Source organism: Agelaius tricolor, unplaced genomic scaffold (assembly GCF_023055355.1).
Source record: "Agelaius tricolor isolate 1412-34295 unplaced genomic scaffold, bAgeTri1.0.p SCAF_2, whole genome shotgun sequence".
NCBI lineage: Eukaryota > Metazoa > Chordata > Aves > Passeriformes > Icteridae > Agelaius > Agelaius tricolor.
The window spans coordinates 66,228,559-66,300,647 of record NW_027269262.1 but is presented as its reverse complement, the minus strand read 5'-3'; the positions used below and the strand labels follow the sequence as shown (position 1 = coordinate 66,300,647).

At 38.7% G+C, this 72,089-nt stretch overlaps 2 protein-coding genes across 2 annotated transcripts; one reads left to right on the top strand and one right to left on the bottom strand.

Annotated features, from left to right (window-relative positions):
* The first annotated feature begins 16,595 nt into the window (after positions 1-16,595).
* Positions 16,596-28,325, top strand: IL7 (interleukin 7). The gene is made up of 5 exons (XM_071421319.1): positions 16,596-17,080; positions 20,743-20,885; positions 24,852-24,938; positions 25,706-25,858; positions 27,177-28,325. Exons 1-5 carry the CDS (start codon positions 17,071-17,073, stop codon positions 27,321-27,323), a joined length of 540 nt encoding a protein of 179 aa, XP_071277420.1. The 5' UTR covers positions 16,596-17,070; the 3' UTR covers positions 27,324-28,325.
* Positions 28,326-30,745: 2,420 nt separating this feature from the next.
* On the bottom strand, positions 30,746-65,558 carry ZC2HC1A (zinc finger C2HC-type containing 1A). Its single transcript, XM_071421318.1, has 9 exons — positions 65,393-65,558; positions 53,774-53,847; positions 52,942-53,058; positions 52,577-52,712; positions 49,538-49,686; positions 48,649-48,748; positions 47,863-47,971; positions 36,685-36,792; positions 30,746-36,029 (listed from the first exon to the last, which is right to left on the bottom strand). The coding sequence occupies exons 1-9, from the start codon at positions 65,406-65,408 to the stop codon at positions 35,843-35,845; spliced, it is 996 nt and encodes a 331-aa protein (XP_071277419.1). The 5' UTR covers positions 65,409-65,558; the 3' UTR covers positions 30,746-35,842.
* Between the last annotated feature and the right edge of the window lie 6,531 nt (positions 65,559-72,089).

The following is a 72,089-nucleotide window of genomic DNA, read 5'->3' as shown; positions in this document are numbered from 1 at the left end:
TCTTCCTCTCCCCTACTCCATCCATTTTCTCAGCACTTTTCCTGTCTTTCAAGTCTTCAGAGAGTGCAAGCAGCTCTAATTTTCAAACAATTTCAAACAATTTTAATTTGGGCTTGAATAAAATGTTGGCTGATGCAACATCCTGCCTTTTAATTGCTGCTCAAAATTCTCTTATTTGAGAAGAACTACTATTGAATAGCTCTCAACAGTATAAATTGTAGACATGTCTCCCAAAATAGATTATTTATAAAAGTTTGCACTTCACGTGAAGTAAAAAAATGAACAGGAATATGTTCAAGTAACCAGTAAAAATTCTGTCAAACTTTTACATAAGGATGTATCAGATAACCTATTTAATGAAAGGGAAAAAAATCAGAGACTGGAAACAAAGAGTGAAAAAGATCAATATATTACAGTATTACATTTACACTAATAAGCATCATAATTTATTTCATGGCATATTTTTGTTTTCTCTCCTCATTTCTGAATCAAAGTGTTTGAATAGTCAAATAATACTAATCACTACACTTGCAAAAGTAGAACACAGAGTAGCCTGAGAAAGGAGAGAATTGATGGAAATAGAAGACAAGAAAACAATTCATATCTCATAACAGATGTCTGGTCTTTGACATTTTAGATATTCTTCCTTCATGTTTGCTGATTCATTTCTTGACTCTCTCTTTCCTGGAAGTCTCAACTACTTAGTCACACCCTTCAATTACGTATCTTTAAAAAAACCCCATAATTTTTACCTAGTGCTGACAGCTTGTCATCTTCCTCCCAAGAATTCATACTGAGGGATGCTGATCTTGAGGTGTATCCAAGCCTGAAAGAATCTGCTTTTGGTTTTCACTTAATTAGCTAAAATCTACAAAGAACTGTGGTACATGAGGTTGCACTGAAGCACTGAAATCCATTTTCATCTACAACTCTTCTCAGTGCAATTCTTTAATTTTTAACCCTTTATTTTGAGGAAGCTTGTCAGAGAGAGCCTTCCTTGTTTGAGAAGAACTTGAAGGATTACAGCTCAGGGTCAGAAGGACATAGACTCGTTTTCCCCCAGAGCATCCCTACCTGGAACCCTGTTTTGGTGCAAAACACTTCCAGTTCCTTGTAACAGCAGGGTTTGACCTCCTCTCAGGACTAGGCCTCCTGGAGTAATTTTCCTGTTCCCAGTTCCTTGCTCTTTCTGCAGTGAAGGGTTCAGAAATGAAGGGCTAGCCTACAGAAATTCTGGGGTTATATTGTCACTAATTTTCAAGCCTGAAAAGTTGTTTAGAAAGTCCACATCATTCACATGTGGATAAACCCAAAATCTTGACATTAAAGACAAATGGAGTTTTTATTATATAATAAAATCCTCAATCATTAGGCTAGGGAAAATCTATTTATAATATATCTCACGTATTAGACCACCACAATGCCATCTCATACTACTGAAGAAGATGAAGTCTAACAAACACACAAAACCCCCTGAAAATCCTGAGAGTAGGGTGGATATGCAAAGGAGCAAATAAAACCATATAAATGTAATGGTTTGTTTAGTCTTTTTTTTTGTTTTTAATCGAGAGAGAAGGCCTGGGTGGCTATAATTTCATTCCAGGGAGCATTACCCATGTTTAATAATAGAATGGAAGCTCTCAAGTGCTTTTATGATGTGGTTATATCACAGCGAATATACAAAACCCCCTACTTCCATTTGCAGTCACACAGGATCCCTGCCTACCCTGCAGAACTGGATGAGATACCATCCTGGAAGCACGGAGAGCCTGGAGCAGTGCCGGCTCAACATGATCAGCCAGCTGTCTGAAGGCCACCAACAAGTGTTCTGCACATCAGAAATTCCAAAACCCTTCAAGGAACAAATATTTAGAGCATCCATGTCTACGAAAATGTTTTCTTGCTACATTTTTCAAACCCACAGAAAAATGTTCAGAGACATAAAGGCAGGGAAAGGTTGCCAGAAAACACCATTCCAACATCTGTGCTTCTTTAAAGCTCTGCAAAACTCGGACATGACGACTCATACAAACTCACACATGATCATAAATGGAATACATCATAATTTATCAGGGCAATACAAATATGAGGATAAAAATATAAGCACACTAGAGTGTAATTTACTTTTGACCTTTGCTATTTAGAAAAGGGCAAGCAATTTTTGGTTCTGGTCTGTTAGGAAAAGCCATCATGAAGAATGAAGAGCTGTGTTAGGACATTTCAGACATAACCTTAAGCCCTGCTCCTGCACAGAGTGGTGGTAGTACAGCACTATGCACTGAAAAAAAACCCAAATCAGGGAGTGAACCTAGCTTTAGCAAGCTTTGCCTATCAGGTTGGCTGCAAACTGCAAGGTTTCATAATCCCCTCTCTCATGTTGATTACCTGATTTACAACAATGCACAAGTTTAAATTAAAGCCACTCCTCCGGTAAAGGCATTGAATCTTTCACCCAACTAGGAGGAACTGTGTATCTTCATGTTAGACAGCTTGCTGCTCATATCAACCAATGAAACCAGCATTTTGAGATAAGAAGATACAAATCCTTTGGCAGAAATGCTTAGATAGCATTAGGCTAAGAGGAGGGAGGCTGCAGAGATGATCTAGTGTGTAGGAAAGGACTCCTTACACAATATATTTGCTTATAAGCCAAGTATTATCTGGCTGTAAATAAATTCTCTTCAGTAAAGTACTGACAACAATTAAATATTTCCAAAACTGACTAAGGTTGATTCTAGATCTAAGGTTTTGAAGCCTCGGTTTTAACAAACTTATTTATTCTCTTGAGCCTTTGAAATGTTTTCCTCCTGACCACAAAAATCTTTTATTTTTTGCACAAAAAATGGTTGAAATGAGAGTTGTTCAATTCCTATATAATCCTTTCACTAAAAAGGAAGAAGATCTAATGGAAAAAAAATAGAGATTATAAATATTTTAAAATCTGCAACTACATACCAAGTGCTACCAGTACTATGTCAGGGTGTTTGGCATACTGGTAATTGGCAGTTGGTTAAAAATCAACTATACAATAACTTGGAATACATTACAAATAAAAGCATTCTATCAAATGAGAAAGCAAAACCTCTGCTTTTTCCAAGACACTGCTTTTGCAATATTCAAACAGTAAGTATTGGTTATGGTTTAACTATGAAAGAAGCTTTACAGGTCTATGTCCAACAACCACTGCATTACAGTGTGACTTGGTGCTACAAGGAAGTAAGTTATTAAATATGTGAATCACTGAAGTTTATAAAAGAAGAATTTATGTCTTTCACTGTCAGCAATTTACACTCTCACATATTAAATCATTATGCCACCATTTCTCAGAGTAGTAGCCTGTATAGATTTATAGCCCAGAACTTTTAGATTAATTAGGAAGACAATAGGTATCCCAGAAACCAATCCACTTCTGCACAGGTTTGGTTTGGTTTTTTTTTTTTATTTTATTTTTTCCAACTCTATCTTTCCAAGAATGAAGAGTATTTATCCAGAAAGAGACATCTGTACAAATATGGCACATTAGGAAAGTTTGGTACATTTGGAAGGAATTAGTAGAAGTTAAACTACTATGACAAGTCACTTAATCCATGTTTGAAGCGCATACAATTTCAGAAAAATACATAAAACAGGAGGTCAGAGTGCTATAATCTCAAATTAACCAGCATCTCTAGGAATACTTACTAAAACTTCTAGAAGTACACACCATATCTGACCTTATTAAACTGGCACCTATTGACAGTTTAATTCACTGTCTATTGACAGTTTTATTGACATGGCCTAAGCCAGAGATGAGTAACAGGGAAAGCTTCATACCCACTGCAGTTTTATACTGAAGTACAAATCTGATGTGTAAACCATCAGCCATTTAAGTTCCCAAATTGGCAAGGCTACATCTCCACTTATCAGAGCACAGTATTTGGTTTAATCCTTAAAATGTGGTTTTTTGTAGCTAATAAAAAGGTAAACATGTCTATGCAGAATTTAATTTTGCAGGGTACCTGGACTGCCAAGTTTCAGCTGCATGTGTTGGCCCAAATCTGTCAGACTAAACAAGGATTGCAGAGCACGTCTCTCCCAACCTCTGAGCAGTGCTCCAGTCACCCAAACAATAAGGCAGAAAACAGAGACCCAGAATGACTGCTGGGCCTTTGTGGTTTTGGAGGTGAGACTGAATATATATTCTCATTTTTTGCAAGTTGCTGAATTTAATCAATTTTCTTTGTTAAAGACCTACTCAGAATTCTCCAATATGATTTTAGATAAGACAAAAAAAAGGGCACTTTTATTCAATAAATTTTCTTTATTCTGGGCTCAATCAGTATTTTTTCTACAAATGCATCTGAAATAACAAGGCATCTTGAGGTGTACAATTATTCATTCTAATCAAAAAATATCAGGTGCTTTATGACCATCAGTTTTAGTGAATGCCTAAGTGAAAGAATTCATAAGTTTTTGGTTTTCTGAACTGTTTGACTTGAACTTCCACCAGAGATAATAAACACGTAACAGAAATAATTCTTCTGGTTTCTAACTAGCCTTCCATATCCCATATGGAAGTATGGTAGTATCCCATAATTATCTCCTAGTTTGTGAAAATGTAGAGCACTACTGCTACCTGATGGGTCATTTTCTTCAGAGCAAGAGGCAAATGACCCATTAGATAAAAGACAATTTCATTTGCATACTTCTTTTTCCATGCCAGAGAAACAGTCAGGAGGACACTTAGCAGTGGTAGTTCTGATTAATTAGTTAAGTTTTAATGATGGTACTCACTGACAGCTGCACTTGGATGAAGCAGTTAACTGCATAATAATCACTGTGGTGAGTGCCACTGCATTCAGTTAGCAATACACTTACCAGTTTATCAGTTTATAAATCAAAGAAATCATCTTTCAGCCTTGGCCCTTCTACTGATATTACATTTTTGCATATCTTATTCAGAAACGTGTACCTCTGAAATCAATCTGCATCCATGGGCAAATCTGTATTCAAGGGCAAAAAAACTGTCTCACAGGTGACACAGAAAGGGGAAAGCAAACAAAGTCTTCATTGGTTATTGAAAAGGAGGATAGGGAATCAAATCACTTGTTGATAAAGGACAAAACAAATAATAAATTACATAAGAAACAGCATGCAAATGTTTCCACTGTATGCAACACCTTTTATTTTGGCCCTAACTCTGTTGAACAATGAAACACTTTCCATAAAGCTTTTGCCACTTATTTCCATGCTGCTCCAAAGCAGGTCCTTCTCTCCCACCCTACTGTAAGCACCCTGAAACAGCAAGGGAGGGAAGGCCACCCTTTAACATTGGCACACCCAGGCAGACCCAGCCAGCACTGACAGATACCTGCAAAAGCCAGAACAAATATTTACTACAGATGACAGATCATTTCAAGTTTTAACTGGAACGTTAGAAATGTTTTGTGTGAGCTGTGCCAATTTTCACCTACCTGTGGGCAGCTAAAGTGAACAAGTTCCATCCTAGCAAGTATTTTTCTTCAGTGCTTCTCCTTTCAGAAGTCAACCAGTCTGTTTTTACTTAAATTTTCCTGAAATAATCTATCAATAGTATTTTCAGCCTGGGAACAGACCTCTTTATTCAGCTGAAAGGTAAAGGGACATAAGAAGAAAGAAGGAGCCAAGAAGATCTTGTATCAATAATTTTATGTATAACTAATGCTAAAGATAATCGGTGGGGGGGGGGGGGGTACAGTGGGTGCTCCAGCTTAAAAACTCTGTTCTAGTCTAATTCCTCCCCTCAAGGTAGCCTTGGAAAAAAAAGATGTTCGACCTTTTTTGGTGAAGATACTAGTAAAGGATGACACTTGAGATATCCTGATAATAGTAGAAGATAAAGACATCTGACTTAGAGAAACATACTTTATTCACTTTTAGTGCAATTTCTTTAATCTCCTAATTCTTCAGCATTCATTACAGAGATAGTGAAAACCAAAACCTGTATGTCAGTCTCAGTCGTCCCTTCCAAAAGTGTTTTCAAATAGCAAGAAATGGACAATTTAATTTTTAAAAGCACAAGCAGTGCGGAGAGCACCAACGGGCAGCTCTCTCCTCCTAAGCAAGGCAACATATTAGCAACTTCATTCTCTTGGGGCTAAAGTATCCTGCATTCCTGATTGCACCTTCAGCTTTTTCAGAGTGCTCGGCTTACAGCCTTGCTCCAGAAATCACTGCGAGGCACGGAAACCTGTGCAGCAGCCCCTGCACCTTCATGCACACTGCCCTTCCAGCCTGCCCTGCTTCGGGCACCTTTCTCCCCAGACTCACGGGTTTGTTTAGCTGCTGACTCTGATTGCCACGTGGCACGTGGCAGGGTTTCACATGTGGCACAACCACAGCCTGTCCCACACCCAGAGCATCATGCAGAGAGCTGCCTGCCTGAAAGGTGAAAGCTATTTCCAGACTACCCACTCCTTCCCCTTCTCCTCCTCCCATTTATTTGGTGCCCCTGTTCAGACAGAAACAGCCAAGTGTGGAGGTGTAATTTAACAAGGAGAAACCTATGTGGGAGCTGGCTGTGGCTGACACTGCACACTTATTGCCACACTTTGTCGTTTTATTCTCAAACAACTTCTTTCTTTGTTTCCTTTGAGTGCAGTGATGCCAACACACTGTAGGCTGTGAAGGTGCTGAGCAGTGCCTCAGTCCCTGACAGGCACACATGGCCCAGGCCACAGAGCTTTATCCCTTACCCCTGGGGCAGTCAGCACAGGAAAGTCCTGAACCAACCCCACCTCCATGCCACCCAGCCATCAGCCTATCTCCTGCCACGATAACCAGACTCACATCTGTGTTTCAGGCTATCTCTGAAGAAGGAGTTATCACCAGACTGATTTCATTCTGGCAGGCTCCCTATGGAGTGAGGAGAACTGATAAGGGAAAAAAAACAGGCTAGCCATTAAGCTTTTCCAAAGGAGATCTCCAACACTTTAATATTAATGTTGCACCAGAAAAATCATGTACACTTTACCTTCTTGCTATTCTTTTAAATATTATTTTAAAAGAAATATGAATCTGCCTTATTTATAATCTTCAATTTGTGTCTGTGGTGAGGCAAAATAACAAAAGTATTCCCACAAAGTGTTTTTGGAGCAAAAAGCAAAATGCTGTAGCCTTCTACTCACCCGTGCCCACAAATTGTGCAGAAAATCCAGGAAGGGGAGGTTGTCACATCCCACTCCCTATGAACATGGGACACTTTATCATTCCCATGGAGCCAGTCCCCTTTCAGCCCTCTCAGGCTGGCACACCAAGCCATCCATCCCTGGTGCACACCCTGGGCACAGGAATGAAAAGGGAGGGAAGGAATCCCTGAATATTTGATAACTTTCTTAGCAGCTGATCTGGCACTGCCTTGCCTCTGGATAATCCTCCTGGTTCTACCTAAGCCACTCACCCAAGCTGTGCTCCAGGGTTTGGTAGTGGTAACTCCAATCTTGACAATCCTGAGCACTTCTAAAATTTCTGGACCTGGCATCTTTTTGAAACACTTCTAGAAAAGGGCAAAGAATAGACTTACTTTTCACCAGAAGGATCTGAGAGGCAGGTAACCCACTGAATCCAGACATCCAAGGGAGGGAAGCTGGCATCCCATTGAATTTTCTATAGATGTGCCGAGTGGAAAATGCCTTGATCACTTTCTGAGGCTTATGTTGAGGCTTATGTCCCCAGGCAAGGAGCAGAAGGATGGCCTCCAGTTCCCCCTCCCTAATGTCTTGTTCTGATCAATTTCTGACATCAATTTCTGGTCAATGCCTGGGTAGATCTCCATCTGGGATGTAGACAAGCTTGAAAAGTCACTGTAGGATGTAAGTTTTCTTGACAAGCTCTTAGGTAAATTGCCAAGGCAGAAGTTACTGATGATGGAGGGCTTCTTCACAGGTGAATGACCAAAAAGATCTTGTGACAGTGTCACTCTTGTGCCGAGAATGCCACAGGAACAGGTGAGAGGCAGTATTGCAGAAAGAGCAAGAAGGCTTTATTCAAGAGAACCGCGTGGTTTATACAGAGTGATACCATGCACTCTGTTTGATTGGCTAGTTAACAAAAACACCTTTCTCATACTTCATCCTTGAGAAGAACAGAGAGACAAGTAGAAAAACACCACCTGCAGATTGTTTATACTAACAAGTTATCACATTCTTACAACTCCCTGAAAACTCTCACAAGCCACTGTGAGAAACGCTTGTGTTTCTCTCTCTCTCTGTCCCATGGCATCCACAGACAGAACCAGGGAGAGGCAGTTTTCCAGGAGCTTAAGCTTCTGGTTAACTTTTAACCTGGTTAAAAGTTATTCCAGAATCCTTCCTCAGGTGGCTTCTAGATGACCAGAAGACACTTGTGACTTGACTTGTTACAGCCTTGTGCCACACATTGACTCCAAACAGTGATCAGGAAGGACAGAATAGGAAGAGACTGATAATCTTTGAAGGAGAAAAATGGAAAAGCTGGTGATCCCTAGCATTTCCCATGCACTAAGTAGCTCTTGGTAAGCTGTGTATGCACTAATAGCCATATGCCAAAGTGCACTGAGAACCCAGCTCAGGAAAAGTCAGTCACTGGGAGATGGAGTCTTACTGGAGGTGATGACAGTGATGCTCATGCATCATCATGTCCTCACGTTGTTCTTTGTGCAATCCAGCAACAAAGGAACGTACTTCTGGTATTCCAGTCCAAACTCTTGTATAATGTTGTCTTCACAGTTTCATATGATCCACTGTATCAACTGAAACACTTCTTGTGAGACAAACTTGGCTTTTAAAGAGTTCTGTGACCCATTTGGATAGCACTGGCTTGTTTCTGCTATTTTACTCAGCTATGGTGAGGCAGCAGGAGCAGGGCTTCAGGGTCCTTGGCTGCTGTGGGACCAATAGAGTTCATGCAATAGTTTGGGTTGGGAAGGGACCTTAAAGATCATCTTTTTCCAACCTCCCTGTTGTGGGCAGGGACACCTTCCACTAGAGGAGGTTGGTCAATGCCTCAGCTGACCTGGCCTGGCTATCTCCATACTGAGACCCTATGTGCAATTTTTCTGGATCCAGTCTCTATTTACTACCTCCAAGTGGTAACAATCCAAGGTGTCTTTGTTTATACAACAGTAAAAATTTCTTTTATTCCTTTATAAGAGTCAGAAAATTTGGTACTTTCTTTGCATCTGTCTCCTAGATTCTTTTCCTAAAAGCACACAAACCAAGGAAGTTCCTATTCTTCTACCTGCCAAACAGTAACAGTGAGCTCTAATTCCCACTGAGGAGAGGTTTACATGCCAGGGAAATGGAGGGGATAGCAATTTGAGCTTGTGTCCCAGATCTGCAACTAGTGGAAGCAGTCCTTACATCTCCTGAACACTTCAGTCCAAATTCATGGAAGCAAAGGTGATAGTTTATTCATCAGTTGGCGCTGGTTGGGTGGACTCTTGTCCAGGTTCACAAGCTGTGTTATGACCACCACTGGGTAAAGTATTTGCACTCAAAAAAAACCAGAGCAGGGCACAGGAATATTAAGCTGGGGCAGGATAAGCGCAAGAAGAATGTCCCGTGGATTTGAGACTGGTATTTTTCCCAGGAGTGCCCCAAGTAAGACTGCATTTGCTGTGCCAGAAGTCCCTTAAGGGATCACAACATAAATGTGCAAACACTGTGGCACAGGATCTCTTGCCAGGGTTTTCTTCAGAAGCAGCTCAAGGCAGTGTGTATGATGTCACAGTACCTGCAAGGCTCTGCCTCTGTGGAAGATACTGCAGCTCCACCACAAGCCCTCCTGATTTGGGGGCCCAGGTCACCAGTGGTGGACTAGGATTCCCAAAGAGAGCCCTGACTCCCTGCTGAAACCCCCATTCACCTCCTGAAATCTCCCAGTCATACAGACTTACCTAAACACATCTTCAGCTGCCTTGCTCACAGCCTTGCCCTAATCTTAGCCATACACAGACAAAAGGCACTAAATTGTATCATCTGGGTCAGGAAAGATAGCAGATAACGTTGGGTGTGACACACAGAGAAAATGCCACAGCTTCTCAGTGCCCCTATAAAAACACATCAAATAAAACACATGGCAAAATGGAACCCTGTCTGTGGAATAACTTGTAAATTACAGGCTAGTTATTTTTCCTTCCAAAACTGTATGGCCCAGAATTCCAACAAATAAACCAGGGATATGAGCTAAGAGATGTGTAGTATATTTCTTTAATACTTCTAGAGAGGAAGGGGTTAAGACCTGCAGAGTTAGGAAGCCTTTACTATTAATATACAAACCTTTATTAGCTGCATCTCCTATTGGTGTTATTTCTTCATAATTACATGCCTTTTTAATGAAAGAAAAAGAGACCCAAATCTTCAATACAAGGTGGGACATTCAAGAACATGTGTCTGAAATCACAACAGCCTATTAAAGACCAATTAATTAGACAGGAGTAATTGTGGATGCAAGGCATGGAGAGTCTCAACAGTCATGTTTAGCTTGAGTCTTCATCACCATTCTGAAAAATGTCAGTCTTGTATATTTTGGGAACAATTTGTTAATGTAATTTAAAACAATAAAGAAAAAAAAGGTTTACTACTGGGACTCACTTTTATGATCCATTTTCTGTAGGTTAAAATAATTTCAGGTCTTTTTTTAGAGCTGGTGGTGTTATCTCTGCTGAGGGAAACAACACAAACCAAAGGCAATAAAAGCACCAAACAACTCAGAACAAGCACACACATTTCCATTCACTGTTTCAAATTCAGCCCTTTAAAATGGTACATAAAAAAAAACCCACAGTACCCACACACTGTTCTTACGAAATACTGTGGCTAGATCTTCATGTAATATATAAGCATACATTGTTAAAAAAAGAAATTCAAGTCTCAGCATGCACTGACAGTTTTGATTTTCCAGGTGATGCTTATTGGGCAAACTGCATTATTAGATCATATCTTAATTGTAGTTTTTCTTAACCACCCCCTCCCACCATAACCACACAGAGATCCCACATCAAGGAAGGAAGGCACATTTGTAATGGTTTCCACTACTATTACAACAGAATTTGTTATCTTCAAAGATAGAAATGTATTTGGAATTATTTCAGGGCAACTCCAGAGAGCAGCAAAATAAATGTAAAAAATAATTCAAATCTTCAGAGGGGAAATCTCGAAGTTCAAGTTTAAAATCTGCAAATTAATGTTTTGCTTACAAACAAGCATCTAAGCTAGGTATGGTAAACTGGGGCTAAGCAGGCACAGGTTGCAGGATTAGGCCCACAAAATCCACACTTACAATAAGAGTTCTCTATTTAAAACCATTGTATTCAAACCATTTGTATAGATTTTTTAAAATTAAATTGGTTTTAATTTAATTAAAAATTAAATTAAAACTAATTTAATTTAAAAATTAAGTTTTAAGAACAGGGTTCCTCTTCAGGATAGTTTACCATCATGCAATAAATGCAGCTTCTTGATAGTTAAGAGTTCATCTCATAAGGTTTTTTAAGTGGATGGATTTAAATCAAGTAAAAGCTGATAAAGTAAAACCATACCAAGTCTGCAAAGGTATGATTGGCAAAATCAAAAAGCCTGAAGTTCACAGAATTCATCATACTTAAGTAAGATTTCACACCGAGAAAAAGGAGTCAGTTTTATGTTATGTAGGAAGGACACAGAATATTTCTTCCTAGAATAAACATTTAATCAGAGAGAAGATTTTACAGGAGAAACCAAAGAAAAACTAACAAACCCTCCCCTCCAATACCTCTTTCAGATGGAGAAAAAATGTCTTTTAATTAATTTAGGAACAGACCTAAACCCTTCATTGGAACTGTAATTGAACACAGACATTTATTAATCCAAAGCAAGGATAAAAATAACCTTTAGCACCTGTATCATATTTCCAAGATTTAAGACCTGACACTCATTCCTCAGGTAGTCTTCTGGTTCTAAAAAATTTGTAGATATTTAATTTTACTCCTTACCACAGTGGCGCCAATTAACTCACTGTGACTTTTCAGGGTGATTTTCTGGCTGCCTTTAAAATCACCCTGGAGGAAGACTTCCAGTTCTCTTTAAAAAAAAATTAAAAGAATATTAAAAGAAAAAAAAAGGAAAAGCTAAAAACTGGAAGAAATTGAGTATTATGTCAGGGACAGTTTGCCTGAAATCAACTCACCACATTTTCTCAAAACAAATAATGGGCAATGAAGGAGAGAAGAAAATTAAAAAGTTCAATAAATGCATTTTTGTACTTGTATATATAACATTGTAAAAAGAATGACCACTAAGACACATAGATTTACTCAAATAATGAAAAATATTTTATTATAATTTTGGAAAATAAACTCTTTAAAACACAGCACCAAACCCAAAGGAAATTCCAAGACCCTGAAATACAGTGAAATTGTCATAATTTAATATGGGTTATATATTTGCAATGATTATTGCTGTTACCAGACCTCCCCTCCTCCCTAAAAAGTCATTTATTAAAGTAGGAAAAGAAGAAGAATATGCACTGACAGAAACTAACAACCAACCCCTTCTTTCTTCTAAGCCTCTCTAAAGCAGGAACAGGATTTTCATATTTTTTCCCGGCTGAAATATCAATTTCTCCCACATTCAGCCTCATCTGAGGCACTGAAACAAGCAAGAATCAGCTCAGAGCCTGGCGTGGTGAGGAGGACCGTCCCAGGGGCACAGTCCCAGCCGGGTTTCGGGCACACCCCAGGCACCAGCAGACACTGTTCTGGGGAGGCTGAGGCAAAGCCTGATCCATGCACTGGGCTGGGGGCAGAGCCCTGGCAGCCAGGAGTGAGGAGCCTGAGTGCCACCATCTCAACACTGGTAGCGCTGCCCTTGGGAGACCTCCCCTTCCTAGTGGTGGTTTCTCAAAACACACTTATTTGCCATATTGCTCTTCATAAAATCTTTATTGGCATCATCCTGCATAGCAGGACAGGAAGAGAATTACCCCTTCTATTCTGCAGCTTGATAACAAAACATTCCTGTGAGTTTCCCACATGCCCACAAATTTTATCTTAATAGTTTTCCAGAAATGTTTTTTTTCTTTAATTCTTGCCAAAGAAAAAGAGATCCATACATTACATTTGAAAGAACATTAGATCTAATTCCATATTAAAACCTGTTTATCAGTCAGTTTGTGTGTTTTTTTCAGTGCCCACCTCAGTGACCGGGCAAACGATTTGTACACAAAAAGTAGCAACAATAATTTATAAAAAGTGAGTGTTCTAGTGCCATGATAATATTAGGTCCCTTGGTCTAGCCCAAATACAGCAGAAGATTAGAACTTCCCAGACCTGAGCATCAATGAGAGTTTTGGGTGCACAATAAACATAAGTCTGAATCCCAGCTAAGTAGGGATTCTCTTGTGGGTTCAATTTTTATTTAGTGGAAGGAATAGGGGCCAATATGTCTCTTTTTCCCCCCACCTTCCTCCAGTTAGTTACAAAAAATTTAACTATCAGACATATTTATTCTTAAAAATAAGAGCATAAGAGTGGTCATACTTTTCTGAACTCCACCAGTTTGCAGCAACTGGAGCACATACTTTTTATTCCAAAATGACATAAAAATATTTATGGCTTTTTAACTAATGTTATTCAACAATACTAATGGTACTGTAAGTTTGCAAGAAGCCTAAAGTCAAATCTAAAGTCATGATCAAAAGAGCTTTTCAAGCTGACAAGCAACATCTAGAGAAAGACAGCAACAATCCCAGACGTTCTTAGTCTTTGGAGAACTGAATCGTAACAAGAAATTATGTGCTTTGCAATCATGTAGTTCTCATGTAGCAATATCAGTGTTCTGGTAGAGGTTAATATGTAATGCCTGCTTTTCTAAGAATGAATTTGATCATGTCAGGAGGATCTCTAAATTTAAACTCACTTAGAGAAACTGTCCTCAGGAAATGTATTGAACGTGACATATGTTCATACACAAGCAGCTAAAATTACTGGTGCCTTTCAGTTGTTAGATACACAATTTTCAGTACTCTCTTTTATGGTTTAAAAAGTTATTTTCAAAAGTAGTGTGAAAGAGAAAACTACACACATTTGCAGCAAAGCCCTGTATTGGACTACATCTTTCCAGAGACTGTTTATTTGGAATCTTACTTAGTCAAATTATCTACATAATAAAGCTAATATAACTCCTATTAAAACAGTCAGCTCTGTAAATTCTCCAGGTATGAAAATGAAGTGGGACACCTAATGTCTTGGAAATTCTACAGAAATATTTCAGTTTTATTCTACCTCCAAAGGTTTTACCCACAGCCCCAGACAAGCTGCAGCTTAATTCCACTCCAGAGGAAGATGTCTCCATTACAGCTCAGCATCAACTGTGTTTTGCAAAACAGGTAAAGTGATACCAGTCATTTAAACAAGGTAAGACTTAGCTGGGATAGACTTTTATATGTTCAGGACTCTTTTCATGATTTCTTGATTAAAATGGGTTGTTAAGACAATAGTCACATAATCAATCTTAAATTCCTTCATTTAATTTTTCAACTGGTTGGTGTTTGGTTTTCCTTTTAAAAAATATAGAATTCTTCTGAACACTCGAATTTGATCTTTTGGCAGGTAATCTTTTCAGAAAGAAGCCCCAAAATAATCCTAAATCACTAAAAGAAACACTTTGAAAACAAAATGCATATAGGGATTCAAGATATTTTTAAAAACACATAAAAGTTACAGACAAAGTTTGAATATTTTACATAAAAATACATCAAATAATATCTTTATCACAAGTTTATGCCCTGGTCCAGGGTTAGGTCACATAAGAGGGATTGACTGGATCTAAACACTTGATATGGGGCAAAGTACAGATCACACCATCTATTTGACACTTGACTGAATAAAAAATTTCCCATACATTTACCAGATTTCATCTTAAAAAAAAAAAAAATCAAATCCTGCCACTACTGAAGAAAAAAGCAAAACTCCTGTAAAAGACGGCAGCATCACCTTTCAGTCATGTTTTCATTAATGCATTAAGCTACTATACTGACTTCTTCCATCAATTACATTATTTAAAGAAAAAAAATAAATTGAAGCAATTACCAGTCTTCCTGATGTTTCAGCCAGAAAACTAACAAACAAAGAAGCTAAAGAAGTATTTCCTTTATATTTTGCACCCTGACAATCTGCATAAACAATCTCATTTTGTGAACACACATGTACTGTTGTAAGAAATTGGAAGAACTACTTGTCTAGAAGGTAAGTTGATTTTGGTGACACAGTTTTGTATGACTGGAGCTTCGTAGTGCAGTGTTTTCAAAACATTTGACTATTGAAAATGCAAGTCTCTATGTACCTGACCATAGAACAGATATTCACAAATTTTATTGCATTACACCAGGTACTAATCTCCCCCCAGAAGAAGAGTCCTGTGGCATTCTCTGATTCGCACATGCCAGCAAATTGAAATGCACAGAGATGTTTTTAGACAATATTTGACAGAAGAGAAAAAACAAAACAGCAAATGAAAACAAGCAGAAAAGTGACAACTTAAGACACAATAAGTGCTAGATAATTTAGCCAAGAAAGAGGCAAAATCCTTGCTCAAATTCAAGAACTGAACAATACATCACATCCAAGCTGGCACTCATTTAAGGAACAAGCAAGTACAGGCGCTCCTTGTGTCAATACTGATCCCTGTTCTCTGCCCAAATCGTAGTCACGGGTAATCACTAATGGAATCAAGCAGCTCAAAGCTGTAGGTGTGGAAAACCTCCTCTGTCTTGAATCTTGACAGAATACTTCTGAAGAAGAATTGACTAAATTCTTTTCCAAAGAAAAAGAAATGAGAAATGTGTAGCCAATCTAAAGCAGAGTCTAATTCACAGACAATAAAGGGGATGAAGGACCTCCTCACACAGGAAGGAAGCAGCACAATTTCAGTTCAAGAGAATGGGAGGAAACCATCCTGAGGATTCCCCATACTTGCTCCTTAATAGTCTCACCTCACTATCTATCTCCCCGTAGAAAAGCACTCTTGTGAGAAGAAAGAGGGGTTATGGAATCATCTCTCTGTGCTCACGCAGAGCAGGAAGGGTGATGCAGAACTCAAAACTCAGAAAGTTTTTGGGCAGGAGATGTGAAGGGGACTCTACTAAGATATTTAATACTCTGTTTTATTCCAAGCCTTTTGAACTGCACATGAAAATTTTTTGCATTTTGAATTTACCAAGAAAAGCACATCTTTCTACATGTTTGCCTTAAAGAATTTGGGTGTCTTCCAGGCTGAAACACCTTCCTGAGCCATCCACCATTCTTTCTCAATCCTTTCATATTCCACAAAATGATTTTGCGGGGGAAGAGAGCAGGGGGGTAGGGGAGGGTGTAGACGACAAACTGTGCAGAAACCATCCACTTTTCACTTCTGAGCCCATGCCAACAGCCTAGGGTAACCCTTGACCGGAGACAGAGCCCTCTTGGCAGTCCCGCCTTCCACAACCCATCCAAGGGCAGCTGAGGGAGCGAAAGGGCAGCGCATCAGCTTTCAGCTTTCAAGCTAAGCCGCTCCCCTCTGAAAAAGCGACTCCACAACATGCAGTGATTTTTTTTTTTTTTTCTTTTTTTTTTGCAAGGATATCCTCCCCGCGGATGAGCGGCTCTTTCCACGCGTAGTGCCAAGATCCATCCTTCCCTCCCCGGCCGCACACACGGCGCTCACTGGGCGTGTAGCCGGGGCTCTATGTAATCCCGGCCGGCACAGCCCGGCCCCGCCACAGCCGCTCCCGGGGATGCCGCCCGCCCCGGGGGCCGCGCAGCCTCCCCTGCCCGCCGCCGGCCCGCGGGCAGCCCCGCCGCGGCCGAGCAGAAAGTGAAAGTGCGGCGGCCGGCGGAGCCCCATGGGAAAGGCAAAGCGCGGCCGTCCCGCCGCCGCTCCGGACAGCGCCGCGGTGCCCCCGGGCGGGCGGGCTCCGGGGGGCTGCTGAGCCCGGCCCGGCCCCTCCCGGCCCCTGCGCGGCGCTCCGCGGGCTGCGGCCGTCATGGCCCAGGCGGCGCCGCCACCATGACCGCGGACCCGTCGGCGCAGCTCCCCGACAGCCTCCGCACGGACCATGTTCCATGGTAAGGAGCGCGCCCCGCACCGCCCCGCTCCGCAGGAGGCGCCCGCCTCACCTGCCCCCGGGCCGGCCGCGCTCCGCTCCGCACCCCGGCCGCGCTGGCTCCTCACCTGCTCCGCTGCCTCCTGCCGTCCCGCCCGCTCTGCCGGCGCGGTGCTTCCCGGTGCCTTTTAAACCCTTGGTGACGGCTGGGGAAATTCCCGGTTTCGGTTTTTTTTTTTCTCTTTTCCCCGCAGAATGAAAGTAAAAGAGTCAGGTTCCCATCACGCCAGCTGTCGGGAAGGGCGGCTCGGGAGTGGCAGAGGCAGCGGGACAGCGTGGGGCGGGGGAGCTGCGGGAGGCATCGCTCCACGCCGGTCCGTGCGGCTCCCACCGTCCTTTCCATGGGCACCTACGTTCTCATGGGCATCTGCCTGCCGTGGGCATCTGCTTGCCGTGGGCATCTGCCTGCCGTGGGCAGCTGCAGCCCCGCGGGTGCCCCCGGAGCAGGTGCGGCGCAGCGCCGGGGGTGCCTCGCCCCCGGGCGGGAGCGCTCGCCCGCCCGCCGCTCCGCCCGGGTGCAGCGGGACCCGGAGGGAAGAGAGCGGCAGTGACCCGATCCCCGCGGGAATTGCGGGCTGCGGAGAGGGGAAGGGGGCAGAGGAAGCGTCGCACCCGAGATTGGGGTTGTGAGACCGGGGCTGCTGCGAGGATCCCGCTGGGTGCCGCCGAGGACGTACCCCCGGGTGTATGCACAGGAGGGTGTTTTAACGTTAAAAAGCCAAGAGGTTTTGGGGGTTTTTTTGTTTTGTTTCATTTTTTTTTTTAAATATGTGGAAATACTGGAAAACTAGCTCTTCCTGGATTTGCTAGGAGAATTTTTGGGGCTTTCCAGATATGACTTAGGAGTTTCTGGGAGTTTACTGGAAAAATGGTTTATTACCAGTAATGCTGTCTTTTTCTTTTGAATTGCTGGCCATATGGAGCACCATAAACTCCCATTCGTTCAAAGTTACCTAACTTCAAGAAAATCCCTTTCAATTTTCAGTCTAGATCTCACAGAATTTTTTGACACTTGTCTAATATTTTTTCCAGAGGACTCATTTAATAATGTCTGAAAAAATTTGATTACCATCCTGCAGTGGCCCAAGGGACCTCATGAGTGTGCAACACGTGATCTACTTTTATTCTGTAATTTCCTCATTTAAAAAAGATTGGTGATCTGTACAATATCATATCTCTTATCTCTACTTGTTGCCAGACAAGCCAAGTTTAAAGTGATGGAGTCAGATTGTTTTAATTTAGAGGATTGCTATTTTCGTCCCTTCAAGTATGTTTGTGAAGCAACATATCCAAATTGTTTGTATTACCCTACTGGTGAACAAGCACTGCAGTTCATCTTTTGCACTGGAATCAAGAGGTGCAATGGGAGATTGGAAAAATGTTGCCCTATTATTGAGTTCTTCAATATTTTTTGTAAGTGTCTTTTAAAATACTAAGTCTTCATCCTTCAAACTGATAAATCATGCAACAGAGATATAGTTAGCATAGAGATTTACAAAGATAAAGCTCTGTGGAAGTCAGGTGTGTCCACTTTGAGCTTGAAGATCATAATAGAGTCACCTTACAGAGTTTTTAAATTTACTACATTTAGGATCCATTTAAGATTCACTGAGCCCATCAGGCTAAATTTCTTGAGACATTAATAGACCTTGGTTGATCAGTATATGAAAAGGTCAGAAAATCTGGTTTTCAACCCGTGAAATTTCCAATTAGAATTTCTCAGGCAGCTTGCTCAAGAATTCTGTGGTTTAGCTTGTACAGGTAAAATTTTTGCAGTCCTGTTTCTAGGACAGAGGTGTACATAATCACATGTTCACATGCAATCTATCAGAAAGAGAAGGCTTCACTAGTCAGTATGCATTCTTCTTTGAGGATTCAGTCTGCTGTGAGTTGGCTGGGATGGGCTATAAGGGACTGTGTTTCTTTTAATGGCAGTGAGCATGTGGTGTGCCTGTGGTTCTTGCATTGCAGAAGATAGGTGGGTCAATGCAAATTATGGTCAAGTTTCATTGCTGTTTTCTTAGTTGCTCAAAATTGCTCTCTGAGGACATGATTTACTTGTGATGCCCAGGTCCAGAGGTGCCCATCTCTTGAGTGCTGGATTGGCTGTACCCAACAGCCCATCCCTGACAGAGAGGAAGGAAAGGAGCAGCTGGGGCCAGGGCATCCCCTCTTCCTTTCCTGGCTCCTGTCTCACAGGTACTCTGTGTGCAGTTGTTGTTCTTATTCAGTGGTGAAGATGGGCAGAAACACTGCATACTCCTCCAGGAACCTGCTGTGATCTTTGCTAGTCCTCCATCATAAATTTCTACCTTTGTTTTTTCCCCCCAAACCTTCAATTTAAGCATTATCCTAGCCAGACTAGCAATAGGCCAGAGTCTAATTATTCCTGATCATGTATTATCACGTACTTGGTCTCCTTCTTTTCCAGCACCAGGTGAGTCACCTGCAGCCTCCTGTCAGTCTCTTCAGGCTCTTTTGATGTTTTGGTCTTTTCTCTCTGCCCATCCTCACAGAACTCATATTTTCCTGGATGTCATGCAAAGACAGAAGACCAGGGGTCAGAGCAAGGGAAGGCAGTCCAGTACAGGGACAAGCAAAGTGATGGGCAGTGAAGTTTGCTCAAAAAGATTGCAGAAATCTTGTGGAGAAGGTTGTGTTGCTGCTTTATCTCATGTTATGGCCAGTAGCATGGATTTGTACATTTGGTCTGCCTGAAAAGGTGTTTAAACAACTTTTGTTATAGAGGTGTGTTCATGGAGATTTGTAGTTGTCAAAGGAAAAATGGATAGTCAAGATTCAGCTGCAGGTTAAGACACTTGAATGTCTAAACATAATATGATTAAAACACTCCTCTACCCGTGTTCAATGTGGTTATGGTCCAATAAAATACAATGCTTGCAGTGAACCCTGAGGATGAATTCAGCCCAAGCAGTCACCAAGTAGCTGGTCAGCTCAATAGCTGTAGGCTCTTATCTTTCATCATGATATTTTCTGAAAAATTCCTTTGCTAGGATTTTTCGCCTGAGAAGCTGAGAAGCCTCCAAAAAGAAATGTAAACAATAATTATCTGATTACTTGGAATGTGGTCTGGAGGTTGCTTACCAACAGGTGCATCTTTGATTGGTTCCATGTGAATTTTTTTTAATTAATGACCAATCCCAGTCCAGCTGTGTTGGACACTCTGGTCAGTCACAGGTTTTTATTATTCATTCTTGTCTAGCCTTCTGATGTCTCCTTTCTCTTTCTTTACAGTATAGTATATCTATATATAGTATAGTTTTAGTATATAATTTCTTTTAATATAATATAATATCATAAAATAATAAATCAGTCTTCTGAGAACTTGGAGTCAAATTCTCATCTCTCACCTCATCCTGGGGACCCTCAACAGCACAACAGGACTTATCCACACTGGCTGAATCATCTTGTGGTACGGGGGAGTTTAGACACCAAAGAGTGTCTTAATTTGGAGGTGAATCCTTCCCTCTAGCAAGGCACAAGTCATTTGGTTGTACAAAGATCCCTTTTAAACTATTTTAACAGATTACAGAATGTATTTGTTAATACAGCACACAGTCTGTGACATTAACTAACATGTACCTTACTGTTCTTATAATCCAGCCTTTTTTAGATCTACCTTACCAGTTCTGCCACTGCTCCTTGTTCTGTCTCCAGTGAATGCATCTACCTGTGCAATGGGAAATAAAACAACAGAAATCCGTGTGAAGTATGAGAATATACTAAGTCACGACATCAATGAGCTGGTAGGTAGTAGCTTCTTGGGCTTATTTTTAGATGCTAACAATTAATAATAAAATCTCTAATGTTAAAACATGATAAAAGACCAATTTTAAGTCACACATTATGCTGGAATGGTGGTTTTATTTGAGGGGTGCAACAATTCAGTCTCTTTAAAATCTCTGAAATCTGTGGATAGTGCCTATTTGCATGTATAAATACTGTGATACAGTTTTTTGTGCCTGTGCATTATATAGATCATATATTTGATCAGAAAGTACTTTTTTCTAAAGTAATTTCATTACTACTTCTCTTTATATGATTTTATCAAGAGAAGAAAGCATTACAGCTGTAATTTGTTCTACTAACTAGAGTTCTTGACTGAAGTTTTATGTTGTCCATTGAATACAAATGCACAGAGGCACAAAATTCATATGACAGTAAAAGTTTGTTTGTATCCTAATAGGTTTCTTTGTACCTATTAATATATCTTATTTAGCCAAAACAAATTATCTTTTCTAGATAGTAGCAGAGCTTTACATTCTCATGTGTAAATCTCTTCCATTATGGCTTTATCAGCCACATTTATTATAGCTTAGCAAAATAGTTTCTTAACAGGTTACCAGTCCATGCCCAAAATTTACCTTCCAATTCTTCCTCATGAATTATTAGCAATTAAATTAATCTGTCAAGAGCACTTCCATGGAGGAACCCTTAAAACAGTTGTATTAGTAGAGGCATTCCCACAAAAAAATGTGATTTTGCTGACAGATTGTCACTAAATGAGAATTCACCATACTGTTGCAGTCTTAAATCAAGATCTATTTGCATGAAATACAAATAATATGCAACCTTTTTCCAAGGGAAAAATCAGGACACTCACACTTACAAATTACCACCATCCTTAAGAGCTTTATGGCAGTGGTCTCCAACCCAAGGCACATCAACCCTCATCTGGAAAAAAAGTACCTTTAGGGTCAGGGAATCATCTTTTAACATTTGGATCATGTTATGTTGGTTAGGATTATGAAGAAAGAAAGGTAGTTCTCTGCATATAAATGACTGTTGTTCTTCTATTATTTCTAGAGTCCCATATTGTTGTTATTAGATTTCTAAAGTCCATACCTCTTTGGCATATTCTCATGGCTGCAGATCTTCGTTGCACGGACTCCTTCTGCTGTACACTGTTCTCTCTCGGGTCAGGGCTCCTCCAAGGCTCTCCCTGACTGGCTTGCCCACCCCCTTTTATCCCAGTCATCTTCATCAATTACAGCTGCAGCCCAATTAAGGACATCGCAGCTGCAGCCCATCAAGGGCAACCAGGACCTGCAGGGCAAAACCTCTATACACATATTCAAATACATTACATTTCCTCTACTATATTTCCCCCTTTTCTTTTACACAAGTTAACAGTTGTATAGATGTTCTATTACAATACATACATTTCTCCATGACTCACAGGCCATGTACAACCCACATAGCTCCTTGCTCAAAGGCCATACTCCTTCACAGCTCCCTGACCCAAAGGCTATGTTCTGTCACAGCTCTTGGCCACCACAGCTCTCAGCTATCTTATGTTCTGCTAACTATCATGTCGGGATCACCACTTGTTGTTCTATTATTTCTAGAGTCCCATAATTGTTGTTATTAGATTTATTTCTAGAGTCCATACCTCTTGGATGTATTCTCATAGCTGCAGACCTTCAAAGACTCCTTCCTCTGCACACTGTTCTCCCTCAAGTCAGGGCTCCTCCAAGGCTCTCCCTGACTGGCTTACCCGCCCTCTTTTATCCCGGTCATCTTCATCAGTTACAGCTGCAGCCCAATTAAGGACATCGCAGCTGCAGCCCATCAAGGGCAACTGGGACCTCTGGGGCAAAGCCTCTATACAGATATTTAAATACAATACATATTCTCTACTCTATTTCCCCCTTTGCTTTTACTTAAGTTAACAGTTATATAGATGTTTAAATACAATACATATCCTCTACTATAAATGACTTTATCCTGAATGAGGCATCAAATTTAGAGAGAATATTAATGCCATATTAGAATAGAGGAGTATTCCCTTTAGTTTGCTGTTGTATTTCTGACAAAGAACAAGTATTCCCTAGAGAACAAAACCAAACTCTCTTGGTGAGCAGTTAGAAGATAGCTGACCTATAAGAGGAAATGATACGAAGGAATAACATCCTCTGGGAGGCAGATCCTGCTGCCTTCTGGTGGTGGTGATCCATGAGGTGCATCCCAGCCCTGCTCAAGATGCAGGGTCAGGGAGGCTGAGGGGCTCTCCTGGCCTGGACAGGGCAATGCCTTGCCACTGTCCTATTGTAGGATGGAGCTTGATGTTGTATATCAAAATAAATACATAAATAAAACCTTAATGAATTAATGTTTGTGAAAACTAATGGGAATGTATTGAGCTCTGAAGCTTTTACTTCCTAGAAGACATACACAAGCAACTACTGTGTAAGTTTCTTTATTTTTTCTGCTTTTACTTTTCACTGTTTAAGATAAATTTGTCTTCTATGTATAATCAGTGTATTGTTACTGTAAGTTAACAGCAAATAATATGTGTGCTGTGTGGGTGATAGCACTGCCCAGCAGGCACTTTCCTGCAACTGCAGAGCCAAAGTCAGTGGCTCTCAGTTCCTCAGCCAGATGTTTGGAGCAGCTATGGGTTTGCTGCAGAGCAGGATAGTGAGTCATATAATAGATCTCTGTAAGGTAATTAAATTTTCACTAATGCCTTTTCTGAGGTCAGGATTTCCCTTAGGTTGGTTTAGACACGGCCAATGAACTACCTTCAGATGTGGTTACTGTACATTATACTAAAGGTGATCTGAGGAAGCCAGAGAGGATGGAAAATCTCATAGCAGTTAGCAAATGAAGTGACAGATATATAGCTTTTAGGATGATTATATCATTATAAATTTTGGTGCTGTGACTGGAGCAATATCTGTTGTGGTGCAAGAAAAGATGTGCATTAGCTTCCTGATGTTTGTGGTTTGGGCTTTTTAATTTGGTTTTGCTGTTTTGTGGTTTTTCCTTTGTCAGTGAATATTTGACTCCCTAAACTCTTGGTTTTAAAAACACTTTTTGGATAAAGTTCTGTTTATCTTGGGTGAGCTTCTGAAATTCAGGCAATTTCTGCAGAAAAACTTTAGGAATTAACTGTCTGATGTGCTCATATGCATGGCTAAGTGAAGAGATCTAAAACAATACTGTCGTGAGCTGCCTTTTTAAAGCCCTTTGGCTTAACTGGAATGTCTGGATACAGGCTGAAGACAAAGCTTCTGTTGAGTTGACTTCCATTGTCATCTTGATGACAAGTGGAAAGTGGAAGAAAAAACTACAAGAGAGGATAAAGTATTGATAAAATATTATAATCAGGCAAAAGACCATGTGTTGTTGCTTAGGCCATCTTCTGTTATTACATATACAAAGTGAGTACTACCATCTGTTTAGAGCTAAGACATGTATTTATTGAGACAAACATTGACAAACACTGTATTCAATGCTACAATTCAATTGTAAGATTTAAACATTGCTCCATGTCTCAAAATTTCCAAAGAACAAAGCAATTTGATAGAATATGAAGATTTAAATTGAACAGATTTGTGTCCATTTCTGGGCTCCCCAGTATGAGAGAAATATGGAGCTACTGGAGAGAGTCCAGCAAAGGGTCATGAAGATGCTGAAGGGACTGGAGCATCCCTCTGATGAGGAAAGCTGAGAGAGCTGGGGCTGTTCAGCCTGGAGAAGAGAAGGCTCAGAGGGATTTCATCCATGTGTGGAAATACCTCAAGTGAGTGGGCAAAGAGTGCAGAGCCAGGCTCTTATCCACAGTGCCCAGTGATGGGACCGGGGCAGTGGGCACATACCAGCACACTGGAGGTTCCTTCTGAACACCAGGAAAGAGCTTTTTGCTGTCAGGGTGACTGAGCACTGACACGGTACTTTCATGTCTAAACATATATGATATTTTACAGGTAAAAATGTCTGCAGAGAATCGTGACAGGTGCTGCAAGAATAAAAAATATGAAAATATCAAAGTGTTTTTCTGCAATGATACTGAGGTAAAATTTAATTTTTCAGAATGTAGAGAATACAAACCCAAGTGAGTTCTTTGTACAGTCCAGGATAAAATAGGGTGATAGGATAGTATTTAGTTTTAAAAGTCAAATCACAGTATTCAGGATGGTTTGTTTTTTGAATCTGGAATTATATGTGTTGAGTAAATTGATATTTTAAACATTTAAATATTAAGCCATTCCATATCCAAGAAATGTGGGGTTTTATTCCCTACTATGAAGATTCTTCTATATTTTTTAAACAAAACAGATACTTTTCTTTTTAGCAATGGAAGTAAATATTACAATTTCCCAATCTCTTTTTAAAATGTTTTTACAGAAAGTTATATTAGCTAAACTTTTCACTTCAGACCTGAAAGCTTTAAAATAGTAGTTTTGGCAGATTTCAAATGCCAGAAAGCACAATTGGCAGCTGTTGCTACAGATTTTTTCATGACTTGGTAAAAGGACTGGCTGCATAAATCATTTGTTTTCCTAACTGCATCAATTGATTTGATTACAGCTGTGATTTCTCCCTAACATCCTTATGCTACTATTATTACTACTAAAAATTGCTGCTTTAAATATCTCAAAAAGATGGCAGGTAAGTCAGATTAGTTATGTATTTTATTGAAAAAGATTTGCACTATGAAAACAAGAGAAACCAATAGTAATTGATGGAGAGTTTGGGGTTTTTTAAAGATAAACCAACATTGCAAATAATTAATGGTGCACAAACTTTTCAGGACATATTTTCTTTGCTGTCTTGACAGGAAATAGAATCACTACAGAGCATGGCATGCAACATGCTCAGATTCTTTAATAAGCAGAGGATCAACAAAGCCTTTAGACAGAAAGCAGCATTCGTCTCATGTGGGACATTACAAGTTCTACAGTGTAAATGTGAAAGACCTAAAAAAGAAAAGGTGAGTTGTACTCAACTTTAGTGAGTAATAGTTTAACTCTTATTTTCTAGAGCTCTTCAACACAGACTATCACATCTGCCTCTAAAAGATACAACCATCTTGCACATGTTCCATGCTAAAGGAAGTTTCCTCTGTATAGCATTTGTCTTGTAATAGACATTAGGCCCAGTGCAAAGACTCAGAAAATCATCTGGAAGTCTATGGTGAAGATACCTGCTCTGGTTCAGTAGTGAACTGAATTTCACTTAACTAATTCTCCAGTGAGAGACAAGGACTAGACTTGTGCAAAGAAGGCATTTAAACTTCTCTGGAGTATTGTCAGAGTTGTAACTTCTCGCTAACTCTAAGAGTAATGTTTAATTTGGTTTCTCTCAACAAACAATTAGGGTGAGATTCTCTCTTTTCTGTAATCTCTTTGGTCTTTATTTTAACCACAATCTCTCAAATTCAACAAGAACAATTGGGTATGATACTATTTGGGTTTTTAGTCTTTGGCAGAATCTTCTTTTTGAGGTGCTGCTTAAATGTAGCACAGTGATCTACTGACTACTGTAACAAAGGAAGAATGTTCTTTTAAGTGTGGCTCAGTGTTACCTATTGAACACAAAAATATTAACCAGCATCAAAGTATCCTCATAGGCACCAAAAATATAGTGTTTAAACAGATGGATTGAAGGCTTCATTTAGCTTTTTATTTTTCTCCTTGAAGTGGAGAGACTTACAGTCTGGGAGGAGATCTTCAAAGTAATGTTGGTGTTTATATTTTCCTTTGTCACCTCTGGTGAATCCAACATTTGCCTTACTTTAAAGGTATCCCAGTCAAATCATAGAAGTCAGTGTCACCCTTGCAGCTCCTGCCTAACCTTATGGATTCCTGCTTTTATTTAAAGATTTAATTTTAATTAAAGTAATTTAGAAAGAAAAAAATGAGCAGTCATTGAATATGGACAAGAACTACAGTAGTTTTGTCTGGCTGAGATCTTGAACATTAGGGCACAGCATCAGCCCCTGGAACTGGTCTGTCTTGTTCCACTGGTCTTGACACATATAGTCAAAGTTTGGCTCACAAATTATTTGGCTTTATTTTCTCAGTCCTTCAGAAAATGGAGGATAAATTTTAATCTGTGATGGAGGATGTACATGTTCTCGGTTGGACAGGCTTGTTTCAGGTGTTCTTATTTGCTCTGAGTTAAAGCCACATTCTCACAGTCCCATGGGCACGGTCTCTCCAGTATTCAGATGTAAAGCAATTGGTTTGCTTTGAAAGATGGCTACAGAAATAGAATAAGCAGTTCTCATACAATCTGTTCTGTTTCAGGTTTGCTCACATGTATTTAGTTTAGAAGATACAGAGACAGGTGAACAGTCCAAAAAGAAATGTAACCAAGAAGTTTGTGAACTGAAAGAAAATATATCTAGCCTTCGATCCTGCTGGAATAAATTTGAAAAAATAATTTCCAGGTGATTCCAGGTGAATCCTGCTCTTTTCTTTCGAAGTGGCATTACTTGGTATCTTTGCATTTTATATGCATTCTTCAAGTAAACTTGCTCGCTTATATGAACACTTTATGCCAGAATTCTGATGGAAGGCTACTACTGTACCTTGTTCCTGGAGATGACAGAAACAGAAATGGCTGAACCAAGCTGCTGAAGTCCGAGAAGTGGAAATAGAAGACCAGCATTTGAAACAAAGAACTCTGCAGAAGTCTGTGTCCAACTTTTGTGCTCTGGAAACTACTCTGTATTTTCCGATTCTTCAAGTAACCTTATAATACTGTCATATGAAAGCAGCCACTTACATGTGTACTGGATTTTACAAAAACATCTTGGAATCTGCAGGTGAAGAAAAAGAGTATGAAGAGTATGAAAAAGTAGCTGGTTGCTTTATATTTATGCAAAACACACCAAGGACCAAAAGTAACAATTTACCAAAGCAGCAGATTATTGTGGATATGTTCTCCTGACACAGAAGTGGTTTTGGTGTGGGTCTGATGGGTCTGCTAACTGATTTGGGTTTGGAAAAACAGGGAAAAAGTTAGCTTTTTGAAAAACTCAAAAAGGGTACTGATTTTTGAGAGATGCAGCATGCTTCTGCTGGCTGAAGCACAGGCAAGACTGAATCCTGTGGAAGAAGAAGAAGATGCCTGAATGTAAGTTGTTCAGTTGACTGGAAACAGCACTACACTCATTCATTTGATCAACCCAGAGTTAGCTGCAGGAGGAGCTAGAATTCCTTAGCTTCAGATTGTGATTTCTCATATGCAATTATTTTATGTAACATGTTTTAAGATGTTAGGCAAACATGACTTAAAATATGTGAATATTGTCAGAGAATAATATATTGGCATTTAACTAATAAAGTGCTCATATTTTATTTTGAATAAATAGAAGTATTTTTATAGTTATTACACTTTTGCAGTTTCTTACTTTGATATAACTCCTTTGGTAATAAAATATTTGTCTTCTATGAAATTGGGCTGTTCACTTTTTGACTACCATTACTCTTTTTTTAGGTTTTATTCAGAGATAATCATTCAAAGCTCAGCTGGGGAATTCCTGTCTTAAAATACCCATTTCTTAGCTGCCTGTAACCTGCCCAATTGAGGTAAACATTTTCATACTAGCCATCTGCCTTGGACTGAATACTTCAGGAATGCTTTAGTAAAGTCAGCCTGTTGTTTCCTGGTTTGAAGTAAACTAACATAAATTGTTTTATCTGTGCTATACAGAATTTTTCTGTAAAACTACTCTGTAAAAATGTTGGTATTCAGAACAAACACCCGAAAAACCAGTAGGATGTACTTCAAAGAACTGTTAGCTCAGTTGATTGTAAAGAGCACTACTTTTATGTGTTTGACTGGAATAAGATTGCTCTCCTGAATCTGAGAGGGAAGAGGTTAAGAGCAAAGCATACCATGCTTTCCTGAAATACACCCTCTCCAACCCCCCATGTATTTATGCTGATGATGAGGCAGGGGTAGTAACTTTGTAAACTGTGACTGAGACTTTCACATATTCTCTTTAGCTCTTTGTATAAGAGATGGCAACTTTCACTCCAAACACCTTAAAAAACCGAAACCAACCCCAACCCATAAATCTTTTATGGAACAGGGAAAGGAAACATTTCCCAGTATCACACTGCAGATAAAGAGAATGTAAGCACAAGTGTAAGGACTTCTCTGGAAGTCCTTTCTTCTGACAGAGGACCCAGGAGACTGTGGATTCAGTTGGTCTCTGAGACTGAAGTACGGTTGTTTTGATATTTTTTGGAAATTCAAGAACAGCTGAAAGCCAGCACTTATTTCCTAATAACCACTTGGCAAGCAAAGGGCTGTGTGAGTTAAAACAAAAATACACAGATGCAGTATTAGCTACTACAAAACTGAAAGGTCAGTGTAAGTTACTTAAGCAGCAGTCCACAACTTAAGTCTTGAGAGAAATAAAGCAATTCCAGGACTACCCTGGGCCAAAGACCAAGGGTAGATCCAGAGCAGAAATTTAAATGAAGTGATTATGAAACTGTGGATTTCTTCTGATTACTTCTCTTAATAAATATCCTGCCTGTCTGATTCTTGTTGCCAAATTTCCTGTTGTCACCAATTACATGTAAACACTAACTGCAAAATGCATTGACTTGTGCTCTTTGATTTGTTCCTTCAATTTGAAAACTTCCTCAGGTTTCCTGAACTTTCAAATGTGGCACTAAAGTGCTTTTCAGGAACTGGCAAAGGAATGAAAACTGTGCATGTTATTGTCACCATCATGCCTACCTGCCTGCAACCTTCACTTATGCATTTATTTACTTATTTGGCCACAGAAAAGAAATGAGTAGGTCAAAACCATGATTTAGAAATACATGGAATTTATGGGAAAGTGTCAAGGATAAAAACGTAGGTATTTAAATTGAAAGGATTTTCACAATGTTGTTGCAAGAGGTTCAGGTTTGAGACCATCTAAAGAACCTGAAGTGCACAAGTCCATGGGAGCTGATGTAATACATCTGTGGGTTCTGAGGGAATATCTGAGGATATTTGAGAAGTCATGGCAGTTCAGTCCCTTTGGATGGCATCCTGTCCTTCAGCTTGCTCAGGGTGCACTCAGTCTCACTATGTCATTGATGAAGATACTAAAAGAGCACCAAAACAAGAGTTTTAAAACAAGAGTCCTGAGGGACAGCACTCGATACCAGCCTCCACCTGGACATAGACACATAGACACACTGACCACCACTTTCCAGCTGTATCCATTCAGTCAATTCCTTTTCCACTGAATAGTCCACCCTTCAAATCTATATCTCTCCAAGTACATTAAAGAGCTCAGTAGAAGGAAGTTTCCCCTAAAAAAAAAATGAAGGCATTGATCTCTATTCATCCCTATTTAGGAAAAAAAAAAAGCAATCCAAACCCTTATTGTAATTTCTGCTCACATAAATGAACTTCTGAAGAAAAATATAAACAACTTCCTTTTTTTCTTAATCATTTCATCAATACAACAGTGCTCTAATGTCATGAAGGAGAACAAACCCAGATCAAGCTAACTATGCCTTACAGTTTTATTATTAAGAAGAAGAAGAAAAAAAAGAATTACTAAAGATGTCACAGTGATAGGCTCTACATAAACTAAATTCTCAGTATAATTGGGGAAATAGAGGAGATAGAGGGTTAACTTTAAATAAGCAGATCACACTGATTTAAATATCTGGTATGTTTTTCAAGGTGACTTAGGAATCCAAATCTCATCTCACTCAATTAAAAAACCCTATTCTTTGTGTACCTGAGATCAGACATCACAATATTAATAAGACTGAAATTATATTACCTACCTGTATGCTATGTTATATAAGATAATTTTACATTTGACTACAAAAAATTGCACATCACAAAAAGCTTTATTGGCATATTTGCTTTATTGTTAACAAGTGCCAAATTAGCATTAGGTGGTGATTTACATTTATTAATTAAAACAGAACTGACAATTTAAAATAAACATAATATACAAAATAAGAGGCAAACAAACCAAGGAATTCTGGCAAAAAAAACACCTCACTGGATGGTCACAAACAAATATTCCATGTACTGAGGGGCAAGGCAAACATAATAAATGCAATGCTCAAAAAATTAATCACGTCCAACACATGAATGAACACGCCATTTAAAAACAGAGAACATTAATAAATAAACTTATGAAGAGAAACATATTAAGTGTCATATGAAGGATGAACATCAAGAGTTAGAGCAATCATATAAAGTAGGTTTTGTAACAGTTGTACTGTACTCAGCACTTTACAGATCCCACCCAAATCCATTCATGGTTCTGCCAGAAGGCCAAACTGAAATATAGAACTATGGTAAACCATGCACTTCTGTTTAGAATGTGGGTTCAGTATTCAGCCATATTAAACTGAGTATTTGATTTGCTGACTCAAATGTTCAAATTGGGAAAATATAATTTTTGTAAAGAATGAACACTTATTAAGAGAAAATATGAAGAAGCTGTTTTCTGGCAAGATGAAGTAGAATGGGACTAAATAGGATTCTCCAGAAATGTGTATTATTCTGGACTGATGTAACACCAAAAAACCAAACCCAAAACAAACCAAAAAATGAACTAGTATGCAAGAGTAATCTCTTATACTGTGAATACTGGAATGAAAATATCAACCAAGTAACTACTGAATTCAGCTAATGAAGTCTTTTACCTAACACTTCTTCCAACAACAACACTCAAACCTTACTTAGCAGATGGAAAAAAAACAACCAAACCAACCGGCAACAAAACAATCACAAGTTGGAATAAGCTGTACTTGAAAGGCAATTAAACTATTTTCACCAGTCACTGAAACAAATTTTACCAAAGATGAAAATTCCACCTTCTCATACAACCCATTTAACTATTCATAGCTTAGTCAAGCTGGATAGAAATAAAACTGAAAAAAGTGCTCTTACTAAACACAATATCTTCAGCCAAGATTAAAAACACTCATAACAGGTTTGTTCCTTGAAGATATACAAAGTCTATGTGATGGAAACTAGCACTTCTTGTGACCTTTGTAATACATAGACAATACCATTCAGTTTTATATGTTTACACAGTCTACATCAGTGTGCACATATCTTGTTTATTTAAAGTACTGCAGTCATACCTCCTCCCACTGACTCGGCAATCAGGCATCATGCAAACGCTCTCCCTGCATTTCAGGCACCGGCTCTCAGCTGTGATGGTGAATTAGGAGTCAGTCCCTTGCAGATGACAGAGCACTTCCATGATGCATAAAGCCTGGGTCAGGTGTTACAATACACCCTGTGCCTTCCCCTCCTGTGAAGGCACGGGAGGTGCGGCTGCACGCGGGAGAGGCTCAGAGCTGGAGCACCGAGGAGAGCTGCCCCTGCCTGACCCCCTCCCAGCCAGGGAACGCTCAGGTGGAGCTTTCCCCCTCCCTCCAGTCCCTTTGGCAAATTTGAAAAATTCTGCCTATATGTCCATTTCATAGTTACAACCTGAAATGGGGGTGAAGCACTTTCCTGTACCCACCTCCCTGCAGTGGTGTGTAAGACTAATTATTCATAGAAATACATATTTTAATTGCTGTATATTTGGAGATTCCAGTTCTGAAACTACCTAGGCTGTGGGCATCATGCATAAATATAAGCCTGTGTAAGGTACATCATATAGCAATTAAGCTTTATGCTATGCTGTTTTTACTATTGAAGCTAGCATTTTTCATAACTCCATTGCACTTTTATCAGCATAGTTCCAATGATCTTGCACTACTTCCTGGCACAGAGAGGTCCTTTGTAAAAGAGAAAATCACAAAAGTAGAATGGGAATGCAAACTCCCTCAGGCCAAACACCAAAACCAGCCTCTTCTTGTTTTATCATTGACCTTTTACCCCCCCACCTTCTTTAAAGAATGGAAGAACATTAGGAAGATAAAATGGCAGACAGTCAATCTGTTATAGGGTTATACATTGGTATGGGAATCATCACTAAATTTCACTATAAAGAGACAGTGCATAGTTCATGTTTTTTCATCCCATGAAAACCAAGGCATAAGGGTGTGGAGAAGACTAGGGCAAGAGGGTTTCTATGTAGATCACCAATAAATTAAATTTGGGAACTTCCTGACACATGTAATATACTAAAGACTGAAAATTCAGTCCAACTGAATTTTTTTTTTCTTTAAATATAACAAATTTTTTTCCCACATTCAGTTCTTTGGGGATGTTATGAAAACCAATCCACTGTTTTGTACAAACATCCACTGAGATGGAATTACAGTGATCTGTGTTGATACCTTGAGAAATACAGGCTAGGGTCTGTAACATCACAGACTTCAGAAACCTATGTCATTCAGTAAAAAAACCAGTTGATAAACACAAAACATATTGGGCCTTGTAAGTCTTACCATACAGCACCAAACTACACAGTCAAAAGGAATTTCATTGTCTGCTTGTATTTACTATGGATTACAACACACACACATTATCCAGTGTTACTATCAATAGTCAATTATGTTTCATAGACTTTCTTTGTAGGGCCAGATAAAAAGATCAGTCTTAAAAAACTTTTTTCTGTTCAGGTTAATTCCCTATATAATCCTCATGATAAATCACGTAAGTGTAAATGAAACAAATGATGAGCTACTCAAGTAATTTACTAAATGCTGCATTGAAAGCAAAGAGTCTCACAAACAGCTCACAAAGCAGAAAATACAGTAACTGTATGAGTATTGATTTGAAATTAGAAGACCTGTCACCTACAATTCAAAAGAGAAAGAGTCAATATGTTTTTTCCTACAGTTACAATAATCCTGGAAAATCTGAAAGGTATTTAGTGCTGTACCAAACATTCCGTTTGTAGAAAGCATTTTTAATAAATGGAAAAATGCATTTTCCAGCAGAAACAACTGTAAATTCATCAGGCAAAAGTAGATTCACTATCTAATCAAACCTATTCTGGACTGGTATCTTTGCTGTTAGACTCTCAGCTCAGAGTCAGTCTGCAGACCTCAATGGCCCAAGTCCAGGGCAAGTTTTGCAAAGCAGACTTACCTATGGAAGGAATGCAGAATTCCAGTTTTTCCAAATACAGACATGAATGTGCCAAATATGGATCCTAGAATCTAAACTCCTAGAAAATAAACTGGCTAGGATTTGTCAGCTCTAAGTATCATTACCAGTCATCCATCCTATCATGCTCAGTAGCCAGTTTACACCAATTGTGAAAAGAGTAAACAGAATGAAGGATAATTTATTTTAAAAAATTGTATAAAAAGTGCAAGACATTCACTGAACTAATTTTGAAACATGAATAGCTTGTGGCCTGCAACATAACTACATCAAGTCTCTTAAATCACTCACTCTTAGACTGGTATCTGCTTTGAAGATGTTCTCCTTCCATCATGCTTTTGTCCATATTGGCCCCATTGATAATCACAATTTTTGAGAAGGTAAGCAACAACCATAATACTACCATGGAACACTACATTATATTTAAGTTGTAAATAAATTAAATGAATTGAAACTAATGGTGTTTGTGAGCTGAAAGTACCAGTTTTTTGACAAAAAATGTATTTACTGTGGGAAAGGCACAGCTATTTCAGATTGTTCTGTCATGCCTAATGAAGATGGTGCAAGTACTTCAAAGCAAAACTTCACAAAATAAATTACAACATTAAGATACAAGTTAAGTGATTTGGCTTGTGAATGGTTTTATTAGTAAATGTGTAACTGACTAATTTACTTAGTAAAAACCCAACAACTTTGAGTTTCTCCTTTCTTCCCAATGGATTAATGTGAAGTCTATACTAACTTGAAGAAACTGCTGTTTTGAGATCAGAAATACACAAAATTGCAAAAAAAAAAAAAGTCAGTGAAGCACAGTTACTCCCCTATGCATTCACATGCATAAGCTGTGCTATTTTCACAGGAATAAGAATAAAAAAGACTCACTACTTACATCAAGATCTACTACTCTAATAGCATTCCTTTTTATATAACTATTTTTTTCTTTTGGTATTGGATACATCAAGAAGGCTGTTTTCAATATAAGAGTTCAACATTTAGGTAGGATAAGCACAGACTTTGACTTTGCTTGAGGAAATGAGGGAAAAGAAAAAAAAAACTAGGAGGACCTTTGGAAACAGGACAAAGCACAACACCTTTAGATATGCTAGGCATGGTGGAGCACAGGAGGAGGAAGACAAGTATTTTGAAACAAAAGGAACTTAATAAAATGAATAATAATAAAATTAATACCATATTTTTCCTTATACATACATAAAAATATTAACATGTTTTTACTGAAAAACAGAACATGGAAAGCCACAAAAAGAAAATCTTGCCTTTCTTCTTAGATGCAAAGAGAATTCGCAGGTAGTCTTTACACTTTGATTCTTTAAAAATCCTAGGAAGCAACTGGAAAGTCAATTAGCATATTACTTTTAAAGAATTTAAAGATCTAAACTTTTTACACTTTTATCTAGGAATTTATAAGGAGTTCCTCATGTTGTTTTCACTTAGAACACAGCATCTAAGTTACTGTCACAGATGAAAGAAATGCCTCCACAGAGAAACTTTTGAAGCCCAAGTTGTTCATGGCTTGTTCCCCATAGGTAAGCATTACCCTAAACAAGAGATTCAAAAAATCCTTTGCCTAGTAGGATTTACAAAGAAAAATAGCATTGAACCTCTTCTGCTACCTAGGTTACTTAAAGCATTTTTACCTTCCTTTTAGATATTTTCAACAAAGAGTAAAGAGTATTTCCTTGAATGGCACAGTTTTAGGTAGCTGCTATTTTATATACAGTACATATCATTGTTTATAAATAACTGTGTAACCAGAAGATTGCACTCAGAAAATTACAAAGTGATGTTTTGACTTTTGCAGCATGAAGTCTAACTGGATGGAGTACTCAAGTTTTCCATGCACAGTACATAGCAGATGTTCCAATTTCTTGTTTTCTTTCTGCTTTAAAGAATGTGTTCACACAACCATTCTTCGAATTCCACACTCACAGCAGAACTTCGCCCATTCCACTGGATACTTTGTTCCACACTCATGGCAGAACTTGGACAACTGTACAGGTGAAATTCCTTCACTGCTTTTTGCACTTCCTCCATTCACTGAGGATGGGCAGTCTCCATTGTCATACCCAGTTTTCCCATCAGACCTGAAAATTCCCAGATGAAGAACATTCTCTGTAAGTCAGTTCAGTGTAACAATGTAAAATTAGTATAATCCTTGCAATGAATATAGTTATTGTTACTGTCATTTTAATTCCTTCATTTCCTATATAGAGTGGTATATTTTATATACAATGCTACCCAGGCTCCCACACATATCTCCAGATACCCACCTTCCCTACCAGAAAATAAAACAACACCAGAGTTTGAGGAACAGGATCAAATATTTCATTGACTACTTAGATTAAATGGAGTGTTTGAAAACTTAAAACTTAGCTTGTCAAAAAAGGAAGGCTAAAACAGCAACACAATTTTCATCCTACCCTTTGAAAGGGCAAGACAATTTGTGTGCTTAGCATGGAGATTTAATTAAGTTTCTACTGAAATAAAATTTGGATATTTTTTCAACAGCTTCCAAGCAGTTTTTCACATTTCCAACAGGGTCTTCTGTGCACATCTGAGACAGCTGATGACAAAGGTGTGTTGTCAGATGATAAAGATGCAAAGCATCTTATACAAGCCAAATAACATTGATCATCTATTAACTGCAGAGAATAATACATTCCCTAACTTCTTTTGTGGTAGGTAATCCCCCTTAATGAAGGCTCTATTAATGACAAAATCCACAAAGTTAAAAGCTACCTTAAGTGAATGTCTGAATTGCTAGTTTTCCTTCTATTTGTCAAAGCACCCGTGCTCATGGCTCTTGCCACACCAGGAGGGGTTGATGTCCGGGTTTTTGTTGCACCTCTAAAACAGAAGAAATATCTGATGCTTTATACACACAGAGAGAAATACATACAAGAATATGCATTTTCAAATATATATGTATATATATACACACATATAAAAGTGCATCAATCTACGCACTGGTTAACTGTATGAAAAATAACTTATTTCCTACCAACAGCGGACAGGGGAGCTTCCTGTTCACGTGTCTCACTTCCTAACAGGTAGATCCTGCATTATTGGTTGCTCAGTACATTCTAATATCTACCTTGACAAATTGTAAGTCACTTTTTAGGACTGGCAGGTTTTTAGGAAAATAGAGAGCAGATGACTGCAGGTTTTAATAGTTTAAGATCTGTAGAAATGATACCATATTTTCAATACTTTTTGACCAATATGAAGTGAGTGAACAAGAATTTTCCTTCTTAGATAATGATGTAAATCATTTTTCTTCAAAGAACAATTATATTTATGAATATAAATAGAAGAAAGAAAGTATATCCAGGTGGGCATTAGGGCCTCAATTTTTTCTAAACTGTCACAGTGTTCATGAAGTTTGGATAAATAGTATGACCACATAGATATGGAAACTGCTCCCCTCAGGACTCATGAGTATTATGAGAAGTCAGTATACAATGACCAGCACATCCCAATCACTGAGAATATCTTGCTGCTGGTTTTGATGAGTATAGAAACATCAGAATACCCTGAAAAATCTGAGGAGCTCCAAGAAAAATAAATTGGGAGGGGCATCATTTTATCATTAGTGATCAAGGACAGAAGTTTTCATCATTGCTCAAAAGAACTACGATTCACTGGGATTTCTTCTTCTTTGGCAAATTTTTAGACTATGACATCTTGTGCATGACCAAATTTTTCTGTTCTCATTCTTGAACACCAATGCATAAATAAAATTTAATTTGGGACTCACTCCAGGACATTAAAAAAAATTAAAACAAGACTCCATAAAAAAAAATTTAGTCACCAAGAGGCCATGTGGTCCCTTCAGGTAAACCTGACTGCTCCATTAAGAATTATAAACTGTCTGGTCTTGGTTTGGTTTTCAAACCACATATAAGGAAATGCATTCAACTCCAGTAACTTCAAATGCAACACTGACACAACTAAGGAACATGTAATAACTCCTTAATTAGAGACATGCTGCATAAAACATTTCTCCCTTCATGTCATGCACATGGAATAAAGATGGCTTTTCAGCTCCTTCTATCACTTCAACCACTGTGATAAAATAATTAAGCACAAAGGTGGAAATCAGCAACTAATTGCAAGATTATTTAAATTGAAATTATATCTAACTAAAGCATTCAAGTTTAACAATAATGGCTTCTACTTGCAACAGGTAGAGTGGAATAATCAAAGATTATGGATCACTGGGCAGAACACTAACCTTCTCCATTAGTTTCCCTGTCTGGCCCCTTATTTTGCAAGGAGATTCTAAAGATGGACTTAATTGAAAAAAAAAATATCGTGCAGACTGAAAAGCACTACATCAGCTATATCAGAATTAAACTTAGTAAAGTTATGTCAGTCTTTCAGAAGTTACAGAATTCTAGAACAAAAGTTCTAAATGTAACCTAAATTACACTGCTATGATGTACAGATTTTAAATACTCATTTTGTGCTATTTTCCCCATCTCATTATACAGTGAAGAGAGACCTTTGCTTAAAATCGGGTAAAACTCATTAGAGCTCCATAGTAGAAAGAACATACTGGACTGTTACTTTACCTGTTATGGAAGACAGAAAAGCATATAAAGAAAAAATCAGCTGCACACACAGAAACATTATGGGATCATCATGGATCAGGGATGATCACACAATGAAGGTAAGAATAGAATTGTGTCTCAATTCCTGTTTAGACAGCTTAAAGTAATTAAAAAACAAAAATTCAAAATTATTGCTGACTCAGTTTTCTTTGCATTTTCACTTTGGGACCAACATGCTACTTTTCCAAAACTAACAACAATAATTTCTTAAATTGAAGTCTCTTCAGAGTGTACTTTGAACCAGTTGTGAACATCATGTTACAAGTCTTGGATGTTTGAAATAAATTGATGTGAAAACCAGTCCACTATTCTTCCCTGTATTCAACTGTATCAAACACCCTTATCTCACTAAATACTTTGAAAATTCACATGGTGCTTTTGTACTAGGTGTACACTAAATAAATTTCAGAGAAATCAGTGTATTAATACAACATTCAGGCCACTAACTGAGCTGGGGAGGGGAGGACATTGAAATACTGAAAAGCCACATTCAAAGTGCAGAGTCCACCCTGGATAAAAAGAAGGCAAAGTCACATCAACACATAAAACATGACTCATTAAAAGTTTATCAGGACATCATCATTCCAAGATGTATAAAACCAGCTTTCTGCATGTTTCTGCAGTCTTTTTCCACAACTACTTTTCTAAAAAGATAGAAGAAACTTAAAATATGTTTTCAGATCAGAAACTTCACTTCCAACCTTACCCATTCTGTGATTTCTGACATTTTTGATGAGCAAATGAACACAAGGAGTAGGCTGCCACTGTCTACAACTTTACTCAGCCTAAATCTAGACACACAATTAGCATCAGGTTTCATGTATGTTTGGTGACAAATCTTGAAATTGCATCCTTAAGTAGCAATCTGATCTCTAGAGACAGATGCCTTCCAACAAAGTCAGGTATTTTTTGTTATTTCAACTTGTCCCACCACAGTTTGGTTTCTTCTGATCTGCCCGATCTCTGCCTTCTCTATATCCTTGTCCACTTCTGTTGCTTTTCCTGTTTGGTTGGGTTTTGTGTTTTGTTTTTGAAAAGCTATATAAATCCCTGCTCTACACTGTATCACATGAAGTATGAACAGAGCCTGACAGCAGATGAGGCTGTGTACAAACATATGCTGGAATTCTTAAAATCTAGACATACTCTACAGAAATTTATTATCCACTTTCTATTTTAAAAGAACTAAGATTGAAAGTGACTTTTCTTCCTAAAGCAGCTCATGTTTCACATCTAGTTGAATTATCACTGCTTGCAAAATAAAAATCTGAAAACAATTTCTAAAAGAAGCCTGCCTTTTTCTATGCATGCATTTATGATTTGGTTGAATTCTGTCATAAAACACTGATATATAAATCTTGTTTCTTCGACAGAGTGTTTTCAGATGTCCTTGACAGCTGTCACTGTTACCTCAACAACTCATAGTTCTGTGCAAAGTCATAAATAACTTTCTGCTGACTAATGGCATGTGTCCCAAAGTCCAGAAACCTTTGCCATAAACTGCAACCATTCACACTGCTATGCTCAATTTAAGAAAGTTTGGGAACTATTCACACTTGCTGAATGCTGTTGGCATGCAATATACTGAATAATTTACTGCCAGTAAGGCAGATTCAATTCTTGAACTAAGTAGATACTTGAGTAACAACAGGATTGTATGAAGAGCAGAAGAAGTGCCTATAACTTTTAAAGAGTTTTTCTCGAGAAGAAAAATCAAATCACTGCTCTATGGATCGAGCCTGTTTTAAGCAATTGTAGTAATCCACCAAGCTAAATTTTCAACATCTTAATAATGTATTACAAAATGAAAAACTGATCTAATTTTTGATGGTTCACAGGATTTATAACTCTAACCAAACATGCAAAGGAGCAAATAAAAACAAAGAAATTCTGTTTGTTTAAAAAGAGCTCCCATTCCTTTCATTGCTTTTGATTTGTCAAAACCAAAGTTCCTCTCTTAAAGACACTACAGCTTTGGTTACAGCATTAAGTGATTCAGACACATTTCTACTATGTAAAGCAATACATTCCATGTATGAGCCTTATAATTAATTACTTATTTCTCTTTTAGAAAATTAAAATGCAGCCTATTTGAATTTGGCATCTTCCAAAATATGACAAAGGCTTAACTACAATTTAGTACCTATTTCCTTTCTAAAAGGTTAGAATAATTGGAATAACCTTCCTTCCAAACTTAGATCTTATAAAGACCTCTGAATATCCAGAAACTTTATATGAGGTAAGTTGGACTTAACCAAAGACTTTACCTTTCATTACAAAGTCTGCCTTCCTCATATTTTTGGATCATCACAGCTACCTTACAGATGTAGGAGTCAGAGAAATATTTGACCTTAAGAGAATAAAATTACAATTTTACTTTGTCAAAAACCAGTATAGTTATCAGGCCTAAATACTTCAGCTTTGCATCATGCAAATCAGTTTTATCTCGGGTTTAGAAAGGCACCAGTTCATTACTTTTAATCTGCAATCAAGACTCAAACTCATTACTTTTAATCTGTAATCAAGCACTGACAGAAGAAATCAAATCTGAGGGAAACCTTCATGTTCCCTGTTCTATGAAGCTGTTTACCTCACTCTTATACTAATGATATCATCTACTCTTCTCCCACAGCATTTATATGGAAGACATACTGGGAAGCTGGTGTTCATCAAGGACACACTTTTCTCCTCAGGAGAAACATTTTTGCAGAATAGATAAAACACACTGATTTGTAATACTCACTTCTTTACAGGCAACAACTCATCTGGCCTTTTGATGGTACTGTCTGTTTTTGTATCAGTGTCATAAAACCTTTGAAACCTTTGCACATTTCTTCCAGTTCACAGTGTGGGCCTAACTTGTCCATCTTACTATTAAAATATATAAAGGCGTGCTCATAAGGACAGTGCTACATTGCTATTCAAGTTATGCAAAAAAAAGAAACTAAAAATACTCACAATTCAATACTTCTATTACCAAAGAAATCCCACTGACTTAAAAAAAAAAGCACAAATCAGACTTTAATAATCCAGCAAACAAAAGGATGTCCTCTTGTTTTGATGAGGAATGGATTTCATAGACATTGGATTAGGTTTCCAATACATATTTAAAATTCTTTATCAAACAAAACACTAATTCCAGTTATTCTCAAACTCTGCACAATATATTCACATTTGGTCTCTTTTAAGAACAGCTTTCATGATGTCATACAACACATCTAGAAAAGAGGGCTCATAATTACAAGTCATAATAAATTTAAACATTAGAAATGTTTAACAGATATATATGTGCAACTCTAGAATTAGCAAGATGAAAAATTTTTTCTTTTTCCTTTTGTTTTTTTATTTGTAAAGACAGAATAGAGGACAGCCTGAAAGAAACTCAGCTTTGTTTTAACAACAAAAACCCCATTCAAAATAGATAGTACTATATACACAGCCAATACTTTAATTTTTTTTTTTAGTATTATGGATAACATTTCCAAACCAAAAAAGAATAAATCAAAAATCTAATTTTAAAAACATTTTTATTAAAGGCAACCAACAAAATAATAAAAAAAAATCCCTCACATCATCATAAGGAACACTGCAGCTTTTCAGAAATCAAAACTTAGATTAGAAAATGAGACCTTCAAGTTAAATTTGCCATTTTTATCTTCTTATTATCATAAAGTAAAACCTACACATAGCCTCCCAAACAGATGTTCTAGTTCAAACTAATTAACTCCTGTTTGACCTAATATATACTCTTTACATACTCTCAAGAAACTGAGAAGCAAGACTGAGGTCTTTGACACTGTAAGACACATACTCCAACCTAACAGGATTTTCTTTGTTATTTTTGAACTTTAACAAATTATCAGCGTAATCGGTGAACTCCAGGCATATACTGAGTAGGACATCAAAGAAATATCCTAGAAGCCATCATAATACTGTCAAAACAAAGCATTACAGTATTCTTTCACACCTTAACAAAACCAAAAACCCTAAGTTGAAAGCCCTTTCACATTCTGATGAAAAAAAACCCATGACTACAAGAATATTTTGAAGTGCAAAGATCTTGAAGACAGCTACTTACATATCTTGATTTCATTGAACAAAGCCCTGCAAGTTATGGTCTTCATAAAAGGATCAAACTGCTTTAAAAAGATAATGTTTTTAAAGGTTACAAATGCTTTATGGTAAACATGTAAGTGGAATTTAAAATTTACTGTTATTGATCTGGTGTGCTGTTCATATTGTATTTCAGCTGTAAGACAGTAGTGGATGTGTCACTAGCAGACATGATTCCCAGGAGGGGAACATTAACATTAAAATGTATGTTTCATCCCCAAAATAAAACAAAAATTAAAAATTTCCAAGTCCCATTAAAAAACCAAATAAACAAACATAACTGTTCACAAATGAAACGTGTACAGACAATCTGTACACACAAAAGATCCCCGTCTGGCCACTAATGGTGTCAGGTTCTGATGGGCAAAACAGTTGGCATGTGGGTGTGGGGTTCACCTGTTTGCTTACCCTTAGGTTAGGAAGAACCTACCCAATTTTTAATCCTGAACATCTGATTACTTCTGACAGCAATATACCTCAAGAAATGTAAGACACCACTAACCTGTATACTGTAAAAAATGCATATCAAACCTTGCTTCATAACATGATATCAAATTTTAAGCCTAATGACAGATAACTTATATAGAATTAATTTTCCTTTTTTCAGTTCTTCAATATCAAAAGGATAAAAACCTATTTTCACCCAAATGAATGAAGATTTTCCTACTGACTACAACAGTCACATGCTACTCCTCACTTGCTTCTGTATGACCCAGAAATGATGCCCTTATGCAACAGTTTTATTCATACTGGAAGGACTGTTTGTGTCCTTACTCTGTCCAGGCAGAAAAAGAAAATTCACAGCAGAACTCAGCTGACACATCCTGATGTACACGTACAAAGTAAGCCTGACTGGCTCTAAGATAGCTTATGTTGATGAAACTGTGCTGTGTTCTCTCAGTAGTCCTTTACTTGGGGAGCAGAATGGGAGAATTCAAATTAAAACAAAAAGACACTGCACAGTGAAAATAACTTAAAATAAAATAATTGAGGTCATAAGCTAGGGTTCCACTTCTGCCCATACACAGTAAAAGTGCCTGCTGCTCCTGCAGTGCTGCACATGAGGTTTACAGGCAAGGATTCAAAGCTGGGGTTCTACTCCTGCCCGTACACAGTACTAGTGCCTGCTGCTGCTGCGGTGCTGCACACGAGGTTTACAGGCAAGGATTCATAGTTAGTGTTCCACTCCTGCCCGTACACCGTAATAGTGCCTGCTGCTGCCGCTGCTGCGATGCTGCTCACCAGGTTTACAGGCGATGGATGGGTAATTCCGAGCTCCCTCCCTGGACCGAGGTCCCCTGGCCCCGGCCCGCGCTGCGCCAGCGCCACCTGGCGGGCGCGGGCGGCACTGCGCGCCCAGCACAGCGCCCCCTGCGGTCGCTCCGCGCGCCCCTGCACGAACAGCGACCGCGGCCCCCACAGAAGGCAGTGGTGTCCCCATCACTCGGTACACATAACTCAGCCTTGATATTGCACAATAGAATTGCAATTCTACTGTTAAGCCTCTCTTCTATTACGTCTCTGGAAAATCCAGAATTACAAGAATCTGGGCAAAGATGGAAGGTTGCACACTGAAGTAATATCTAAAAAACCACTGAAGTTACAGCTTCCCTTACTGCAAACTGCAGGAACCTGTTTCCTACAGGAAAACCTGGAATTTAACCTGGTCAAAGTAACGTGTGTAGGCTCTTTAATATTTGTCAAGGAGAAAATAAAAAAGTGATTTCCTAGCATTCCATTTAAAAGATTGCCCTTAAAAATAACCCCACACAACACTGCTCAGCAAATTGCTTCATTAACAATTCAAAAGAGCACAACAACTTATTCTCCAGCATAAGCTCTGTCTGACTTCAGTGTAACAGAATCCCAGATCTCACACTAAGGCTTCATTCTACTGGTAGAATGAAGTAAATAAATGTAGTAAAAGAAATAAATCTTATTTAATCCTACTGAAGGGTAATGTTCGGAAGTTTTTAGAAAGTAATTCTAGTTGCATTTATCTATACCCTAAATTATAAGATGTTTTAATGTTAAGAATCTGTCATTGCAGTATTAATTATTTTCACTCTCATGCAGGACATTGACTGTTAGTGTCTCTATCCCAGCTTTGGTATAATTTTGTAGGTATTTCAACAGAACCCAATGTATTTCCCCCTCATGCCCCAATACTAAGGCAGAAGTTGAGATGATTAAGGCCAAAATTGTCACCAGTGACCAATCCAACAAACCTAACTTTTCCATGATGTAACTGGCTCCTACACCTCTTTGCTTCAATATAACTTCTGACAAATTTGTCACCAGAAGTGAACACAATGAAGCAAAAAAAAAGAAATGCCAGGTCATAGATACAACACTTAGGAACAAGGCACATGTAACAGCCACCTGTGGAAGATTGGTTAGTATGAGCAGCAAATGCCATAAGGGTGAGTTGGAAAACAGAAGACAATAAGTTTTTTAGAAGGACTGCAGGCAGAAACACATTCATCACACCCATACTCTTTAAATGTGGAAATTGTGTAGGCAATTGAGGTTATAAGCCAAGCTAACACTTAGTGTCTTTCAGCAGAGATCATTATCTGAGAGGTGTGCCAGCCAGAAGCCATCTATTTGTGCTTAGCAGAATGCATAAACAGGGAGAACCTGGGCAAACATCTCCCCAGCTGCTATTTGGCTTCATGTCACAGTTTCTTCTCCAAGCAACAGAGGAGAAAATGAAGACTACTGAAAACAAAGTCCAGTAAGCAACTGTGGAAAATTGCCAGACTTACTATGTCAAGGTACAGAGATGCTGTGAGTTTGTGGAGAATTCATGAGGCTGTTTGAGCAAAAATGAGAGCTGAGCCACCTCCTTATCTTGCACTGGGCTGGAGCAAGGCTTAACAGCTGAATGATGCCTGGGGTGAGGCAGAGGTCTCACAGCCCATCGGTGTCTCAGTGAAGAACAGGAGTGCACCCAGACCTCGGTATCAGCCTCACTCCACCTTAGCCATGCACAACCAGCCTCTGCTACAAATCTGCTCCTTTGGGAAGATGATGTGAGGTGGTAACATGCTGACAGGAGTAATGTCAGGTGGTCTTCACTGCTCCCTCACCTGGGTGGAGGATGATACTGAATTATTAGGGATCTGTGGTGCCTTTGTTACAACCAATTCAGCGAAAGGTATCCAAAGATAATTAATACATTGAAAAACTCACCCAGCAATATGAAAATGAGAAAGAAGCTGCTTCTCCACCAACTAGGATCACAGTAACTGGTAAGCAATTATATTTGACTATAGTCATACCTCCACTTTTCCAGAAAGTCTAAAACTGCTATTTGAAATCCTCCATTTTTAGAGTATGAGAACACGACCTTACTTCATAGACAATGGTCTTGCTTCTCTCCCCTCCCCAAAGCAGGGATGACTCTCTGGTAAGATTTGTGCCTCTGGCTGCATCCACAGTATAGCTGGGAACAGTTATACAACATTTTGGAGATCTACTACATTTATCACCAGCAATCTAACAAGAGTCAATGATCTGCTGCTTCAATAAGCTACATTATTTGTGAATCTGGAATTGTGAAAGTTCTAATTGAACATAACCAGCCACAGTGCCTAACTGGTTATAATCAGAAATTAAGCCAAACTGCACTCAGCCCCTCTGATCTCTGAGGAATAGCTGGAACAAAAGTTTATTTTCTACTGAATTTCATATGCTTATTGCAACACAACTGACTGGTAAAATTACATAGAACTTCCTTGTTGACAAGTGAAGACCAAAATTGCTGCATCCTCACTGACAAATAGAGGCTTCAGTTAGGAATGTTCAACAGGAAACAACCTTTCCCAGACAGCTGGGTTACACTACTGGACTCAGAAACATTCAATAATCAAGATTCAAATAATCAAGATTCAATAATCAAGATTCAAATAATCTCAGCTGACTTTTCTACTGTGGTTTGCAGACCTGCTTGTTTGCTACTCATCAGTAGGTGCTAATTCAACTTCTAAAAATGAAGAAATAAAGAAAGTCAGTGAATAAGGGGCTGGGATTTTCTGAGAGTCACAGCATAGATGCCTACAAATGGTAGTGAAGCTGACCAAAGACTAGTGAGACACCAGGAGAGGGGGTAAATAAAAAGAAAGACATCTGTCAACCTTATGAACTCTGCATGTGACCTGTGTCTGAAAGAGTTATCATGAGTAGACAGAGCAGGGAGGGACAGAATTGAATCCTGATCCAACAGGACATTAGGAGGGAAGCATGACAGATTCATTTAAAATTTAAGAGCAATAAACTAAAAATCTCTTAGTTTTGTGTAATTGCTGTCCAACCCCATGAGTTTTCAGAATGTCCTTTTCTTCCTCATGAACTAAAGACACTGGTTTTTTTTTTCACATTATACAGTCTTCACCAATTGGATACACATTCTTATAGGAATACATCTTTTTTAATCATCAATGTTATAATTGCAATCACTTCCTTTTATGTTTTGTGTTCTCAGTGCTCCTCAAACTTCTGTAGAATTGCACTACTTTTCTTCAATCCCTTCCACAGATTTCTCTATGAGATTCTGTGAAATGTCTACCCCTGCAGCAAAGCATGAGTCACAGCCTTGATCACACCAGCACTTACACTGAACACTAATAATCTTCATTGCACTCCTTGCTGCTGTAAGTGCACTGGTTTTGTCTTATTTGTGCTCATTCATTTGTTGCCTCTTAGGAAAGGGAAAAGAGAAGGTCTCCATCCTTTTGGGCTAAGAGAGAAGATCCTGTCACAATTGCCTTGTAGTCTACAGCAGAAACCTCTTTCTTCTATTTCCACGCAGTGTAGGAAATTATGCCTAATGTTTTCTGCTTTTTTTTGAGACCCTTCACTTTTACCAAGAAAAATTTCATTACTCCAAGTACTTCTGCCTCTTCTATAATTTTTAATATATTTTATTTTTATCTCTTTTTTTAATATATTTTATTTTTATGTCTTGATCTTCTTTGTTGGTAAACCAACTTGATAAAACCTTTGCCTTCTCCAATGTTCCTTAAACATTAACTATATTTACAGATAAAGGATAAATGCAAAACACTGTACTTCCAAAGCTCATAGGAAAAAAAATTAAAAGTAAGTGAACCAAACCACAAAGACTTCTAAAACTAGAACAACATAAATATGAAATAAAGCACAAATGCCAACATTAGATGGAACTCACCCTGCCTGTGGGTTCACCATTCCCGGTGAGTTTTTATGACCTGGTGATAATGTCTGAATTTTGCTCCCACTGGATCCAGATGAAGACAGTGCTTTACTTGAAGAGACACCTTGCAGTTGAAAAGCAAGCATAAAAATATAAGAAAATGTAAGATTTTGCTGCTGCAATGATACCATTTATTAAAAAAACATTTTAATTGCAAAATTCATAACAAGAGTTTTAGAAATACAGAGATGTGAGTCAGTATCAAGATAATACAAAAAGAAAATGTTTCAAGAAATGTATAGAAAATAGGTAATTGAGATATAGTATTTTATTCTAAGAAAAGATACTATATCTCAATTACTTTGCTCAGGAAAAAAAAGTCTATGTAGAAACAGAACATGTTTGATATCCGATATCTGAAACCCAAATTAGACTGCTGTTTGCATAATTCTAATATACATGCCTTGAATATGTATTTTCACCAATTTATGATTATATTCAGCAGACAAATTAGTTACAGAATTAAGCATGAGCTAGATCAGTTTTCGATACAATCATGCATTACTACTCCAAATGATTTTTCATATTCAATTCAGAAAAAAAAAAAGACCCAGTATATAAACCAGAATCCTAAGTGCTCAAGAGTCTTTTTAGATAAATGGCAATCAATGCCCCTTCCAAATTTATTTTAAATGAGATTTTACAGACCACTATATCAAATAAACAATCAATTTTTACTGCATAGTTTGAGAATTATTATTTAGAAAGGACATGGAACAATTAATAACATCCATTTCATACCTACAACAGTTTTGCTAACACCACTTGGCTGTGGTAAGCGTGATGATGGTGATGGTGTTGATCCTACAGAAGGCATCTTCTTAACTGGAGCAGGTTTGTACTGTAACAAAATACAACCTAGAAATTTAAGCAATTAAATCAAGCTATCTATATAACACAACAGGTAGTTCTTTCAGGTACTGTGGGAGAACAGAGGATGATTTCCTACTAGGTAACCTGTTTCTGGTATGGGAACATGCAAATGGTTTCTGATAGTCTGTTTTCTAATACTTACAGATGATACTAGCAGGAAACATTCCCTAACTTAGTGGCTTTGTTAAGATTAAAAGCATAGTCTCATTATCAATTAATTTAAAAGCAAATACTCAAAGGTAGAATTATTTTTGTCTTTCAAATCCAAATCTTACTTTCACCTGTGTGGTCTGGACCAGTCCCTGCATTAATTCAAAATACTGTGTAGTACACCTGAATCCCTCTAAGGCCTCTAATTAGCCACTCTACTGCTGGTCAGTTATCCTCTAGTCAGGTAACTTTGTTTGCCCCTTAAGCAAGTCTACAACTGAATTTAGAAACTAGCACAACAGAAATTCAACTTCCTTTACAAAAACTGCATCTCTCTTTCTTCCTGCTATCTTTACTTGTCATTTGCACATTTCTCAATTACATTTATGACTGGTTTTCGTTTTGTAACTGCTGCCATCTGACTTGTGGATCTCTGCAGTTTAAGAAAGCAAAAGCCTCATCCATGCTTAGTGTCTAATTTCAGTGAGTGCAAATAATAAAATTACAGAATAAAATAGTTCATTCTTTTTAAAAGTAACACACTACTTAACAAGCTTGATTTGACAATGAATGCAAGTTACAAGTTAAGAAAAGTGTTATAGCCCACCTGAGTTCGAGTAGGAAGCTTTCCTTTGGTATCAGCTGCCAATTTTCCCTTATTAGTGATACGTGCAGCTTGCTCCTTACAGAAATTTATGTGCCTGTCAGCTGCATTTTCATTAAATCTCCTCTGGCAGTATGGACACTGAATGTAATCTTAAAAACACAGAAATATAACATTAATAATCTGTTTTAAAAATGACAGTGTTTTAAAGTCTTTTAAAGACCAGCCTCCCCTCCAGGGGAAATGATGGCTTTTTGAATCTGAAAATGAAATACAGATTGCTAGGTAAAAGCATATTCTCTTTTGATGGATAAGAGTAGCTGAGGATTAGAAATAACCTAAGCAAAATCAGAAACACTTTAAGTGATGCTATTCTGCAGAGAAGGTAGCCAAAGAGGTAAAGGGACATGGCACAGAGATCAGCTGGAAGGAAGTAGAGAAGAAGCTAAACAAACAAACAATCAAAAAAAATCACGAACAGTTCAGTTTGTTCAAGATATGGGAATACATTAAAACCTTTCCCACACAAGCAGCAAAAGACAACAAATCTGTTTCCTCTGACAAATTTGAAAGAACTGAGAAATACTAACTGCAATATTGCAAGTGATCATTACTAAAAAAATCAGAAATTTAACAAATAAAAAGAATCAATAGAAAATCAGCCAAAATAAGGATCTATCTCTAGAGACATGCAAAAGAAAGTAATTGGTGACCATGTTACTTCTGCCAGATTAATTTTGTCACATTGCAAACAGTATTACATACATGAATATTACTCTTATTGGGGAAAAAACAGAAAGGGCTAAAATGCTTAAAATATTAAAAGATACATCATCTGTATGCTGGAAATACACACCTTAAAATACAGTGCCCTTGGAAAATTATATGTTTGGACTACAGTTTCAGACAACTGATACTGCCAAAGCAGGCTGAATTAGTGTGTTTCTAGGTCATTTTAGAAATGTATTGAAGAAAATGAGATGAAATTCAACAGTCACTGCCTCCAAAATTACAATTAGATATAATAAAATCTAAAATAAATTTTGGATTACATGTTACTAGTCCAAATGCAGTAGATCAGGCTTAAATACTTGTCCCTTTAAATATTTATAAACAGTTTTGAGTAAGTTAAATGATGTAATGACCACCAAACCATGAACTGTGACCCAAGAAGCGTGACCTAAGGACAGAGGAAGAACACAGAGAAGTGACATGGGAAGAAGCATGGGAATCTCATGGGGTAACAACAACAATTATTTATTTATTTATTTTACATATGCTCTGCTACTGTCAGAACACTTGAGCAACAGCTACACCTTAAGAGACAAAAAATCAGAAACAGAACTGTAATAGCTATGTAGTCAAACAAAAATTATTCAAAAGGAACTAAAAGAAAAAGAAAAAAAAATTAAGCAGCTGTGAAAGCCCCTAGACAATATCCTATATCTGACTAGTGCAGAGCTCAGGTCCCACAGAAAACTTTCAAAGCCCGCAAATGTATCAGACTAGAAAGGATGAATGTACTTTTAGGAATCGGGAATTGTATCTTCATCCTTTTGTAAAACACTTGGCTCTCTGAAAGTACTGCTCATACTGTCCAGAAGAACCTCTAGGATTCCATGTAAGCTTTATAAAACAAAAATTAATCAAAATAAGAGAGCAGTACACATACACAGTCAGGCTCAGGGTGACTTAAGGTCCTTCTTAACCTGAGGCCATTCTGCGCTTTCTCAGAAAAAGTGGAAGAGGAGATGAAAGAAGCAGCAATACTTGCCAGCTCAGAGCAGTTAAGTAGAAAGTATGAATATGAGACTCTTTCCACTAAAATGAAAAAGACTTGCTGCTTGTTAGAAACAAGCGTGCCCAAGACAGAGCTGAGTAGGAGAGGAGGGATACACATGGAATGTTCACAATCTTCCCACTCTCCTACACGACGAGTAGAAAAGGAGCATCAGTAGCTGCTCCTGCTCTATTTGTAAGAAGAATATGCACTGATCATTTTGTGCATGGTGTCTTCATTCCTGGTTTCCTCTTCCTAAATCTAACCCATTGCAGGATTGAAGGATTGAAGCAAGGAGACTAACAAGTACAACTACACAGATTATAGGTATGCTATACAGATTATTAATGATTCTTTCCATGATCAAGCCTGCGATTCTTATCCATAGCATTTGCAATTGGCTTTAAGATGGCCTTACTTTTTAAAAATTAGCTATATGGCTTTTCAGGATTGTGAGTACACAATGCTGAATAATACATTCTCTTAGAATTAATCCATCATTACAATGCTGGACTAACACATCTTCTGCAAAGAAACAGGGTAGGGAACACTTCACATCCACAGAGACAGGCAGAAGCAAACGTTTTTTTCCAATCCTTTTGAAAATAGCCATTCAGCTAATCAAATGGTTTAGCTCTTAGGACAAGAGGAAGAAATATATTCTTCAGCCTATTATCATATCCCAGAAGTTAAATTAAAGGTGTATTTCCTTCTCATTCACATCAAACTGCTTGAACACTTTACCCAGTCTCAGTTCAAAGATACCCAAGGACTGTTCCTGCCCTTGCTAACTCCACACATCTCACACACCAAAAACACGTGAGGCATTAAGGAATACACTGGATACATTAAACTAAATGTGAATTTAGCAAGAAATGGCAGAGATTACATTTGAAAAACACAAAAGTGCATTCCCACAATGTAAATATGTTGTGGGTGTCAGCTAATCAAAAAGGCAATCTGCTACTGCTGTGAGCACAAACAAGGTATTAAACAATTTGTCCAGCCTATGGTGTACAAGACAGTAGCAAGCTGCAAATTGGCCCCAGCTATCTTTCCACACATTAAAAACAAAGTCATGTGCTTTGAAATCTACACAGGATATGAGCCAGCCAGACCTAAAGTCACAATCCAGCATCTGCACAGGGATAGTAAGTAATCTTCAAGAACTTGTGAATGTTGCATTCCAACAAATTTCTTTTCAATTCAAACTTCTTCACATTAACTTAAAAATCTCTAAGGAACTTGACTGTTTTACATACCAGGGTCATATGATGGTGGAGGTGGTGGAGGGAGTTTTCCACCGTCTTTGAGATTAAGTCCTTTGGCTGCTCGTATAGTTGCTATAAATTCCTCATGCTTTCGTCTCCAGTTAGAAGGTTTTTTTGGTGGTTCTGGCTAAGAGGCAAAAAAGAAAGCTTTCTATATTTGAAGTTTTTACTTGAAGCTAATGTATGTTGATGTATAATGATGTTATGTACTTATTTTAGTACATAACATCATAGTTAAGATTTCTTCCAAATCTTAGTTGACCTAATTAACACGAACTGCCAGAAGAAATAAGTCTTATTAAAATGCATACATAGTATGCCTAAAATGCTCATATTCAGAGTAAATTGTAACATACCCGTGGCTTAAGAGGTTTTACTGTGGGAATGTCAGTTCCTTCTGCTCTCTGTCGGCTGGAATCGAATGTCTTCCTTTTCTTGGAAGAAGTTTTTTGGCAAATGGGTCCATGCTTTTTCTGTAAGCAGAAGCGAAATAAAAGGAGAATACAGAAATTAGTTTTGAAAACAGACCTAATTAACACATTATTTCCCTCTTTCTTGATAAAAAAATGCAAAAAAACCCCAACTCTTGATGAATAAGCTCAGACTGTTTTCCCTCAAGCATTTATGCCAGCCACTACCTTTAAAACAGAACTACAGGAATTCACAGATGTATATAGAGAGTCACAAAACCACACGTGATAATGAAGAAAAGTTGAAGGCATCTACATTTGCTCCTTGCACATAGAAAACTGATGATAGGTAGGCAGCTTTTGGTGGCCATTTGAGTGGCAAAACAAATCACAGGTGTCTGAAATTCATATTCACATTTAAGGACAGACCGACTTCTATTAGCAATGGAGATGACAATCCTGGAAATGGCAAACAAAACACTTCATTTACTAGCTGAGACTTAAAACTGCAGAAGACAAGGATTGATTCTGTAACCCTAGAAAAGATGCTTTTAGAGGCATGTATTTCAGAAAATGATGGGATCTTAAAAGAAAATTAAACCTCTTCTAAGGAGCTTCAAACCTGAGCCAAATGGAATCAGTAATTACTTGTGGGGGGAAACCAAAACCCCTACCAAAACAAAGCACCTAGATCTGTTTTATTTAGCTATAGTAAGCCCTGCTTAACTTTCATACCAACTTATCAAATCTAAAAGACAACAGGGCTCACACCACTTACCAGCGCTGCTGGAAAGAAAGTTCTTCCACAAATCTTACATGGCAACAGATCTCCAGTTTGCACTGTAACCTCACCTTAAAAAAAAACATACATCTTTAAGAAAATTTGATTAATGACAAAACATTATTTCAAAAAATGCTAACCTCATACACACTTAGCCATAATAACATTTGTTACTGTACAAGTATACATCCTTTGACTTGTGCAGAGGCTATGCACGAGAAAGGTAAAAATATACCAAAGTCTTTAGGTACTTTTGGAAGCTGTCAGGCCAAGCAACACATCACCAGCAATTCTGTTTATTTATAATACATAACTCCACTCCCTAAAAAGGATGCATATCAATATGGAAATAAAAAAATCCCTTGTAAGTCCCAATGACAGCTCAAATACACACCAAGAATAAAGCTGTTTAGTGGGTATTTCTGTGTCTTTGGAAAAGATCAAATTTAGGATCAAATATAAAAAGGACACATTCCATTATTTCTTTTGCTCTACTAAGATAAACTCTTCCACTTTCTCTTGTAAAGAAAACAGTCTTGATGCTATTTTTACTGTATATTTTTATTATTACTGATGGTTTACAGAAGTATTTCTGATGTTGCTATTCAAGCATTGGTAACAAAAATGTAAATAGCATATTTGACATACAGCAGATCCACAGAACCAGACAAAAGACCAACAAGTCTAAGTATCAAGACCCATGCAAGCAAATCTATTTATATAGTATGGATTATGCATCAGAGTCATGGCAGAGGTGAAAAACTGCAGGGTTTCCCAATAAAAGGCATCTATTATATCTAGTAGTATACCAGAGGAATACAGGGATATTTTTATATCATGTATACATCAAGAAAGAAGCTGTAAATTTGGATTATGTTTGAGATGCACTAGTAGCTTTCTCTGTACTCAATTTGACTATTGCAGACAATACAACTGCCTCTATTTACACCACATTAAAATAAAACCACTTTGAATTGACTTGTATTTTAGGTGAAGCAGCATCTTAAACTAACGAAATTATTAACATAGCAATGTTCAATCATTTGAAAAGTTTTTGTTCCCAGCTTCCCAGTGGAAAACTGTTTTCCATCTAAACATACACACTTGCTAACTAAGTGTATGACCAGTCCTAAAAAATGAATCATTTAATTAAATACTTCACAGCAAAAAAACATAGGCAGTCATGGTTCCCACTGAAAACCTTTTTTGCCCAAATACAAAAATTAGAACTGAGTGAGATCTGTATTACCAGTAAGCAGTTATTGTCTATTTTTGATTTTTTCAATTACTTAAAGCAAGTTCACCCCCAGTAACTAACTGCATGCAATGTTGCATGAACATGTGCAGTTTATAACATTTAGTCCATACCTTTAATTAATTTATATACCTTTTCCATGTAGATATGAATACACCTGTCCTTACCACAGCACAGGAGGACTGCACTGACAGTAACCAAGTTTTACAAATGGAAGGCCTAATCAAGTTTTCTTTTGTGCCATCTAAATATCTATGCATTTAGACGTACACAAGTACGAGAAGAAGGAAAAATGCAAAACATGCAGATGAATCTTGTTTTTTTTCTATTCTTGCATTTGAAGTGTACTTGAATGTGATAAGGATTTACTAGGAACTTGTTTTTTAACTGTATTTTTTCAAACTCTTTTTTAAGAAATCATGTCTGAAATTTTTTCCATAGGTCTGTTTTCTTAAATCCACAAGAGCTCATCAACACTGGTACAAAGCTTATATGGCTGGGAACCTGCCCTCACCACTGATCTGAATGAAGGATAAGCAGCAATGATTTTAACCTTTTCTCAATTAGTCCACTCAAAAATACAAAATATGCACAGATTTGTTTATTTTATTACTTCATTCTTCAGAGTCCCTAGCCCTCTTAATAATGATAACCTACATCACTGCAAACTCACTTTTGCTAAAGAGTTCAACTTCTTTTTATGACATCATTCTGATACAACCCTCAGCTTTGCAGAAACAAGTGGGAGAGGCATTTTCCAAAAAATATGAAGTGACACTGTTTGTGTCTTCAATAAATTAGCTGAAATAAATCAGAATTAGTGGTCTTGACACAAGGTATACAGTATGTGATTAAGAATTTGGCTGAGAATTCTTTCAAATATCTGCCTTAGTAAAAGAAGCTTCATATCGCACAGTTTTCTTCTGTGTTCTAGAATTTGAGCTGGTGTTTAAATTCCTCACGAAAAGAAGCAGCCTTGAGAGCTGCTGACCTGAATGAGCAGTATTTACATACGACATACCAAAGCACAAGGAATGCCAATTACCACTTAGTGCAGCTGCAGTCACAGACCTGGATTTCCTCACAGCATTCCCACCTTCCCCTGGTGCTGGCAGGTAATCACATCTGCCTAGAGCTATTTCTACTGCCAACACCTCCCGTGTAACACAAATCACTGACCCAAAGCACATAAGGAAGTTATTTTTAAGAAATGAAAGTTCCTGAAGTTTTGTTGAAAATGGGAAGCCAAGTGTCCTTTATGAAGGGGCACACTCACCCCTTCAGCTTAACTCCTCTGTGATTTTCCTCACTTTCAAAGCAAAAACACCCCAAAACCAAACAAATCAAAACCACAAAACCTTAACATTTCTTTCTAGGAGCCCATGAGCCTTCCTTTACAGAAGGGTTAGCAATGTTATCCACATGAAATTTGATAACTTAAAATTAAGGCATGGGAATAAAATTGTGAAAGTTGCAATTGAGTTAATTTTGGACTTGTTTTATTTTTTTTAAAGACATCAATGTGTGATATCTACTGCAATTTTTTCCTGAAAAAGTTAACTGAAATGGTTTCTAATCTGGGATGCACTGCAGAGAGGAGGTTAAGGAAAAAAAAAAAAGGAACACTCAAATCAGGAATCAGAAGGAGGATATGCTTGAGAAATTGGTCTGAGAATAGAAATTGGTAGTAAGATAGTGTCATGGCAATTTTCTTCAGTCTGTAAATTTGGCAACAATGCAGGCTTTTAAAAATAATTTTATTCATACAGCAGCTACACTTCTTTTCCTTTTTACCAGCTTTAGTATCGCTAATCACCAGCAGTTTAGATGCTTGTATTAAACATGAATGAATATAGTTAACTTGGAGAAGGACTGAAATATTTATTACTGTTTATCTAATCAAAACACATCTAGAGAAAAGATAAATGTGATCAAAATTGTTATGTGAATACCACAGAATACTGAGATAAGCTCAGAAGATAAGCTCAGAAGTGCTGATCTTTACATCCTATTTACTGCCTTCCTGAGACCAGATCTCAGGCAAAAACACAGTGCACAACCTACTATGATGCTGGGTATCTGACTTAACCAGAGTGGAAGCTTATTAGCAGGACTACAATAAATCTTATCGTTCATGTTTGTTAATTACTCCTGTCAGAGCTCCTCCTCCTCCAGCTCTACTTCCAAATCACTGGGTTTGTACCTACACAAGTTACTGCACACATCCCTTCTGAGTATGGCTACAGTCTAGCTGTCTATACTTTCTGATCTTGAAATTAAAAGTTCAGCTGTAAAGTCTGGGTGGACCACTAAGTCTGACAGTACAGCTATACAGTCTCCAGATGTATCATGGTGCTTTCAGTATTATAGATAAGCTTAGACTTCCTTGAAACCAAGATTTCAAGAGAACAACTTCATTCTTTCTCTTCTCTCATGTTCACATAGCACAACTGATTTACAGCAGAAAGGGCAAGCTGCCAGTTCTATTTATCTTTCTCAGTACAATGTGGGGACCCATCAATACATACAAGTTCGATCTGACACAGTCACAGCCATAGCTGTCACAGTCACTTGTTCTTGATGTCATGTTTACAGATAAAGCAGTTGTGTAAATAGACTTCACACTAGGTGGAGTAGAAGCCTCCAGTATTGCTGAATAACTGAAATTTTGTTACACTTTTCTCATCTGGAGAGCTCTATATACCTAAGTACGTAGGTGAACTTAGATACAAATTGCAGAAAACAAGATTGCACTTTGTAACAGTATTTCCTCAGGTAGTAAAATCTGACTGCCCTTCAAAACCTTTTATTTATGGACAGCAGTGACAGTACTAAACTATTTAGGCCAGACAACAGTGATAATCAGAATCATCAAGCCTCTGTGAATTCAAACATGCAGAAACAGCCTGGTACAATTCCCTGCCTTGGGACTATTTGAAACCAGCAAGTAATCTGCAAGTATTGAAAGTCATCACTTGAAGAGCGCTTGCCAAATTCTTCTACTAGACTGTATTTATTGCTTTTAGCATAACTCCATTCTCATCTCCAAAAGCAAGGTATTTGTCACTTAAGAGTTCCACATATTTATAGTACAATAAAAAAATGCTGTTCATTCCCCACAGTAGTTAGAATCTGTATTTTCAAGCCACAGCATCTGGTTCTCTGAGAACTGCCCAGTCTCTAACATATGTCCAATAATCAATAGCAACTGGATTATATTTTTTAATCAACACACTAACTAACTATAGCCTAACCAATGGCAAATACTACAAGCAAAAGCCACCTAAAAATTAAACCAATGCAGTGACACAGGTAGGGAAACCTTCACAGAATGGTTTGGGTTGGAAGGGGACCTTTAGGATCATCTAGTTCCAACCTCCCTCCTGTGGGAAGGAACACCTTCAACTAGACCAGGTTGCACAGACCCTTGAACATTCCTTTAAATTCGAGCATTAATTTTTTTAAATTTATAGTATTAATTTTTTTAAAAGCAGTTTTGAAGAGAATTAAATAACATAATGGAAATATGAATGTACCGAAGTAGGAAAAAAGTATTCCAGTTATGATCAAAGCTTTGCAAATTTGCATTATTTTGCCAAAATGAATTTTGAAATGAAAATGCAAGTAAGGCAAATACACTGACTGTAATTCTTAACAACAGGCAGTACTTGCTATTCTTTGGTCAAGTCTGCTTGATAAATGATACTGTGCATGTTTTACCCCACCAAGCACATCCCTTCTCACCTGTGCTATTCTGCAGTTTGCAGGAAAGAAAGAGGAAGAGGAAATCATAGCAAGTCCTGCTTCTTAGTATTCAACCATCTGTATATTTTGAAATTTTTAAGCAGCTAAGTTTTGACAATTGTCTAACAAATAGCAAATCAATCTACTTTTATCTATCTACTCCCAATTTTATAGGAAAGCCTCATGAATTCTCCTGTACTCCTGCACTGACAACCTTGTATAAACCTGTCACTTCTGTTTCCAAAAGATAACACCTTAGCACTGTAGCATCCATTCCCTCAAGCTGAAAAGACTTTCATAGTACCTCTGCACATTTTTGTACCAGCTTTTCAGTCTGACAATGAAAATGCATTATATTTCAAAAACCCTGTTATTGCACTGAACATGAATGAGTCTGATGATGGCGAATTTCGTTTGCATTTCTTGAAAATAACACATCAAGGTGAGACCTATTGCCTCAAAGTGACAGCCTGGAGGAGGATTCTGTATAGGTTCTTTGGTGACTGAGAAATGACTTCCATGCAGTCAAGAATGATTGTAACAGCAGCACACACAACTCACATCATGGTGAGTTTACTATACCTTTTACTGTAACTGTCTGTCCTTCTTTGCTTCCTTCCTCATATGAAGTGTAACTTTTAATGTGAAAACATGCCAGTCACATTACACATCCTTAAAAATAACCAGCTCTCTCTACGGCTGTTTCTCATGGGACTCCTGCAAGCAGATCACTAAAGTCACAGACTGCAATCCTGAACGCTGGGGCTGAGATCTATTTACCCAGCTCCCTCCTCTCAGAACCCTGAATTCAACCATCCTACAGTCACTGCAGGAAAGGCTGCCCCTGACCTTTACATCTCACACATCTGTACATATGAAGTACTGCAGGACTGCCTCCCCTTGCCAGCTCCTTTATCACCTGGGTCAGGAGTTTGCCATCAATGCATACCAGAAGCCTCCTAGCTACTTGCACCTTACTGATTTGTCCCTCTGGCAGATTAAAAGTCTCTTCAGAGGTTAAAGTCTCTCATGAGCACCAAGGCCTGTGAATACACTAATCCTTCCAATTATGAGGGAGACCTCCTATTTTTCCTGAGCAAGTGGCTTCTACCAGACAGCCAAAACAGCCGTTCCCACACTGGTCTGCCTGCTAACCCTGATTCATACTTCCAGGTGGTTTTATAGCAAAGCTCCATTGCATTCTCACTGCTCTCCCACATAAAGGGCAACTTCCCCCCATGCTGTCCAGCTGGTTCTTCCTGAAGAGCCTGTACTCATCCACCACAGCACTGCAGTCCTGTGAGCTGTCCTACCACCTACACATGATCCCAACCAGATCCTAGCCCTGCAACAGAGAGCAGACCTCTGACTGCTCCCATTTGTTCCCATACTGAGTGTTAATGTGCAGGCATTTAGAGAGTCACTCAGTCATGACGGTCATCCAGAAAAATGTATGAAACCTTCCCCTGCAAAGCCTTTGGAAATGCAACTCAACCAAAGGCGAACAAGCAGCACTATTTGACAGATCTGAATTCCAGATACACATCATCTGGCTTTCTATTAACAAGCTTTAAGATCAACTAGAAGCACTAGAAAGCATGTGACCTGCAAAACCTATGTAAATGTTACACAGCTCTGCTCTGGCTTCATAAACACACTATTCCCCTGTATTAGGGGAAGGGCAGTCTGGCAAAGACTGAGAGGGCAGTCAGGCAAAGACTTGCCTTCTCACACCAGCCTTAAACCAAGACTGTTTTGCCATAGTGATCCCCAAAGCAAATCTGGGCTTATGCACTCTACAACACAAGTGTAATTGGACAGAGCAACCCCTAACTAAGTCTGCTGGCTTATCAGAATCTTAATTGGCAAAATATGATGTGTTAAAAAAAAAACTGATAATAAACTTAATTTATAATATATTGATTCCTAGTTTGCCCCTCCCTCAGAATTTCTTTAGAAAGTAAGGCCACTCCTCAGCTACTCCAGTTAAGTGCTTACCATACTCCCGAAACCAGGTTTCACTGAGACCTGCTTTTGATGACAACCACACCATGTTGTGTGCAGGTAAAACATGTTCATCTTTCCACTGTATTCAACCAATTGAAGTCAATTAGTAGATCAATCTAGCTTCTGCAATTTAAGTTAAAAATACAAGAAATCTAAAAAAACTATAGAAAAGGGCATAAAATCTATTACTTCTAAGATACTGAAGAAACTAATCTGAAACATTCAAATTCCTGTCTACACACATTCCTGTCTACTTCCTCTCCTTTAAAGGTGAAACATATTCTGGTAGTGCACTTATCCATATTGTATCAGCCTAAACTAGCTTTTGGGATTTTTCCTTAAGTAAAATAACTATTAATTTAAAAAATAAAAACATGATGGCTTTAAAAAGAGTAAATAACTTGACCAGTTATAGAGTGCTAAATGTCAAATTCAGATCACTTAACTGAGATTCAAGTATGTCCAGTGAAGGATCAGTTCAGTGCACACACATTTATCTTTGTGTTTTAATGGCTAACAGAGACAAATAACTTATTTAAAAAAACTTATTAAAAATTGTGTACATTAATATCAGTTTTGCATTTCAATCTTTAATAGTTTCCAAGCTGCTGATTTAAGAACAGTGTACAACAAAACAAATTCTTTCTTCTGTTGGGCAAATGACACACCTATTAAAAAAAATAAAAGCTGAATTCTGAAGTCAAATGGAACTAAAGAAAATGGCCACCAAAGTAAGGAAGCTGCTGCATGGATCCAGTGAGGCAGACAGAGATCAACTCTAAAAGGAAAAGAACACTCACATTAATATTACTTTTGTTTTAAAAACCAATAATTTTCTACACTATTAAGGAAAAAAATAAGCTTGGGCATTCAGAAATTCTGACAAAGCAAGAATAAGCACTTGCTCTCAAGAGTCACGTTACTAACATAAAATTCCCAAGATCTCTATCTTGTGCTGTTAGGGGTGGAGCAGGGCATCTCAGACATTCCCCATGCCAGGAAAGGGTCCAGGGACAACTGCTGTCACAGCGCAGACCCCAGCTCTCAGCAGAAGATGCTGTACAGAGAGACCTCGAGGACACACCCAGACTGCTCAGGGTGCAGTCCCTATGCAGATGAGCAAGGGAAAGCTCTGGGTTTGAAACTGCAGGCGATTTCCTAAGGCAGCAGCCAGCCAGGCCCTTCCAACCACAACCAGCCCTCCCTGGCTGCTCAAGCTGGGGCTGGGCAAACGCTGCCATCACCTACCACAGAGAGGTGGGCTTCTGCCCTCAGACAGAGCTGTCCCTCTGCCCCTTATTCCTTCTGCCCTCAGGCACAGCAGCCCCTCTGCCCCTTATTCCTTCTGCCCTCAGGCACAGCAGCCCCTCTGGCCCTTATTCCTTAGGCTGGGATGGGCTGTGAACAAGTGTGGGAAGCAGCATTTAGTTGGCTCAAGCAGCTGCTGTCGGCATCCTCCCAGAAAAAGCAACAGACTGGAGAGGAGCGGATCAAACATCACCATTGGACTGCTCTGGTTTAAATGAAGTCAGGAATTCAGTGCTTGGTTCCATCTCACTCAAGCAAGCCAGAGAGCAACAAACACGCCAGTCAGTGTGACTGCTTTTCCTGACATCCAGCAGTGAAAGCAACAAGAACATGTTAATCCATCAAAAACGGTCCTGAGATTCACCACGTGGTGAACTACTCATGAACGGATTTTTAAGCTCACCTTAGAGATCACTACATTGTCAGACAGACCCAGTCTGAGGCTCTATTTTCATCAGTAAATTAAATGAAAATTAAACACCAGCCAAACAGCATGCAAGCTGCAAAGTAACAAATGTTGAGGTAGTGACTTTAGACTTAATATCAGATTTGTCATCTGTAATGAGAAGTATGCATTCATTACTTTTACAAACCTTTAAAGGTACAAATTTGACTCAATCTAGTAATATAACAATGCTGATAAAAAATAACCTAATAGAGCAACAGCCTTAAAGGAGCAACAAAAGTAAATTTTAGAAGGAACTTTAAAGTGACATAGAAACACACTTTGCCATTTCACAGAACATTTAAACTTGCAAGAGTGAGAAAATGCAACTGTGACACTGAAAATATTATTTAGCTTTTTAAATGTCATTAATGCAGCTCCACATGCCAACCATTACACATTCATCTCTCCACTTTTTGGAAAGATCATTATAAACTGGGTAGAGCTCTTTCTTATTAATAGCATGCTTATATAAACCGAAGTAAAACAGATCTCTCATCTGTAATGCTGATCCCCAACAAAATGAAAGCACCAGCACCTTTCTGAGGCTGGGAAGTCCAGGACAAGCATCTTGAGCCTGAGGGTCTGCCACCATCAGAGACACACCAAGAGATTGCTGTCAACAAAGCCCTGCCCTTCCCCATGACCAGGACCCTTGCATGCACAGCTGCCAAGCACCTACTGCACCAGCCAGCTCTGGGAAATGACATTACTAAGCACTAATATAATGAGGCAGCAGGCTGAGCCAGATTTCAGAAGCTGCCCATACCTCTATGTCAGATGGGTATGACTGTGCAATTGCACATCCAAATATAAATTTAATCCAAGATGGCAACCAGCAACGTTCTTCTGAGTCGCCAATGGTGCAATGACTGAATAAAAGTGTAATATCCAATGAAATAATTTATTATTGTTGTTATTGGCTTTGCTTACATTTCTTCTGTCCTAGGGGAACCTTTCTACAAAAACTTAATCTGAGCCTAAGCTAATATACATGAACGGAGACAGCCTAAACTGAAAAACTGTAAATATAAGCAAACCCACTTGCTTCAAATGTTTTGAAGCAGAAAGAGAAGTATTTTATTTTGTGGTGGTTGTAAAAAAATAAAAACATTGCATAAAATGACCCATAAAAATGCAAAAAGTTGTTCTTCAGTTTCAAAAACTTCTGCATTCAAGGACATGCATTCAAGGACAGTGGATAACAGTGTGAAATATGAGTGTGCACAAGGCAAAAATAACTGGAGTTTTAGACATAACTTTATCCTGTGATAGTCTGAAATTAATCTCAAGCATTCAGAAGAATAATTTCACATGAGGGAAAAAATGCTTTGACAAGCTCTAGCTTTTGAAAGTACTTTCAAGAAAAGGTTAAGTAAAACATGAGATTTCACCTATGATTTAGTAGTTCCCTCCACTCCCAGTACCTTCTGAAATACAGACAAGATACAAGCCATTTCCAACAAAGTCAGGAACTGGACAAATTTTATGAAAAAAATCACAAGTTTTTTCAGGATTCTGCTGTTATCTGTAGATACTTTTCTCCTACCCCTGTAATTAAAGTGCTAGAGCTTACATAACACAGCAAGCATAGCTGGGCTTGGTAAATTAGCACACAGCCAAATCAATTGATAGATGTGCTACAGATGATTAACAGTCTCAAATGCAGTCAAATGCACAGCTTACTCAAAATTAAGACAAGCTCTCCCCTTCTGGAGAGGTAACATACCACTGTCCTGAGAGCTGGAATGCCTGATAAGGTATTATTTGATAAACACTGGACACCATGTTTCAAATTTCAAAGGCATTAACAGTCAGCAAAGAATGCCAAGTGAATCAAAGAAAGCTCTTGGGATTTTAATGCCAAGTTATGTCCAAATTTAGAGTCTTGATGAAGTCACTAGGCTCAAGAGCAGGGTCTGATTACTGTAAAATCTACTAAAGACAGAACACAGGTATTCTGTGAAAATTACTTCAGTTCTCCAACTGTTCTAGAAGGGATAAAGAACAAAGGCTAGTTTGTGCTTACTCCTATTTAAGCACTCAGTTACCTCTAGAGATGTAGAGCATGGAAGACTTAATGACTGTGTTGTATTGTTTTTCAGAACAGGTATTTTTTAAAGTAGTATGGTTAAAGCAGTTTGCAAAATGCAGTAATGACAGGCCTACAAAAATGCTCAGATTGCAAGCTGTAACTTCATGAATTCCAAGCCGATATCCGTGTTGGATAACATCATCGATGTTATCCATCGTGATGGATAACATCATCGATGAAAATGATGTTATCATTTCGGAGAGCAAGAACGTTTCCATTAATTGAACCGGCACAGGCTAAAGTTGAAAATACCCTGTCAGCAAATTCATACCTAGTTTTCTTCACCGCACCGAACATTTCCCTAGCACGATAAGCGGATTTTAACACCCACCTTAACCATCTGTTAGCAAAAAGAAAAACAACCACGGGCTCCTGGCAGAGATGCCCGTACGCTGCGCCGCACCCAGCCCAGCCCGCAGGGCCCCGGCGAGCGGGCTCGGAGCGCGGCCGCCGCAGGGAGGGGCCGGCGGGGCCGCTGCGGGAGCGGAGCGGCGGGGAGACAAAGCGCGGGGAGCCCGCTCCTGCCGCCGCCCGGCCCCGCCGCCTCCCGCCTCTGCCCGCTGCCCCTCCCGCGGCGCTCGCCCGCCTCAGCCCCGCCGCCCCCAGCACTCCCGGCCGCGGGGGCTCCGAGAACGGGCAAGGCGGCGCCCGGGCCCCGCTCCCACCGCCGCCACCGCCCAGAGCACGCCCCGGCCGCAGCACGAAGGACCCGCCCGGCCCCGGGCGCCCGCCGGCTGCTCCGGCCCCGCCGCTGCCGCTCACCTTCCAGCCCCTCCATGGCGCGCCCCGACCGCCGTCTCGGGCTGGGCTCGGTTTCCGACCGCCGCTGCTGTGGCAACGCCGCCACCGCCCGGCCCGCCAACAACCGCCGCTCCCATTGGCCGGGCGGGCAGGCGGGCGGCGGCCACGGCCCCGGCGGGCGGGCGGCCTCTGCCTCTGCCCCTGCCCGGCACCGCCCCGCCCGCTGAGGGGATCGCGAACCCCGCTCCGCTCGGCGGCCCCGCTGCGCCCCGCCCGCTGCCCGGTACGGGGGTGGCCAGCCCCGCTCCGCCTCGCCGGGCCCGGGAGATGTCACCCGCCCTTAGGCTGCGCCCTGGTTGGGCTCTCAAGGGAGCAGGGCACCGGGTCCGGGCATCTCCCCGCAAAAACCAGGCGTGTTCTGACTCAGGTGCGATATGACGCGTCCTGAAGCCCATTCGTTGAGATTATGCTGTGATCAGCGATCTCCTTCCATGAAATACAGGATCACAGAATCGTTATGGTGGAAGAGACCTCTGGGGATCATCCTGTCCAAACCCCTGCCAAGGCAGGATCACCTAGAGCAGGTGATACAGGAACGAGTCCAGGTGGATTTTTAATATCTCCAGAGAGGGAGACTCCATGACCCTCCCTGAACACGAAGACCAAAGCGAAGCACATCAGGAGAAATAATCGTGTAGCGTCGGCAAAGCATCCAGCGTCTCTGGATGGATATGGGCAGCAACTCGGATGGTGTCAGGGCCCCTCCACCCTCAGCACCCAGCAGCTGCACAGATGGGTGCTGATGTGCGGCCTTACTGGGTGTCCCCTTGCTAATGAGAAAACTAGGGCGACTACAGGAAAAACAGCGAAAAAAAATGTTTTCAGGTTCATGCCCTGAAAACAATTGCAGACAATGCACCCTTTCCCCCCCTTATTTTCTTAAATGAAAGAGATGCTAATAAAAGATTAGTTATCTTGATGGAATCTCCTGCTACAGGATAACATTTGAGTATGAATGTTTTTGGAAAATAGTGCTGCTAAATTGCCGTTGGCTAGTAAATATAAATAATGCTTGATACATATGGAAATTTTTCTGATTATTTTACAAAAGGTCTCCACATTTTTAGCAACCAAAGCATTTCAGTATTTCTTTTTTCAAGCCATTATTTTAGAATTAGTTCCTAAGATCTTTTATTTGTCTTTCTTGTGGCAATATGCTGTGAGCAACTAATAAAGTTTTTCTAAAGTACAATAAATCTTATAGAAATTACTGCTGTCTTTACAGGCACATGCAAATAATTTCTCTTCTTATGTTAGACAAGTTGGTTGGTACAGATTCACTTGTCCATAGAATCTCAATTACTCTCCTTATCACAGCACATCTGTGAATGCAACACAAAGAAACAAATACATTAAAACTACATTAAATTGGAGATTATGGTCATGTTGTCGTTTCTGCATCCCCTTAGCGCAGAACAAATAGATCCAGATGCTTCATGCTAAACAGTCAGCATGTAAATCATGACTAATATATGATTAAAATCATAGTTTGAGACCAAAAGCATAGGTACATATGGTAGTTCCAGCTGCAATTTTTTCCAGTGAATTTAGTAAAAAGTACATTTCAGATTTGCCTTTGGTCTCTAGAGTTTATGCTTATAAAATTACAGGCCATGCCAGAAGTAACTAGTTTGCTACCAAGTTGCAAAGTTCTAAATGATACTCTAAATCTTTGACACAGAACTTAAATAAGCCTATAGCTAGCAGGCATTTCCTGATAAACTTACCATTTGGATAGTGGATCAGAAGTGCACTTCCTTTCATGATATTTCCATATGTGGATTGCAAATTCAAAACCAGAGGAGAGAAGATGTTCTCAGTTTAGTGAAGGGTTTCCTATTAGAGGTGCATTTTGTTTGGTTTTGTTTATTGTTTCTCTTTGAAATTTCAGGGTTTTTTTGTTAAAAGTAGGGGCATAAATATATAACAGGGGCATAATAACTTCAGGCCACCTACCTTCAAGTGTCTCAGTGTGGTGTTCACATCTGAGGTAACTGTCAACTTCCCTGGCACAGTCTGTAGAGATTTGTCCCTGTTGTTGATATGGTCTATGGGATCTGCCTGGCCAAAGTATCCTCTGTTCCAGGGTAAGAGACAAGTGAATCACCAATATCTGCCTCAGAGCAGGATTCTGCTGAAAAACTAAAAGGTTCTTTTGGCTCTTGTGGCTGGGGTCTGAACATGAGTTGTGCAACTGTAACTGTGGACAGCACGCTTTAAAGGATCCTGATGCTGAACAGGAGCTGTCTTTTAACTGTGGTGTCTGTGTGGGGAGCAGGGGACAAGTCCTCTGTGATCACAGCCACTGTGCTACATGAATGCCTTCACAAATTCACCTTCATACTGAAAAAAAACCCAAGCCCATATTTCCTTCTGTAGACCTACTCTGCCAAACTCAATGTTTGATGCAATGATATTCCTATAATATTTAGGATTTTTTTTCAAACCACATGCTAAATTTATTAATTGCTAGTTAGCATCATGTATACTTGTGCCAACATTTATTTCTGGCTTATGTATTTTATTGTTTATCTCTTTTCTACGTTTATAGGGAACTAGCATCCATTCTGTTTCAGTATTTGGCTTGTCAGCCTAAACAAAATAGAGCTCTTCTGCACTGACTTCAGAAGCTATGCTTTCCATTTCCATAGCCACCATGGTACCCTTTATTTATTATGGTACCCTTATTCCATGTTAGTTCATATTTCATGTCTGATCAGAATCTTAAACTGTCCCAGAGAGGTGATCTTATCACATCACTGAGACCTCTTTGCCTCTGGTGGGAATGTTTCTATGAATACATCTTAGGTTACATTTGCTATGCTATGGTAAGCCTGTAGGCACTAGTATATATTTAGCTCCTCTTCCATATCAGTTGTTTTGTGGAGTCAGCAATGATGATAGAAATTTTTGCCTCTAAAAAGTAATGCAGCCTGAGCAGCTTCCATCCTGAATGTTCAGAGTCCTGAGTGTTTCTGAGAAGAATCAGGAAAACACAGCCCTAAATCCAAAATCTATAAATTCCTTACTCGAACTTTTTTCAAAGAATTGAAATACAAACACTAGCCCAGCCGTGCTCACCCGTGCCCAAACTCCAGAAGTTCCAAAGAAGAGAGGTAAAAGTCAGTCTGAGGTTTGCTCAGATATTAAGCAGGTGTGTAGAGAGACCACCTAACATTGACAGTTTCCAAAAATACTCAAGTCTCCTTCTGCTGGCCAGTAAAGGGACAGGTTTTTATTTTTTGTTGGTAAAAAAAGAAGTCTGCCCACAGGGATAAGTTGCAAGAGATAAATGGTGAGTTTGTGATATATTAGAAAAATCCATTTTCCCTATGGTTTGTGGGCATAGATAAAAGTTACAGGTTTGTCTAGATCATTGGTTGCATAAGTCAGTCATTTTCAAGTGCCTAGAGACATGGAGTCATGGTCTAAGATTTGAAAATGTCCTGAATTTCAAAACTTAGGGAAGCAAAGTGACACCAAATCTTTCTGCCAGAATCTGTCAAGGCCTCTTGCAGAAGGACTGGAGGATGGTCCTCACAGGTCCCAGTGCACTGCTGAGATGTAAAGTTGTCTTTTTGCTTGTTTGTGATCGGTGGATGCTTATGACTGGCACAGCCTGACTGGCAAAAATAAATTCAACTCATTTCCTGTGTGTAAGCCCTGTTTGTCATGTAACCCCTCTTATGTGAGAGATGCCTGGAAAGGTAAAGGATATATTTGGAAAATGTAATGCAAATAGCTCTGACATTTAGAAATACTCATATGTCCAACAGTCACTCCAAATAAAGGGGGTTTGCTGTTGGAAATGGGCTATGAATCTTATAAGCAGTTTAGACAGGCCAAGAGGAGCTGTGGAATAAATATGTCTACCTGTATATATCAATATAGAAAAATCCCTACACTGTACTTTTCCAAATCTTCAGTCACTTTAGAAAAAGACTCCGGGATCCAGAGTTTTGACAATACCTTGCCCCTGGTTTTTGCGAAGCAGTGCAAATAATTTCTTTGGGATGGAAGTGTCAAAAAACTACTAAGTCCTGTAAAATGATCAGAATTTCATTAACATTTCAAATGCTCTTTTTCACCATTTGAATCCCTGTCACAATGACTAAAATCTTTATAAAAAATCAAAACCTTTCCACTATCTTTCATGTTAATAATGAACACTGGATAAAGAAGGATCTCCCAGAGTGGTATTTTAATTAATACACTTTGCACTGTAACTAGCTTCTGGGAATTCAGATATGCTTGCACAGGGGGACTTTAAAATTTAAATATTCTTAATAAGCTTTTTCTTACAGTTAATGTTAATTGAGGACTACAGACAAGAATGATTACTCTCCTACTAAAATAATTCGTCAGTTGAATTCCTGCAAGAATGCCTTTTGTTCTTTTGTGGGTTATAGTCAGAATTTATATTCAGGAATGGAGTATTGTGATTTTGCTATCAATCTTTTTAGCTACTCAATTTTTTTTCAGTAGAGTTTTATAGTTTTGTTTGGTGTAGTTGTCCCAAATTAGACAGAACGAGACCAGAAACCACAATAAAACTTGGTAAGCAGTACTGGAGTAAACAGTTTGTGCTCTCTCAGAACATGAACTGCTCAATTTATAAAGCTGATTCTAAACTGAAAAACATAAAAGTAAATGAGTTATAATAATGCCCAAAGGACCAAGAAAATATGAGTTTAAATTCTTGTTTGTCAGCTGTTGGGTAGATCTTCTCAAACTGAGTAGCCAGTAATAGAAGAAGACCAGGGTCTATGATTTTATCACTGGATGTAGTATCTCTGCTGGTTTCTTATTTCCATATATTGGCTTTTGCAACATGTATAACAATCTTTTATATGTTGGGATGTTATCTTTTACAATTCTACTAGCAGGGTAGGTCTTAAAAAATAAGAGGGCAATTCAGAATACAGAATATGTAAGTGAAACAAATTGACTTTTGGTAAATCCCCTGGACTGTGTTTATTTTCCAACACACTTCCATGCTTCAGCTTGCTGGTTTAGGACACAATCTGTTTAATAAGGCAAAACACAAGCCAAAAGTGAGAGATTACTGAGAAACAAAACAATGCTGCAAAGTTGATTTTGCAAAGCCAGAGAGTTCCACAGAGCACTTTATGTGTTTGCCTTTCCTAAATGTTTACTTAGAAGATGGACTTTGCTAGGTAGACATGTAAAACTTGGGTGCATCTATGTATTCTATGAGCAAATTCACCACCCAGCTGGTGAAATACTCTGCTTTTCTGGAACCCTTCAAATGCCTTGCATGGTGAATAAAATTAAGCTTATACATATAAATTGAACCATGATTCTGTCAATGAGATGAGGTGATTTCACCCTTCAAGGCAAATTTTTTAAATTAAGAAATTAAAATGTCCTTATAAATTAATCTAAATTGATATTGTAATTTGATAGCTTATTTCTTCACTATGCAGAGGAACAGGTCATAGTAGATCATGGTAAGACTAGAAATTCTGTCTGAACTTAGATTTTGTTTCAGAATAAAATATTCTGAAGGGGTAGATGGAAAAGTTTCCTTTTTTATCACCTAAGATACTCAGCTCCTTTCCGAGAATGTGATCTTGTGATCCATCTGTTCTTCAACAAAAAACCTGGACAGATTATGCAGTGCACATCACCCCTTATCACATTGTGAGATATGACTGAATTTGCACATTTGCAGTTCTTTCAGAATACATAGCCATGAATATGCCAGTAGAAGTCCTTCTTAAATTATTTTTACCTAATAGTTTTGCAAAGAAAGAAAACACTAAAAGTTTCATCTAGTTTTAGATGAGCATTTAGTTTTGTCTAATCCAAGTATCATTAAATTTGATGTACTTTTCCTTAAGTTAAACAGAGAGCCCAGTGAGTGAATTCTCCAGGCCTGTTCCAGTTGTAGCTGATCTCCCATGATTGTCTCTATTTATTTTTCCTTTCAAAGCCACAGCCTCACTTCCTACGTTTCTTTGGCCTTTCTTGCTCTATCTCTTACCAGTAATATTTGTGCATGGCCAAGGTGAGAATTCCCTCTGCCTTATAATGGTTTATGATTTTTTTTCCCCAAATGCTAGATATCTGCATGCCCATGTTGTTTTCTAGTATTAAGATGTGTCAGTGATTACATCTACTGAGAGTGTGGGATGAAAACTGATGCTCCAGCCTCTCTAACACCCAGCTCAACAGGGTATTGCAATCAATTTCTTTTTAAGTGTAGATCAATACACTAGGAGTTTTCAGGAAACTGAAAATAATTGTGGCAAATGTGGTGGCCCTCAGTCTAAGCTACTCTGAGATGGCTTTCTCTGTATAAGTTTGCTTTGCTATGCAATTAAATGCTTGGATAAAAAAATAATTTTACCATATGATGCAACTCCACTGATCTTTCCAGCTTCATGTGAGTACTTATGGAAGAATCTTGTCACATTTGGCACATAGTAGATTGTAAAACATTATTACTTGTGGTCATGAATGGTTGCTCATGAGTTACTTCAATAATTACTGTAGATTTAAATATAAAGAAAAAATGCTGCATTTTATTTTCTAATTTGCCATCTGGCAGGAAGTCTTCCGTGTCTTTATAAAAACTCTCCAAATATACACAGGCTTGAGCAAGAAACACAGAAATATTAGTCCATACTTTCAC

Excerpts from the sequence above, each read along its gene's own strand:
- IL7 (XM_071421319.1), top strand. Across the intron at positions 20,886-24,851 it reads GTCACGACATCAATGAGCTG|GTAAAAATGTCTGCAGAGAA; the intron begins GTAGGTAGTAGC and ends GATATTTTACAG. Across the intron at positions 25,859-27,176 it reads AAAGACCTAAAAAAGAAAAG|GTTTGCTCACATGTATTTAG; the intron begins GTGAGTTGTACT and ends GTTCTGTTTCAG.
- ZC2HC1A (XM_071421318.1), bottom strand. Across the intron at positions 52,713-52,941 it reads TAAAACCTCTTAAGCCACGG|CCAGAACCACCAAAAAAACC; the intron begins GTATGTTACAAT and ends TTTGCCTCTTAG. Across the intron at positions 48,749-49,537 it reads AGCTTCCTACTCGAACTCAG|TACAAACCTGCTCCAGTTAA; the intron begins GTGGGCTATAAC and ends ATTTTGTTACAG.